General features: G+C 34.2%; 5 protein-coding genes and 1 non-coding gene across 7 annotated transcripts; 3 read left to right on the top strand and 3 right to left on the bottom strand.

The window, feature by feature from the left end:
- Positions 1-39,429: 39,429 nt before the first annotated feature.
- On the top strand, positions 39,430-43,162 carry LOC133303983 (uncharacterized). The gene is made up of 2 exons (XM_061503955.1): positions 39,430-40,400; positions 42,537-43,162. The coding sequence occupies exons 1-2, from the start codon at positions 39,618-39,620 to the stop codon at positions 42,747-42,749; spliced, it is 996 nt and encodes a 331-aa protein (XP_061359939.1). The 5' UTR covers positions 39,430-39,617; the 3' UTR covers positions 42,750-43,162.
- Positions 43,163-44,238: 1,076 nt separating this feature from the next.
- LOC133303984 (probable protein phosphatase 2C 26) lies at positions 44,239-48,119 on the bottom strand. Of its 2 annotated transcripts, none has more exons than XM_061503956.1 (11): positions 47,936-48,119; positions 47,793-47,844; positions 47,527-47,606; positions 47,328-47,409; positions 46,753-46,823; positions 46,598-46,677; positions 46,371-46,468; positions 45,365-45,488; positions 45,202-45,284; positions 44,641-44,689; positions 44,239-44,558 (listed from the first exon to the last, which is right to left on the bottom strand). In XM_061503956.1, the coding sequence occupies exons 1-11, from the start codon at positions 48,085-48,087 to the stop codon at positions 44,506-44,508; spliced, it is 924 nt and encodes a 307-aa protein (XP_061359940.1). In that variant the 5' UTR covers positions 48,088-48,119; the 3' UTR covers positions 44,239-44,505. The 2 variants fall into 2 exon arrangements, 1 of the variants encoding a protein (XP_061359940.1); XR_009750541.1 differs by having other exon boundaries at positions 44,537-44,558; positions 45,202-45,279.
- Positions 48,120-48,228: 109 nt separating this feature from the next.
- Positions 48,229-48,299, top strand: TRNAG-GCC (transfer RNA glycine (anticodon GCC)). Its single transcript has one exon. It is a non-coding gene; the product is annotated as a tRNA-Gly (tRNA).
- An 85-nt stretch (positions 48,300-48,384) lies between these two features.
- LOC133303982 (uncharacterized) lies at positions 48,385-49,183 on the top strand. The gene is made up of 2 exons (XM_061503954.1): positions 48,385-48,455; positions 48,593-49,183. Exons 1-2 carry the CDS (start codon positions 48,425-48,427, stop codon positions 49,042-49,044), a joined length of 483 nt encoding a protein of 160 aa, XP_061359938.1. The 5' UTR covers positions 48,385-48,424; the 3' UTR covers positions 49,045-49,183.
- Positions 49,184-49,463: 280 nt separating this feature from the next.
- Positions 49,464-54,242, bottom strand: LOC133303981 (uncharacterized). The gene is made up of 10 exons (XM_061503952.1): positions 53,824-54,242; positions 53,644-53,729; positions 53,467-53,533; positions 51,320-51,462; positions 50,554-50,602; positions 50,307-50,444; positions 50,126-50,206; positions 49,871-50,047; positions 49,707-49,793; positions 49,464-49,603 (listed from the first exon to the last, which is right to left on the bottom strand). The coding sequence occupies exons 1-10, from the start codon at positions 54,103-54,105 to the stop codon at positions 49,541-49,543; spliced, it is 1,173 nt and encodes a 390-aa protein (XP_061359936.1). The 5' UTR covers positions 54,106-54,242; the 3' UTR covers positions 49,464-49,540.
- Positions 54,243-55,549: 1,307 nt separating this feature from the next.
- On the bottom strand, positions 55,550-59,894 carry LOC133303990 (UDP-glycosyltransferase 87A1-like). The gene is made up of 3 exons (XM_061503962.1): positions 59,282-59,894; positions 58,108-58,668; positions 55,550-56,140 (listed from the first exon to the last, which is right to left on the bottom strand). Exons 1-3 carry the CDS (start codon positions 59,790-59,792, stop codon positions 55,776-55,778), a joined length of 1,437 nt encoding a protein of 478 aa, XP_061359946.1. The 5' UTR covers positions 59,793-59,894; the 3' UTR covers positions 55,550-55,775.
- Positions 59,895-68,607: the final 8,713 nt, after the last annotated feature.

Genomic DNA, 68,607 nt, shown 5'->3' with positions numbered 1-68,607 from the left:
GCGTGGGTCCCACCGTTTTTCAAAAAAAAAAAAAAAAACAATGGCACAACTTTCAATGTTTCACTCACACGGGAGAATTCTCTTCTGTGACATATGATAATTTAAACCCTATATATATATGAGTCAGGATCATTTTACACCAGTGTAACTTACACTGTCAATCTTGTCCACTGATTCCACTTATATCTAAGGGTTCAAATTGTTTAGTAATGTGAGTCATTTGATATAAATGGATCAATGGCCAAGATTGAGTATAAGACTTATAACTCTTACACTGGTGTAAGAATATTCTGCCCCTATATATATATATATATATATATATATATATATATATATATATATATATATATTGAAATATGATTCATTGTAATATATTGTTATTGTCAAATTAAGTTCATTATTTTTTTTACAAAATCTTGGTACCATTTGAAATGTATGAATTAGCCTACCAAAAAAAAAAATGTATGAATTAATTCCCCGGAACTAAAGTTTTCAGAAATTAATTAAAAGGCTTGTTTTCCCTTAAAAGCTTGATCCATTTATAGTTGAAACAATCATTCTCACCAAGCATAATCATTTTGGTCTGCCATTCCCACTGCCACTCCATTGCGCAAATTAATTTCTGTTAGCTGCTCTCTTGTAAGGCACGACCATCATTCATTGCCACCCATACCTTGTTTTCCAAACAATTAATGCGACAGAATGTGTATTTACATATTTTCGGGACATTGACCATATTGCCATTCCTTTAATAAAAATTTACCTGATTGTCACTTCTGGAAAAAAATTTGCCAAAATGCCACGTCTGAATCCCGCTGGTCTGACAAGCGGGAATGGACTGGACACGTGTCAGCGTCTGAATGGTGAACTATTCTCGCTGGGCTGCTCAGCTAGAATGACAGAATGCTGACACGTGGCAAAAGCACAGACATCAGGATGTCAGCATTCTGTCATCCTGATGTCTGTGCTTTTGCCACGTGTCAGCATTCTGTCATTCTAGCTGGGCAGCCCAGCGAGAATAGTTCACCATTCAGACGCTGAAACGTGTCAAGTCCATTCCCGCTTGTCAGACCAGCGGGATTCAGGCGTGGCATTTTGGCAAATTTTTTTTCAGAAGTGGCAATCAGGTAAAATTTTGCCTAAAAAGTGGTAGTACGGTCATTGTCCCCATATTTTCATGAAGTGTAAAGAAATTAATCTTAATTATTTTTTTTTTAAAATAAACAGACAAAATTAATTCTATTTAAATTTAATAGGTGACTGCGAAGATTTTAATTTTTCAAGAATAAAGATCAAATATTGTAAATAATATAAACTATAACTATTAATATTCAAATGAGCACAAATGTAAAAAAAATAAAATAAAATATCGCAATAACAAGAATAAGAACCTAACTAAGTAAAATATATTGATTGGTATGTAAAGAAAAACATTATAAGCGCTTTACCAAAAAAAAAAAAAAAAACGTTATAAGCACAAAATTTTAATTGATAAAAAATATTGAGACAAAAGTTTATTTTAAAGCTATGCAACAACAAAAGTAGAAGGTTAGAGATTTCTGTATTCAAGTTGGTAGTTTTGTCCCCGTTTAGCAAGACACCCGCTGTACCCTAAAGTTGACTCAAACTTCTCAATTATGAAACAAACCCAGAATATTATATGAGTTTATGATTGCTTATGTTGTAATATTGTAAGAAATAATTTATCTCATATTGATATATAAAAATATGGGTTCGCTTTTTCCACAGTCAATGTAGATAACTTATTTATAGTGAGCCCAAAACGACGTCGTTTTGAAGTAAAAATCAAGGTATTTTTGTAATTATAATTTATTTCATGGTTATAATAGTTTTTTTCATTATAAATTTTTAATTTTTCAACCCAAAACGATGTTGTTTTGGAAGGGAAAGTAAATAACTTATCTACATTCACTTTAAAAACATTAAAGCCTAAAAGTATATGAGATTTATATTTTTTCTTTCTTTCTTCTTATCACCACTAACCACATATACTTTTATATATATATATATATATATATATATATATAGGAGAGTTATATTTATAAATTTTTTGTTTACAAACTACACTATGTACTCCCGCAAGAACACTAGGTTACACTATGTTCTCCTGGAAGTACCTAGTATAATTTGTAAAAAGTTATAAGAAATTATTTATAAACGATCGTTCCGCGTGTGTATATATATATATATATATATAAATATTAAACTTATATTATATTGCATCGATCCAACCGCACATAATGGCCAACCAGATGATTTCCATTGCATGCAAACAGCAACTGGATAAATGACATGGGAAAAGAAGTTGAAGCGGGGAAAAGGGAATTTTTTTTTTTTTTTTTTTTTGAGAGAGAGAGAGAGATTGCCTATTTTTTAAGTCATATAACTCAAGTTAATTAATTTGTATGAATTGAATAATTAGGATAAGTAATCAGAACATTAGAAAAGATTTATAGTGACTGAAGTGAAAAAAGAAAGAATTGAAAAGGTCATTTCTTACTTTTTGTTTTGATAAAAGTTTATAATGATATGCATGTATAAATAACTTATCAATAGAAAAATATATATCCACCTCGACCATGGTTGAAGGAAACTGCTTGTTCTTTTGACATTACTTTTAATATTAATATATGGGTTTTATAACAGTTATGTTGTAGAAAAAGTGATTATGTAATGTTATAGAGATTCGTTTTGCGTGTCTTAATTTTTTTTTTTTTACTTCAAAAAGTACGAACCCCACAAAATGTTATGCGTGTAAAAAACTTTTTTGTGTCATGTAATATAATAGATACAAATCCCTTAATATATATAGTAAATTCAGAGTGTTTCATTGTACAGGATGAGATTAATTTTTTTTTATAGCTTGAAGCGTAATTATTTTTACCATTGACCTCAAAATATTTTTCGTAAGAATCAAATTTATGATTTTATTAATTAGGGCCTCAACTCTTGAACTACATTAAATTTATCAACTGAGCTGCAACTTGAGGTTACTTTTAATGGATAGTTAATGATGGAGATTATGAAAATGTTAATCATGGTAGTAGAAAAGAAAGCGACGAGACTGTTATCAAAAAAAAAAAAAAAGAAAGCGACGAGACAAGTGACCTACTGAACCAAGTTGGAAACAAGTCGACATCCACAGTAACTAACCTATGAATAAATCTTTGGTGTTATTGTTACACCAAAGATTCAATACATCTCACCAATAAAAATATTATATGTGAGTTAAAATTTACTTTTCTCTGTCAAATTTTTTTTCTCTCCTATGATGTATAATGCTTCTATTGATGAAATGCACTGAATTTTGATGCAACAGCACCAAAGATTTATTACTAACCTACTTACCGTTTATAATTGATGAAAAAGTTCTGCAAAAGTTGCAGTCAAATATCAAGGAAACCCTAGCTTTATAGTTCCAAGGTAAAAAAGACTACTAGGGTTTCGCTTTTGTGCCACACATCAACGCCCCAGAAAGAGAAAGACTGCTACCCTCAGAACACGCCATTAAAAATCCAACGAAATCGTTACTCATCAATCATCAACATCTTTTCACAAGAACAAATATAAAAATCTAAAATAATAATTTAGACCTCTCCTCTGGCATTGCCAGAAAAAGATAAAATAAAAAATTCGTTTCTTTTTGTGTATAATTCTCAGTCAACAGGTCAAGGAATCAGAGAGTAAATGCCTGAAAATATCCGTTACGAACTTTGTAGCAGTGTAGGTCCTTCAAGAGAAAAGACTAGAAAAAGTGGATCAGTGAATCTGGCCTCAAACAATGGGAAGGAAGCCATACAAGAAATAAAATATTTAAAAACGAAAAAAAATAACAATAATATATTACTAGTTAGATCTCAAGGCCTATGTACAAATCTCAATTTTTCAGGGATATTACCCGTACTGATACGGTTTTTTAAAAAATTTATCAGAATATCATGGACCAAAAAATTTGTCAAAATATCACGATATTTGAAATTTCACGTGGCACGGTTCCTCGTGCCACCAAATTCACTGTCAGTCAAACTAGTCAGAGCACTAACATTTTATCCTGAGAGGCTTTGATAAAAAAAATTGTTCAGAAAAAAGTTTTTATATAATCCTGTTTGGCATATTTTATTTTGATATTTGTATTTGTCATTTAACATGACACAATAAATTTTTTTACACATACAACATTTTGTGGGGCCTACATTTTTTGAAAAAAAAAGAAAAAAATAAATTATGGCACGCAAAACGAATCTCTATAACATTATACAATCAATTTTCCTTAAATATAACTCTTATAAAACCCTTTTATTTTATGAGTAATATTATTTAATTTTTATTTTTATTGTTACTTTTTAGGGATAAGATATTGTGACACCCAAGTTATGTTACACTCATGTGACACCCAGTCAATCTCACCGTTAGATCGCTTATGTTGATCCAACGGTTATATTTATTTTCGTCTTTGTATGGTCATGATTTCTCAAATTTAATATTTTATATTATTTCTACCTTTGTATGGTTATGATTTTCCATATTTAATGCTTTCACTTTAAATTTGGGAAATCATGACCATACAAAGATGGAAATAAATATAACCGTTGGATCAACATAAGCGATCTAACGGTGAGATTGACTGGGTGTCACATGGGTGTAACATAACTTGGGTGTCACAATATCCTATCCCTACTTTTTAACACTAATAAGTAATTTTTTTTTGAATTTGTCAATGTATAAATTTTAAAAAGTTACACTAAATAAAAAAATCACTCATTTAGAATATCCAGACCAAAAGTTATGACCTACTACAGTGGTAGCGAGTTAGTAGCATCAAATTTCTCTTATTCTATCATGTGATAGTTGAAACTAGTAACCACTGACGGCATGTGTGGCATACTGGCATACCCATAATTTTTTTAAAAAAAAAGTGATATTACGATCAAAGATTTTTCATAGCAAAAGCCCTTGATTATATATCCTGGGTAAAATAATCACGATGAAATCATAATCATTAATTGAATCAAAACCGATTCATATATGGACTCAACTTGAATTTAGTTTATATAAAATTATTAATCATTTTGGAAACTTTTTTTCTTAAGATCAAACTATGAGAACAAATATTATTGGCACAAGTGGTTAAGAGTTTATGTCTATGATTAATCAGAGGTCTCGAGTTCGAACTTTGTGAATAAAAAAAATGGTCTTGGGAGAGCAAGCTCTGCTTTAGGTTCGACAATATTTAAACTGGACTAGTATGAAGAATGAATCGATTGAGTAGATTCAAAAAAAAAATCAAGGTACGAGAAATAGCAAAAGCAACTTCAAGCACAAACAAACATAATATAAATCAAAAGAAGAAACAAATTAAAGGAAGAAAAAAGGAGATAATAGCATGCATATAACCTGAGAGGAGGGGGTTAGAAAAACCATAATCAGGAAATAAAAGTTATAAAGGTAGTTTGATAAAGGTCAATTCCGTACAACTAATCTTGCACCATATATCAAGATCTTGATTTCTGTACCAGCAATGATCATAACTAAGCAAATTAAGAAATCAGAGAAGGTGAGAGAAATAATATAATTATAGAATATATAGTTTTCAGTGAGTTGTTAAGGCAAGGAAGCGTATCTTTGTGTGGCAATATGTTGCTTGAAACTTGCACTTATTGTGATGGATGGTATATATATATATAGATACAGTAAGAAGAAGCCATGAAACTCAGGATAGATAGCGCCAACTACACACATCACCATGTAAAAAATCTTTTAAGTGTAAGGGCGCTATCCCTCCTGAGCTTTACAGATTCTTCTATACTTCTGCTACTCCTTTTTTTTTTTTTTTAATTTCAAGAAGCCAAGGCTATGCTGAAGAGTGAAGAAATGAGAGATAGAAAGAGATAAAGGAGGAGAGAAATCAAAATAGAAGAAGTTGTTAAATCGGTGAGGGAGGAGAATGGAGGGTGGATAAGCCAATTTATAGAAGAAAAAAGGTACGTGGGAATTGAAATCAAGAGTTTGCTTTTGCACCTTGAATGAAAGCAGCAGCCTAATTAGACTGGTGAAAATGAGCTAGCTATAGTTAAGAAAACGATTTTGTCTTTTCTAATTTCGTTTTTCAAAAAGCATTTTCTGTATTATAGAAAGTATTTATTTTAATTGCTTCGTACGTATTCTTAACCTTATACGCTGCCGACTACGGTATTTCTTCGCAAAACTTGAAAAAATATATTGAAAGTTCTTAAAATAAAATAAAAAGAAGGTAATATTCTTATAATTAATAATAATAATATATTAACAAAAAAAAAATAAACAAATGAATCTAATTCTTGAATGTCTCAACTTTGGTAACTTTGCCGGAAGTTACCAAACAACTGGTCTCGTTTGGCAAGAGATAAAAATAAAAATATTATTATTTAAATAAGAATTTATGAAAGCGTAGAACTTTAAAACTAATTTACGGATTTATAGCAATCAGTCTCATTCAAAATTGGGCGGGACAGGTCGTGCCTACTTTTGGGCGCGTTAAAGGTTGAGTCGCACTCAATTTTGGGCGCGACTCACCCGGTGATGACACGTGACACAAAATTTTCAACAATTTTATCGTAAAACTTCATAAAGCTATAACTTTTTACTCGGGTGTCTAAATCGAATTTTATTTTATTCCACTTAACTTTTTGATATCTATGCAATGGCATTTCATTAAATGATAGAAACTGAATCATGCTTGAATCACGCTTCTTGTACATTTCTATCATTCTATGGGTTTATATACATTCAATTGAATCTTGCTCCTTGTACATTTCTATCATTCTATGGTTTATATCCACTCACTTAAGTATTATGTGGCATATCTCAAAAAGCTATGTGTAATAAAAAAAATACCTTATTCGAACACTCGAATCAAAAGTTATGATCTTACGAAATTTTACGGCAAAACAGTTGAAAATTTTGTGCAACATGTCATCACCGGTAAGTTGCACCCAAAATTGTGCGCGACCCAGCCCCTATCGCGCCCAAAAGTAGGTGCGACCTATCCCGCCCAATTTTGGATGTGATTGATTGCCATAGATCCGTAAATTAGTTCCTTCGAAAATTCTTATATAAATAATAATATTTAAAAAAAATTGCCCGCCTAGTTTATAACCAAAGGGAATAACGACGCTTTCTTAATTGGGATAATCGAACTACTTCACATACATGTTTTGAGTTGGATTCATATCATTAATTACAGTAAAATTTGAATTTATGCTAGAGCAATTTATTCACTTTTAAGCTTAATTCTAAATTAACAAAGTGGTAAAAGTATATATTCACATACTGTTAATTCCATATATATATATATATATATATATATATATATATATATATATATATATATATATCACATACTGCTAATGGTAAAAATAAAATAAAAAAATTAAAGCACTAAAGCAAAAATATTTAGTTAAAGTACCCCCAAGAAGAAGTGATCTTCATTGATTTCGACATATTTAGGTTTCATTTTTACTTTATAAGTATTTTTTTTATTCTTTAGAACTTAAATATGTCAACTGGAAAATATGAATTTAGTCATTCAAAACTTTAAAAAAAAAAAAGCGAGGATAAAACTTGATACTTTAATACAAATTTCAGAAAGGAGTTCTTATATATATATATATAGCATTGAAAATTTCTCAATTTTTTTAAAATAAATTAGCTATATTATCAATCTTAAAAGAAATATTTTGAGAAATTATAAAAAAAAATTTAACTAATAATTAACTTTGCATCCAAAAAAGTTAAAATATATATATATATATATATATATATATATATTTATTTATTGATAAAAAAAGCTTGGGTTCAATTTTAATATTAGTTGTTTGAATGTTAAAATTAAAAATATTATTAATAAAATAAAATATCCACATGGATCCTACTATTTAAACAAATCGTTTTTATTAAAATAAAATATATTTATTTGTGAATTTTTTGAGATTATATATGATACTTGATGGGTTTTTCTCGTTGAGAAGGTCTAGTACTGTTAGGTGGGTGGCTTTCAGAATACACATAAGTTGACACATAAATAATAATATTATGGGGCAGGTATATATTTACAAACTTTTTTGTTTACAAACTCTTACAAATTACACTATGTTTCTCGGGAGAACACTAGTTACACTATGTTCTCCGGGGAGAACATAGTGTAATTTGTAAAAAAAATTCAAAAAAGTTTGTAAACTAATCATTCCCTTAATATTATAAGCTAATATATATATATATATATATATATATATATATATTGCGGGGATATGCTAATATTTTATTTCTAAGCAAATAATTAATTTCATTTAACATATCTATACACACTACTAAGAAAGCATGGATTAGAGACGGAATTTAGAGACGAAAAAAATCCATCTCTAAAAGGGACGAATTCAGATAGGGAATAACAATCCCTCATAAATAGGGAGGAAATTAGAGACAATAATATTTCTGTCTCTGTTATTGACAGATTTAGAGACGGAACATCAATCCTTCTCTAATAGGTATAGTTTCGTCTCTAAATCTATCCCTAATAGAGACGACTATTTTTTCATCTCTAATAGAGATAGAACTTAATATGTAGAAAATAATGATAGTATTAAGTGGATACATTTTGATTTAGTGAGGGAATTTAGTTATAGATTTTTTTCATCTTTATCAGTGATAGATTTAGAGACGGAACATTTATTTTCATCTCTAATTCCGTCACTGATAGACACAAATATTTTTTGGTCTCTATGAGTCAGGGATCGTGTCCCATGCCTAAGAGAGACAGATTATTTTTTGTTCCTATTTGAGACAAAAAGTAATGTGTCTCTGTTTGGGACAAATTTTGAGACGGAAGTAAATGACTTGTCTAAAAATCCGTCTCTAATAGAGACACATTACGTTTCATCACAAATAGGAACAAAAAATAATCTGACTCTCTTAGGGATGCAACAAGATCCCTTATTAATAGCGATGAACTTTTTCCTTCTCTAGCAGTGACAGAATTAGAGACGCAAATACATATTCCGTCTCCAATTCCATCTTTGATAGAGATGGAATTGTTTTATCTCTATTTGTGAGGCATTGTGTTCCATCCCTATTTGAGACAAAAAAATGTTGTCTTTATTTGGTACAAATTTGGTAAAAACGTGTTCTCAAAATTCATCTCTAACAGAGATAGATCACTTTCTGTCTCAAATGCGGATGGAAAATAATCTCTCTCTATTAGGAATGGAACAAGATCCCTTACCAATAGAGATGAAATTATTTTCTGTCTTTATTAGTGACGAAATTAGAGATGAAAAGGCACATTCTATCTCTGAATCTGTCACTGATTTATTTTCAAAATAGTACAAGATTGGACTCATTAAAAGGCTTCTTTAGAAATCAAATCACAAACCTATTAAACGAGACAATCGCATCCGATTAGCCCATAAGATATAAAAAAAATAAGAGCTCGGAAGGCAGTTAATTGCATTTGAAGCAACAACTTGTGCAACCACAGGTAAAAAAATCCATTAATATAATATAGAAGAAAGAATCCAAAAGAATTGTATAATATAAAAGAATCAAATGTCCAAAGATTTTCATCCTTTTTATAGAATGGGAATGCCTCTTGGCCTTCTTCCATAATATTCTTCATTAATGGGGTGGTTGTTCTTAATATATCTCTTTGTCATATTCATATCAAAAGTTTTAACCTGATTTCAAAATTGTGTCGTGTTCATGTTGAGTGTATTTGTGTTTATGTTGAATTCATATCGTGTCGTGCCATGTCGATTTAAATTGCCATCCCTATGGATAACGAGATGAAATGATGGATTGGCATGATAACCCTACGAGAAAGGTTGATCAATTGATCGTTCATCTAGCTTTGAGGCCACAAAGTATTGCTAGTACTATGTGTGATCATGTTAGGCCTACTAAATGGGGAAGAGAAAGCCCAAGTTTATTTATGTTAGTGGCTATTTGGGTCTAATAGGTCACACACATAAAAGTATAATGTAGCATATGGTTTTGGGCCTATAAGAGTGTAAGGTAGATCCTATAAGATAGGATCATTCAAGTGCTAAGTGGGCTATGTGTTATGAGCACAAAAGGCTTGAGCCGAATGATGTGCAAATTAGCTAGGCCTCAAAGGCACTAACTTGTCATGCAAATTGGACCATAAAGATCGAGGGGCTACTTCATACACTTGATCAGAAATAAAATAATTTATTATATTACGATAAATGTAAGAGAAATAGGTTATATATAATAAATTTAAAAATTCTATTCTCATTTATTCTTATCATAAAAAGTTTAAATTCAATATTATTTTATCCATCAATTTACTTTTATCATATAAAGAATGCATATTATTTCCTTTAATACTATAAGTTTGTGATTTATGTATTGATGCAAGAATACAAGTAAAAATATATACCAGTTAACTTTGTCATTTGATGTTCAACAAATAGCATCAACAATAACAAAAGCAAGGAACTATCATATTTTGAATCTATCCTTATGTATTATCAATGAATGATTATGAAATATGATTCTTTGATTTAACAATATCCTTATCTGTTATTCATAATAGTGTAACTGCATTGTCTTTAATTTACTGTTGCCATGAAATTCAAGTTTTTCGTTTCGAGGTGACTAGCACTTAAAAAAAATAAAAATAAATAGGAATATTAAAGTGTGTTCAATTCTTTCTATTTATTTTTGTGGCAGAGTAGGGAGTTGTTAATGGATATAGTATTCTAATGAGTTATTAACTACTTAGTGAATGCTATTTCAGAATAAATATTTAATATTATATTAAATATAACTAACAATCTCCTTAATCAATTATATAAAAAGAAAAATATGATTACTAAAATATTAAGGTCTAAATGTGTTTGCTATTAAGATATATACCTTTTTTCTCCCTATTTTATTTATCCTAACATTTTTCTTCTTCAAAATTAGTTTTTAATAATTTGAAACAATTACAAATATATAAAAGCTGATTTAGCCTATTATGAAGTTGAAAAATTTCCTAAAAGGTTGGATATAATAATAGTCCATAGTAGTTCAAATATCAAATCATGTGATTGGCGCAGGCAAGATTGAAAATTTTATATAGATAAAAATTAAAGAGTAAAATTTCTTTCGAATTCTAACACAAAAAATATGGTCTTCACTTTAGTCTCTGACAAAAAAAAAGTCCCTGGGTCCCTAAGAAATTCAAATTGGACCCATTTAGTTAAAATCGTGATCACTCACAAATTTAAAAAAGACCCACATTAATCCCTTAAAAGAACTAAATAGGAACCGGGTAACTAATTTTTTTTATAAAAAACTAAAATGAAATCATGTTTTTTAATCAGGACAAAAGGGCTTTACCAAAATTAAATAAAAGATGAGAATCATAATCCATATCGTTTGAGATATTATTTAAATAATCATTAAATTACTAAAAAAAAATTTCATTCCCTCCAAAACTTGATTCCCTCGTTTTTTATTGTTTCACTCCATTTCCACCTCCGAACCTTGATTTCCGCTTTTCAGTTGTATTAGTGAAGAACGTGTTTTTAAGTTGTAACCATCCCTCTTCTCAAAACTGTTTCTGCATCTCCTATTCATAATTATCGTTAGATTCAGGTCTGAAACCATCCCTTTTTCTCAACACACAGGTACACATTTCTTTTTTTGTTCTTTATATTTGATGAAAACTTTTTGAGATAAAACTGCTTCTAAAAATATATTTTAAGGTTGAATTTGTCTCGTCAATCCCAAGACTCTTCGTTGTTCCTTTTTGTTGTTCCTCTTCGTTGTTAAAATGAAACACTTCCCTATTGCTATTTCACTTTGTGCTCTGATGGAATTTTGGGGAATCGCTCCTTTGACTAGAACTCCACCTTGAAACATCTTAGGCTTACTAATTGCTTTGATATGGAAAAAAAAATAAAAACAAAAATAAAGCTTTTTCTTCCATTTTTTTTTATGTCTCAATCTTATTTTAACTCTATTTTCTTGTTTGCACAATCATAAATTTCAGTTCTCGTTTTGGTTCAAATATGAAATTAGGCTAAATGGTCTTTCACGCCGAAGGGTAAACTGAGGTACTGAATTTGAATGTAGTTAAATTCAACAATAAATGGTGGCATGATTCTTTTCCAACTTTGTAAGGACTACACTATACTTTCCTTTGTCTTAAGCCCTTCTTAAGGGTTATAAGACTCTTATGCTCTAGTCCTTAGGATTGTTGAGGATACTATCAGCTTCACTTGCTGCTGGCTTTTGCTCCTTGTCCCTCCCATTATCCTCCTCTACGTAATGCTTTAAGACTTTTTATCCTTTGGAACGGCCTTGCAAAAAGCTTATTGTATGAACATAATTTGTGACCTTAACATGATATTGCTACTACACCAGTTGTTGTGTACATAATAATTACAATCAATAACAACTTAAAAATGTTGCTTCAGTATACATAATCTCTTACAAGTTTTTTTTTTTTTTGGTTGTATGCATGGACTCTATTTGTGTCTGTTCTCAATCTATGCGGAATGAAGCAGGGGATGGAAGGGGGCTGTGGACTTTCATTCTTTGCATTAAATCCAATGAATTCTAGTATAATCTAATTCTAGTTTCACTCTTGAACTACTCTGATTTCACTAGTACATAACAAAGCATGAAGAAATCTATATCTCAAAGTTAATGAAGTACATACACTCACATGTCTTCACCATCTTCAAAGCCAAAAAGAAAGTGATTAAAATCCTGTTTAGTGCAAATACTGACTCCCAAGCTGCATAAAATTCGGCTGGAGTTAAATTACAAAGAAAATCACCAAACTAGTTCTTTACTAACTCATTCAAAATAAATTTATAAAATCAGACCATAATATGAATGCAGTCACCGATATCCTGAATCATTCCAAATCACATTCAAAATAAATTTATAAAATCAGACCATAATATGAATGCAGTCACCGATATCCTGAATCATTCCAAATCACATTCATACATTCATACACGGAATGAAGCAGGGGATGGAAGGGGGTTGTGGACTCTACTATGCACTAATATTATTTATTTATAATTTTTTCTCATTCAATTAGAAAAATAACTTGTTTGATTTGTGTTTCAGGTGGATTAATTTTTCTTGTGTTTCGATTCTACGAGACTTGGTTGTTTTCAAAATTGATTTGGAGTAAGAGGTAATTTTTTACCTCATGTATTCTGTGTCTTTTGATGCTTATAATTGGTCTTCTTTTATTTTTTTCTTTCTGTAATTTTATTTGAAAAATGCTGGAAAAGGTTGATCTTTTTGCTTTCTAATTGTTTTAATGGGCTGTGTTTCTTTCTCAATTGATAACCATAATAATAAGCTAGGTCCCATTTCCTTTGGTTTTGCCTAGCATGAACCCATCATCTTGTGGACTCCCCCATTCTCTGGTTGCTTGCTGGAATGACATGTTGGATAATTCCATATGAATGTGTAGTGCTTGTTCGATAATATATGATTTTATTATTGTTTATTTTATATACCCTTGAAAATGTAAAAATTACTGGCATTGTGCTGTGGAAATTTCCATTCCCTCCAATATGAAATCCTATCTACGTGTAAAGAAAGTATTAACACCCTACACACACACATATATATATATATATAATTGCAAGATACGAAAATAAAAGAAAAACGAAAACACTGTCATGTCTATAAAAAGAACATATATATATTAAAATATTATATATTTTTTAATTTTTGACAGCTTTTTGATAACCAAAAAATAAAATAAAATAAAAAAAGCATTATATATATAATTGCAAGATACAACAATAAAAGAAAGATGAAAACACTGTGCCATGTCTATAAAAAGAACATATATATACTAAAATATTATATATTTTTTAATTTTTGACAGCTTTTTGATAACCAAAAAATAAAATAAAATAAAAAAAGCATTATATATATAATTGCAAGATACAACAATAAAAGAAAAATGAAAACACTGTGCCATGTCTATAAAAAGAACATAGATATACTAAATTTTTTTTTTAATTTTTGACAGCTTTTTTATAACAAATATGATGATGCTCTAGATCTGATGTGCTTCTAATCAAAACCCAAGTATATCTCCTTCACAAATCTCCCCTTTAAAGATTTATTTATTTTTTTGCTAAAAATTCCTCTGGTCCTCCTTTTGTTCTTCTATATATTTAATCTTCTATGTCGATTAGTCTTGTTCTCCCATCACTGATGTTATGTAACACTTTGCACTAATTGTATTGCTCCATCATGTCTAGGCAGTGATTTGTCTTTTTTATTCCAGTAAGGAATTTGAAATGGAAGTGCCAGAACATAGGAGATGGATGTATAATAGAGTGGATGAACAAAAGGCTATCACGATAGAATTCTACAACAGAATTCATGAATTTATTGAGTTTGCACAACAACATATGCCTCATGCAAAAAATCTGATTAGGTGTCCTTGTAAGAAATGCAAATGTAAGGCCTTCAAACATCCTGATGAAATCAAGACGCGTTTATGTCAGTTTGGTTTCAAGTCTAATTATTATTGTTGGACAAGCCATGGTGAAGATTTCCCTCAAGAGCCCCCAGTGGTTGAAAAGGACTCATACTATGGGACTAGTGGGCAAAGAGAAACTTTTGGAAATTATGAGCAGTTGGTTATGGATGTTGCTGGACCAAGTATTGGACAGTACCTTGAACGAGATTTTGATACTGAAGAACACACTATGATAGAGAATCCTAATCCTGAAACACAACAATTTTTTGATATGTTAAATGATGCGCAACGTCCTTTATGGGATGGTTGTCAAAATTACTCCAAGCTTTTGGCGTCTTTGACAGCCTTAAGCTTGAAAACTGACTACCAAATGTCTGAGGGGTGCTTTAACCAATGGATGCAGTTTATGGGAGATGCATTGCCACCAGGAAATTGCATGCCTAAAAATTTTTATGATGCAAAGAAATCAATTTGTGAGCTTGGCCTTGGATGTGAGAAGATTGAATGTTGTTCAAATGGATGTATGCTATATTATAATGAAGATGCCCACCTCGAACGTTGTAAGTTTTGTCCGCAGGAACGATATAAAGTTGATAGTAAAAAAGGAAGGAGGAAACCAATTCCACTAAAGAAGATGTGGTATGTAACACCCCGTTTATATCCGGTAATGTTATCATACTATCGTATTAAGCAGCGCTTAATTAAAAATGCGGAATATCTTTTTCTTCTCAATTATGATGTCATTATCATTACCAACTTGCTTATTATTCAATTAATAAAACAACGCTTGTATGCAATTGCAATAAAACAGCTAACTGAAAATACCTCATAACATAGATAAAGAAAGTGTGGCTCTAGTCACGGAACTACAACAACGTACACCGGACCATCTAACAGTTTATACAATTCCAATCTAAAGTACTAACATAAAGTGTCATGGACAATCCCCATGCTCACTCAAATAACGCAACACGCCCAACATCAGTCTCAACAACAACATAATCATAAATAGCGGAAAACATAAACAGCATCCATATCCAGTTATGGCAGCAATACAACATAATATCATCAACTAAGCTCTGGGCTCCTGCCGCCAGAGGAATCAGTCACCATACTACCGGAACCTGAAATAAGCATTCCCCAAACGTGGGGTGAGATCTCTAAACAAGAAACCTCAGTAAGACAAAGGGTCCTCGAGGATCTTCCACCCCAAGCTCGCATACATGTGCAATATAAGTTTAAAAGCAGTTCATCGATATAATTTCTAAAATAGTGTAATGCAGCAGATAATCATGTCATGTGTGTCAATTCTATTCTACTGGCCAGAGAAATGCAGGATTTATTTACGTCTAATACCCACAAATAGTGCAAGACGCTACTTGCATCCACCCCGGATCACCGTCTTGTATGACGCTACATACTCAGGCTTACCGTCAAGATGGAACAACACATGCATATTAAAAGCCATTACACATAAAGCTCAACAACATTTCAAATATCCAAAGCATGTAACACAGCATGCATATAACCATACCCCCATGGGACATGGTAGAACCACAACATGGCTAAACCGAGGACACGAAAGCTTACCTTGCAAGCTTACACCCAAAGCCAAGAGTCACAGCTCAAAGTCCAAATACAGCAGATTCACAATCTGTTATGGACCAATACTATATCAATAAAAATGCACCACAAGCATATAACTTAAAGACAACGCCTTTCCTTACGTTTTACGTCTTAAGGCTCCATACCAAGCCATAAGCCCTTAATCACTTGATTCTTACTTAGTTCATTAATTACAGAAATTCAACTTCATCAATCTAGGGTCCACAAACCCCCAATAGCCTACTGTACACACAGCACAGCTACTGTTCTACGAAATCCCAGAATATCCGGATATTCCACGGGACATATCCGGATATGCTATATCCGGATATTTCACTGTACATATCCGGATATACAATATCCGGATATCCAGATTTCTATATCCGGATATCTAATATCCGGATGTCCAAATCCCATATCCGGATATAACATATCCGGATACTTCTTAGGCACAAATCCGGATATTTCACGACAGAATGCAGAAACTGCATTTCGTGAAGATATCCTTCCAAGGTTGGGTTTTTACCGATTTTAAACACCTAAACATGCATTTCTAGGTGTGTTTGACCAACCCCAACATTAAGTTATCATCTTTTAACCTTTACATGCATCAAGGTTCCATTTTTAAGCTCAAAGACTCATGATCAAAGGTGATGAAGCTTACCAAAGCTCAAACTCGGAAAAATGGTGCTCTTGGAGCTCACACAACAGCTTCAAGGTTCTAACTTCAAGGGTGCACGAAAATGGTGATCAAGAGTGCTCCTTTCACACAAAAGTTCACTCCTTAAAGCTCCCACAACCAACACAAAGCCCCAACCACACCACCACAAGAACTCAGCCCCAAACCTTGACTCACACCAGCTCCCACAACTCAAAAGATGGGACCTCAACCTCCCAAGACACTCACTCAAGTGTTTACTCAACCAAAGAGAAGAAGAAATGGAGCAAAAGTGGCAACTTGGCTCACAAATGGAGGAGAAAGGGTGACAAAGGGGTGGCTAACTTCAAGCTCAGCAACACTCACGTAGAGAAAATAGTGGCACCTAGGGTTTAGTGCCCACTAAGGCTTATATAGGCAGTTAAGTCACTTAACACACAGTATTAACTTTAATTGTTACGCTTAGCATTTTAATCCCAAACTTTGGAATCTGAAACTACACATTTTTCCAAGAATTATCATATTTTCCTTATAATTTTCTGAGCACCTTTCTGGTACGCGCTTTTCAAAGCCAGTACCGGTTTCTTGCACCAGTTCTCATTATTTGGACTTGAAACTCGATTTACAAGTCCTACATATTATTCTAGTAATTATCATGCACTTACTTTAATTTTCCGGGATACTTTTTCGATACGCATTTATACCGACTAGCAGAACCGGTATCTGCAGTTTTCTTCCGAAAAGCGACTTTCAGCATTATTACTCACTTACTATAATTATTAAAGCCTCAATAATTATTAGGGTCAATTATGGAATCATTTCCTATTTTCTCATAATTTATTAATTAAATTTCTTAATTAACGTTGCGGGTTCTTACATGGTACTTTCCGACCACTCCAAGATTGCAGAGGCTGTATTCCTCAGTACAAACTGCTTCTGAAATGAGATGGCATCATGACCACCAGAGGGAGAATGGTTCCTTATCTCATCCATCTGATGCTAAAGCTTGGAAGCACTTTGATGCATCTCATCCTGATTTTTCCCAAGATCCCCGTAATGTGAGGTTAGGCTTGTGTTCTGATGCTTTTGCTCCGTTTGAGAAATCGGGTAGGCCATATTCTTGCTGGCCTGTGATCATTACTCCATATAATCTGCCTCCATGGATGTGCATGCGAAGAGAATTCTTATTTCTATCGGCCATTATCCCTGGTCCCTCAACCCAAAGAGAAATATGGATGTTTATTTGCGCCCTCTTATAGATGAGTTGAAGATGTTATGGCACAATGGAGTGTTGACTTATGATGTTTCTATGAAGCAAAACTTTTACATGAGGGCTGCGTTAATGTGGACAATAAATGACTTCCCAGCCTATGGAATGTTATGCGGTTGGCAGACAATGGGCAAAATTAAATGCCCAATTTGTATGGAGAAATGTAAGGGATTTAGGTTACAATACAGTCGAAAAACCTCTTGGTTTGATTGTCACTGGCGGTTCTTACCACACAATCATCCTTATAGGAGGAACAAGAACACTTTTATAAATGGAAAAGCTGAAAAATCAACTCCTCCATTAAGGTTGAGTGGAAAAGATGTTTGGGAAAAGGTGAAGGACATACCAAGCGTAGAAGAATGTCCGAAATTTAATCAAGATCCAGAATATGGGCAATCACACAATTGGACGAAACGAAGTATATTTTGGGAATTGTCGTACTGGAAAGATCAACTTCTTCGACACAATCTTGATGTGATGCATATTGAGAGAAATGTGTTTGTTAATATATTGTCCACGATGATGGACACAAAAGGCAAGACAAAAGACACTATCAATGCGAGAAGGGACTTAGAAGTCCATTGCAAACGACCAAATCTTCACCTGGTAAAGTCTTCGAGTGGCAGTGTTGGTAAACCAAAAGCACAATACACGCTAAGCAAACAACAAAGATTAGCCGTTTGTGAATGGGTTAAAAACCTTAAGCGTCCAGATGGTTATGCTTCCACTCTGTCTAGATGTGTCGATATGAGGGAAGAAAAATTGTTTGGGATGAAGAGTCATGACTGTCATGTCTTTTTTCAGAGGTTGATACCACTGGCATTCAAAGCTATGCCGAGGCCTATTTAGAATGCCCTTACTGAATTCAGTGTCTTTTTTAGAAAAATATGTGCATCTCAGTTGAGGGAAGATAAGTTACGGGAGATGGAAAACAATGCCCCAATCATTTTGTGCAAATTAGAAAAAATATTTCCTCCTAGCTTCTTTGATTCCATGGAGCATCTTTCAATTCACTTAGCATATGAAGCAAGAGTCGGTGGTCCTGTGCAATATAGATGGATGTATCCTTTTGAAAGGTTAGTTATTTAGTTATTTATGGTTCCTGCCCTCATTCTAACAAGTTTGCTTACTTAACAGGTTTATACGAACCTTGAAAAAAAAGGTTGGGAACACGAATCGTGTGGAAGGCTCTATTTGTAATGCATATCTAGTTGAGGAAATGTCATCATTTGCCTCATATTATTATCCTCCAAACTTTCCATCAAGGAGAACAAGAGTGCCACGTAATGACAATGGAGGTGAAAGCTCTACGACTCCTCCATTCTCAATTTTTAATTACCCTGGCCGTTATATTGGAAGAAGCACAATGTCTGACTTAGAGGAAAGAGAAATGCAAGCAGCGCATTTATACGTTCTCTTAAATTGTCCTGAGGTGCAACCTTACTTGGAGTAAGTATGCTGACCTTAAGTAATGTTATTAATTTTATTATTTGTCATTCAATTATCTTTAATCACTTGCAATTTGATGTAGTATGTACTCAGCATGGGTACGAGAAATTCATCTTGACATCACCAACGCCGACTTGGACAAAGAAATTTCAAAACATTTTGCTTCTTTGTTGAAGAAGTATTTTGTATGTAAAATCCTAACTTAAGATGTTTAATGAAAGTTATCATATCGCCTAAAAGATTTCACGAAAGCATTGTTGCCTAATGTAGGTACATAATGAAACAAATACAATAGGTGATTTGCCATGGTGTTTGTCTTGTGGTCCCAGTATAAGAGTTACAAAATTTTCCAAGTATCTCGTCAATGGCTTCAAGTTTGTAACTCAATCAAACAATCAAGGGATGGGTACAACAAATTATGGTGTCTGTGTTCGAGGTGGCCAGTTGGAAAGCTTAGAAAATGATTACTATGGGGTTTTGGTTGATATTGTTGAATTGGAGTACATTGGGAACCCTAAAAAAGAGCGACTTTATTTAAATGTGATTGGTTTGATCCTAGTACTCAAGGGACAAAGATAGATAGGTATGGAAATGTTGAAGTCAATCAATCCAGGAGATATAATTTGTACGACCCTTTTATACTTGCTCAACAAGCTGAACAAGTGTATTATACATCGTACCCTGAATGTCAACAAGGTTGGTTGGGGGTCATAAAAACCAAGGCGCGAAAGATCATCATGTATTCGACAAACAAACAACCTGAAATTCTGAAAAACCCATACCAAGATGATGAGGTACAGCAGATTCCACTAGTTGTTGCAAATGATGATCTTAATCAAAGTCTTCTTGACACTACGGGTGTAGTAGAGGAACTCCCAATCCCCTTCAGTCATGTATCATGATTTAGAAGAAGAGGAAGATGCAGATGTTGAATTTATATCCTCCTCAGATGAAGACACAGAAGAAGATGAAAACCAAGAAGAGGGTGAAGACATGGAAGATTCTGAATAAATTGTCATTAACTGTAATTTTAATATTCAAGCATTTGTATTTACTTTGATGTTAGATAGTTGTTTGTGTGGTTATCATTTATTGCAAATTTAAAATTTTGTTGGGTTATGAGATATGATTGTGGAAGTCTTATGAATTTCTTAAGTCTTACTGTATTGTTATTGCATTTAGTTAGCTAATATATTAATATTGTATGTATACAACTCTATTCTTTTTTGTATTATTAGAATCACAGGTTTTTACTATTTCATGTATGTAGATGTCGCCAAATGGACATACAGGTAGAGGTATTAATAGGCGTAGGGGCATAGCTCGAGGGGGAATGAGAGTTGAGTCCCCTTCACTGCAGTCGACTCCACACTCGCAGCCTAGTCCTTCATCATTTAGGCTTTCTACCCCGACTCCAGAGCATGTTGCTGCCTCCACAGATGAGGCAAATCAGGTTTTTCCATGAACTTAAATGTTTTAAGTACTTGTCTTATGTAAATGACATATAAATTGTTTTTAAATTGAACACATAGGTAGCTAGCCCATCACCCCTCCCTACACCCGGTGTTGACTCTTTCACTGCGACAATGTCTAGTGGTGCATTGATGCTTCCCGTATGGGGGAGCAAAGATCCTGCTGATGAGTTGATATGGATACGCCCCATGGGAACGGCGTAAGCGTTGAATACTTTTTGTATTCGTGTAGTTAATTAAATTCTTCTTTGTAAATAAGTTTCTAATTGTTTGTGTCTGTGATCACAGGTTTGACCCTCTATATGTGGTGCGAGAAATAACTGACATCGTAAAAAGTAACTTTAATACAAGTTGGCTCTCATATGGAGAGGTTCGCAAGGCAGTGGGAGACAACTGGTATAAACAATTTAGGGTATGTGATAATTGTTTAATTTGTAGGTACATATTTTTTATATCAGCATACACTACTCATTAATCAATCACCTTGTTAATTGTTATATGATTTGTATATGCAGAAAATGTATAAATGTGTTCCACAACATGAGGTTCTTATGCAAAAGACATTTAATCACAAAGCATCATATTTATTGTCACATCATTTGCACAAGGTCCGGGTAGGTACGGAGAGAGGGACATGGATTAAATCAGATATTTTACCACATCTGCAGGAGAAATGGGCCTTAGCAAGCTGGCAAAGAAGGTCTCAGAAAAACAAACAAAATAGATCAAAATACGAAGGACCTGCACATGTTGGAGGTTCTATCCCAGCAACGGAAATAAAGAAGAGATTGGTAAGTAATTTGAATTAAAAATTGCACAACTAAAAACTATTGTTTCTTATTTTCATTATGGATGTTTGGATAACCTTTTGTATTGTAGAGGATGGATCCTACTATAAATCCAGAGTCATTATCTTGGGAGGTATTTAAGAAGATGCACTTAGTTTAATCAGATGGCTTATGGGTTAATGAGAAGGCAAAGGGATATGCTGTAAGTTTGTGATATTTGAGAATTTTTGTTTATTTGACATTAAATCAGATTTAAGTGATAACTAATGTAATTTTTGTAATTTCAGGAGGACTTTTTGAAGCGAAGGACTGATCGTGATAATGCATTGGAGGCTGGGGCAGAGGCATCCACATGTCAATCTGATGAAGTGCTATTATTGCAGGCTGTTGGTGGTATGAACAAGAAAGGTCGAATATATGGTTTAGGTGCAGAGGCGTGGAATTATAAGTCCACAAAGATTTCTGCTAGCTTGTCAGGAGTCTCCACAGATGAGAACGATCACATGAGAGACTTGCTCACCAGCTTATCCAGCCAAAATGAGCAGCTTAAGCAGAAATATGAGAACACGCAACAACAAATGACTGTTATGAAAAAGAAAACAGACCAAGAGATGGAAATTATGAAAGAGAAAACAGACCGAGAGATGACAATTATGAAAGAGCAGCTGGCGATGTTGATGGCTCGTTTAGGAGGAGATGTGCGCACCTCCACTACTACTACTTCGGCACTAGATGCACAGAGTGATGATTATGATGATTATAGTGATGCTCAGTTGCATGATGATAATTGATAGCATGCATATTTCCTTTTCTTATCTTCATTTGTGAATATTGCTTGTTATCTCATACATTTTGTTATTTTTTACGAATTCACGTAAAAACTTATTGTATTGCAATGGTTGGATTTGATTTGATCTTTATTTTCATTTAGTATGGCTACTTTATATTTTGTGTCAGTTGGATTTCCTATAAGAATATTAGATTATAATTAATATTAGTTTTCGGTAAAAATTAAATTTTCAATGTAATTGATTTTGAAAAAAATTCAAATATTAGGGATAAAAATAAATACAGAAATATATGTCACCAATTGGGATGGAAAACATTGTCATTAATAGAGATAGAAACAATATATTACTAATAGAGAAAAAAAATTCCCTCACAAACAGAGACAGAAACAATACATCACTAACAGAGAGGGAAAAATATCCATCGCAAATAGAACGGAAAAATATTCGTCACTAACAGAGATGAAAATTATCCATCACTAACAAAGACATAAAATTGTTTGTCACTAACAGAGAGGGGAAAAATCCATCACTAATGGAGACGAACAACTTCCGTCCCTAACAACTTCCGTCTCTAATAGGAACGGATTACACATAGTTCACGTGCATAAATTAGTGACAGAAAATAATATCATAGGGACAATTTATCCATCACTATCAGAGAGGGAAATATTTCTGTCTCTAACAGTGACATAATTTTTTCCGTCTCAGATAGAGACAGATTTGTTCCGTCCTAAAATTCGTCTCTATTAGAGACAAATTCATAATTATGTCTCCATCTGTTAGTGACGAGCCATAATGTAACAGATTTTTGTCCGTTTCTAATTCCGTCACTAATTTACTTAGTGACGGAAATATTTCACTTAGTGATGGAATTTTTCTGTCTCTAATCCATGCTTTTTTAGTAGTGACAAGTCATAATTTAAGATTAATTAATAATTTCAATCTTATTATATAACAAAAGAATGACATCAAACATGAACACATTATTGCATGGTGCAACTAGAATTTCATAAATGTCTAGTTTGTATCGTATATATACCAGCATTAAAATCTAAAAAATGGGCTCAAGTTTTTTTTTCTTTTTTGTGTTGATATTTTTTTATGCCAAATCAAAAGTGAAAATAAATAACACTAGTGAAACAATAGCATTATGACACTAATTTTTTTTTTGTCTCACATAATAACCATTAACACAAACCAACAGCCATCATCTAACATTTAACATTAAAAATAAAAATATAAAATAACCCGCGAATCGACCCTGCCCCTAATCCTGTTTAACCTACCTACCTACAAGACATATTATGTTACGTTGACGGGCAAAAAAAATTAATTTATTGCTTTTGTAATAAATAATTATGCAAATGTAGTCATTTTGAAACTTTTTACTCAGGTATAGCAGTCAAACACGCCTCCATGGAGCGTGATCCAGTGGAGAGAGACACGCCCATGTGGAGCGTGAGTCATACAGAGACATGCCCACATGGGGCGTGATCAGGAGAGAGACACGCCGAACAGGGGCGTGAGTGGTTTGGAGAGAAACACTCCCTATTTGGGTGTGACCCAGGAGAGAGACACTCCTCATTGGGGCGTGTTTCACCAGATGCTGGCAAGTCTCACAAGAGTCGACAGTTTGACTGTAAAACTTTGGAAGTCCATAACTTTTGACTCAAGTGTTTAAATTAGGTAATTTTTTTTTTATTCTACATCACTTTTCCAGATCTACGTAATGACACCTCATTTGGCATATTTTGTCTGTCACAAAAAAAAATTGAATTTACAACAATGATACCGTAAGAACTTTTAAACCCAAATTAATAAGAACGTTTAAAAAATAGGAGAAGGTTATAGTTAGTACCTCTTTGTTAATTTGGGTTTTAACCTTCTTCTTTCTCCTAATTAAAAAGTGGTTTTCTCTTCATTAATTTGTGTTTAAACGTTCTTATGGTATCATTGTTGTAAATTCAAAAAAAAATTGTGACAGACAAAATATGTCAAATGAGGCGTCATTATGTAGATCTCGAAAAGTTAGGTGGAATCAATAACAAAATTACCTAATTCGGACACCTGAGTCAAAAGTTATGGACTTCCAAAATTTTACGGCCAAACTGTTGACTTTTGTACCACGTGGCAGCACCTGGTGAAACACGCCCCAATGAAGAGTGTCTCTCTCCTGGGTCTGACCCAAATGGGGGATGTCTCTCTCCAACCGGTCACACCCATGTGGGACGTGTTTAACTGTCATACCTACGTAAATAATTTCGAAACGACTACATTTGCATAATTATTTATTTAAAAAATAATAAATTAATTTTTGTGCCTAAGTTGACGGGTTATAATAAATAACCCAACCCAACCTGCTCTGGACTGACTGGTTGGAAGATTGTCACCTCCGGTTCAATCCGTTTTATCAATTCTTTAACCCTTGTTATTCTTTTATTTCTCTCTTTAGTTCATGTAATTTCTTCTCATAATTATTTCCTCAATTGCTTCCAATTGTTTCCTCTCATCTTATGAATTCCAGAGATCGATATTCCGAATTCCTCTCTTTAGAGTTGTATCAGCATTATTTTTTTAAAAAAAAATAGTGGAAAATTTAATCTTTCATACAAAATTATTATTTCTAAATTTTTATCCTTATTATATTAGTTTCTATATACTATCAAGTGCGGTCGAAATTTTTTTGGGGTGATTCCATCAATTGATCTTGGAGTTTTGAGCAAGGAATAATAGCTGAACAAATATTTTCTAAAAAAGAAGATTCAAAGATTTGAAACTCACTTTTTAATTAAAAACATAAAATATTATTTCATTTAGTTGAAGAGAAAAATAAATCTTTAGATTACCAAAAAAGTCAACTAACCAAGTCTCCGGTTTTGAACCTAGGTCGTTGAAATTCTTCATTGTTGTTAGATTACGGACACCTATATATTGGTTAAAAATTTTCGACTTTAACATTCTAAGTTAATTTAAAGTTAACATCGAGAGGATTGGAAAATATGAGTTACGGTGGTGTTTGTATCCAATAAAACATTATTTATGACTATATATTAAAAAAAAAAACTTTATGAGTGCAATATTCTTTGTTATAATCAATTGATTCTTATTTTGATCTGATTAATTATGAAATAATATAATATGAGATTATGGGTTTCGGTTCCAAAAAGAGCGAAAAGCAAAGAAATGATTACTGGCCTCTTTGGGTTTTCAAAACATAATGATGCTTAAAGATAGAATTTGTCTATCAGATGTACTTATATTCTCTTAATGGAAAAAGGTGCTGCCCTTCATGATAACTTTCTTTCACGTTCAATCAGCATACTGAATGAAAATAAAAGATAATAATTATTAGTTGAAGTAATGAGAATTTTATTTTCCTCGTAAGAGTCTCAAAAGTCTAGAGTTTGAATTTAAAAAATAAAAAAGTAATTACTAACAGAATAATTTTTTTATATAAATTTAACAGGACTTAAACCAAATTAATTGAACTTTTGATGAACAATTGAAAAGAGAAAAGATAAAACAAAGGGTGCATAGTCCGTCATATATATCACTTATGCTAGCACCAAGGTTTGAAGTGATTGCAAGCAGAATCTTAAACATATTCTAAATGGCGCCATTCGTTATGCAAGTAGTTACTCCAAAGCAGGAGAAGATGAAAAACATAAATGATGTTACTGAATGGTAATCGAGATTATTAATGACTCATGATGATTACTTAATTTTTTAAGTTTTGTAGAATGTGCAAAACAATAAAGTTGCATTTTAACTACAATTCCTTAAAAAGATTTTCTCAAACTTTTGCAACCGATATTCTTAAACTGGTCTCTAAAGTTTATATTTTATTTCAATTTGGTTTCAAATGAACAGTTGGCATTCATTTTTATTTTTTTTTGGAGTTTATTGACAAATGTTTTGATCTACTAAAAAAGACACGGAGGCAATTACGTATGCCTAAAACAAAAATAACATATTTAAAACAAATTTAAATTTTTTGATGAAACATTAAAAATTTGAACCATTAGATTAGTATAAATAGTGATTTTTTAAGAAATATTTTAAGAAATAAGATATTATACCTATATTTTTTTCATACCTATATATTTTATTTACTTTTCTCAAACATCATTATGAAAAAGGGTAAATTTTAATTAATATTATAATTAATGATGTTAAAGAAAAATATGTAAGGTATGCATAAAAAATAGACATTATATCGTATTCCATATTTTAATATAAAAACTTATTAAACGACCAAGTTAATATTTTCTCGAAAACTTTTGAGAATCATATTGAAAACTTATTCTAAATATGAGTATCCTCGGATATTAGCAGGCTACCAAGATTTTGGTTCATTAGCCAAATTCCAAGTTAAGAAAATTGAGAAATGACAATTGTGATGTGTCATGGGGAACAGACCAAAATATTACTATTTTTCAACTTTTTTTTCTTAAATGTCACGTTAACATTGTTAATTTTTAATATACCATATGAGCAAGTTTGCTATTTTAAGTAACGAACTTGATTGCAATTAATGCACTTACACATTTCCACCTGCCACGTCACGTGGCAGAAATACAACGAAGTTCGCTACCAGCCCCACCTGCCACGCCACGTGACAGACATGCAACGAAGTTCGCTACCAGCCCTAACGAACTTCGTTGCATGTCTGCCACGTGTCATCATAGCAGGTGAAAATATGTATATGCATTAATTGCAATCAAATTTGCAACTTCGAGTAGTGAATTTGGTGTTTATCTGAAACGTGACACATTAACAAACTGAGTTTACTATCGTGTCCAACGAATTTGTCCACATGACATATTGAAAATTAACACTATTATTGATATGGCATTTAGGAAAAAATTTTGGAGAAAAATGATATTTTGGTTTCCACGTCATGGGGGGTGTCAGAGGAAATCGAGGAGCATTTGTGTCCATTCAGAAGCTGTATTGACTTCTCTCTCCATCCGAAATTATAGAAGGAAAGGAAAGAACACTTAAAAAAAGGTGGGTGCTCGGTTCCCAATATGAATGAAGAAGGGGTCTGAGTCTGTCATCTTATGAAAGCTGCTAACCTCATGTCGTGTAGCCCAGAGAGGATTCAGAGTGGCAGGTCAGCTTCCAATGCTTGGTAAAAGGTGCTAGACTCGCAGAGACTATATAAAGCAGCGTTTTAAAATTTCGACTCATAATTGACCTAATCAATGTATTGAATAATTGATTTTATGATTAAAGTTTGTTTTGGATCCTGGTAAAAAACATGATCCTCAATTTTATCTCTTATAAAAAAAAAAATCAATTTTTAGTTCTTTTATAATTTCAGATTTTTAAAAATATAATCTCTCAAAAATTTAATAAAAATTTAATTTAGTTTCTGAAAAATGATTAATATGAATATTTTTTTTATAAATAATAAAAGTGAAAATCGTATTTTTTTTTGTTAGGAATTCAAAACGAGCTTTAATTTTAATTTAATAAGTGAATATACTGCTCATATATTAAAAAATATAAACAATCCAAATTAAGTTTCGTATAATTTGTAAGGTCACCACAACTTCAAACCGAGTTAATTGCGTTGCCCATCTAAATGAATCTAAATTTGCGGAGTCACAAAAACCTAGGTCGACTAGGTCAATCTGAGCCAATTTTTAAAACATCCATATAAAAAAAGAGTGTAAACTTAAACTTTGTACTCCTTAATTTTTTTATTTTTTATTTCAAGAGAGACTTATTAAATACACAATCATAAGATTATTTTCTACTTATCATGCCATATTACAGAACAATTATCATAAGGCATTCTCTTGTGGTAAATCTACTTAATGCTATGCAAAGTGGGAAAGAGTTATGGGAAAACTTAAAAAAAAAAAACTCTATAACTTTCTTCATAATCACTTACCCCTCCTCAAAAATTTTAATCATTTACGCCCTTATTTAATTTTTTTTTTATCATTTACCTCCCTAACTTGATTTTCCATCCAAGTTAAACTTAACGGTGTTACTTTTTTTTAAAAACACCAAAACTATCCTTAAAAAAAAAAAAAAATTAAACCCTACACTAACTCGACACCTTATTCCTAGCAAGAGATAAATAGTGGTTTTACCTTGCATTAATGCAAAAGGCATTTACTGATTACTCCAAGAGACAATGGTAGGATACTAGGTTTCCATTTAGTACAGCGACTACTACGATTGAAATGGATTCTGGCATTCTGCGAATGTCAATGGATCTTCGACTGGAATACATTCTTGAACCTTCAACCATAGTTGTAGGGATTACAAAAGATGTTGAACTAGTAAAATCTCTGAGTTATCTTACCACAGCTTCAACTGTAGGTCACAAGAGTTGCAAAGAGTAGGTACCATTTATCATTTGCGTCTCAATTTACGTGTTTGCAATACACTTCATTTGAATTGTTGATTGAGGTCGGTTATTTTCTTTTATATATATATATATATATATATATATATATATATTACATTGATCGCATTTGAATACGATTTCATATAGGATTTGTGATATGGAACTTTGTTTTATTCTTTGTTAGAGAGGGAATACAAATCACTCAAATCCAATCGAATAGAATAGAGATTTACCATTTCAAATCTTTGAGTGTTGTGTGTTTCTTTCAGAACCCGAATTATATAAGTATCTACCGGCTAATCAGAAGCAGGGGCATGGAGCGTCAGAATGATTAGGGTTCCACTCCTCAATGACTATCTCTTGCCAACAGTATGGTCTAGTGTTGTGTGTTATTTTTCTTTAAGGGTAGTTTTGATATTTTTTTTTAAAAATTAACACTATTAAGTTTAACTTGGATGGAAAATCAAGTTAGGGAGATAAATGATAAAAAAGTTTTAAGTAAGGGTGTAAATGATTAATATTTTTGGGGAGGGGGTAAGTGATTTTGAAGAAACTTATAGGGGGTTTTTGAAATTTTCCCAAAAGTTATTGGATAGCTACAAATTATAATATAAACTCAAATAATAATCAATTTATGAAATTATATAAATCATATTGAAATATATTAAATTATACAATAACACATTTTCAAATAATAATATAAACTTTTTAATAATGAAATTATACTAAAATATATTATTTAAAAAAAATAATGTATCAGCTGTTAATTTAAATGAGTTAGTAATAACTATTTTAAGGGCACTTATTAAAAAACAAAAATAAAATATCGAGTAAAAAACAAAAATATTTTAAGTTTTTGATATATTAGATTCGTCCTTCGTGTTTAATTTAGTATAATTTTAAGGTTCACTTTTTTTATTATTAATGTAGATAATTTATCTACATTGAAATCAAAATGACGTTATTTTAAGACATAAATTAAGGTATTTTTGTAATTATAATTTATTTCAGGTTTATAATAGTTTTTATATTATAATTTTTTAACTCAAAATAATATTATTTTAGGGATAAATGTAAATAACTTATCTACGTTCAATATTGAAACATTAAAACCTAATTTTAAAGGTCAAAATGACGTACAGCCGGTGAATAGAAGTGTGACCGGAGGGATGGTGGGTAGGTGCAAGTGCCGAGGCGTATTTCTGACTCAGTCGTCAGAAAAGAAAGGCATCGAATGATCGCCACCCAAGACATTTTCTTCACCCTCCGCAAAACCACTTCACTTCATTCTAAAATTTTTAATCAAATAAAAAAAATTAACATATTTTCCATCACATAGATAAATTTAGGGATATATTTTTCTTATGTTGCAACACATAAAAAACTAAAAAAGTGAGTACAATTTACTTTTTTCTTTTCTCTCTCTTCTTCTCAGTGGGTCTTACTTATTTTTTTATCTGTTGCATGACACAATTGTCTCATGTAACATAAGAAAAATATTTTTCATAAACTTATTTAGTAACTTAAAATGATGTGGTTTAACTTTTAAGATTTAAAATTAAAAAGAAATATTTTAATAAAATTAATATTAAATCTCAAAATGGTATTGTTTTAAGTAGTAGGAAATAACTTTATTTTCGACAAATATTTTTTAATAAAAATATATATATTTATTTCTTAATATTTATTAAATTTAATATATTTTTTATTTTTGGATTAATATTTATTTTTAATTTACTGTTTATATTTTATTTTCTGTTATACAATTTTTTAAAATTTTATTTTCACAATTAATTGTCATTATTGCTACAAAATCAATATGAAATTACTGTAAAATAAACTAATTAAAATAAACATAACTAAGGATACCAATAATAATAATAATAAACATAAGTAATGTATAAAAATAAAATAATAAACATAAGTATACAATGCAACTGTCATCTCCAGCTGTTTCCTCTCTCGCATGGCATATTAGGAAATAACATTGTTCGCGTAGCATTTGGGTAAAAAAGTCTGTGAACAGTGACATTTTGGTCACTGTTCCTTGTGTTTGTGATTTACCACGCATTACTTATTGTGATTTCTCTTTTCTTCACGATAGCATATTGATTTCTAATTTTGAATATCTAAACTGCACTTATTATACTTTTATCTAGGGTTTTATTAATCTTCTGTTACTGCAGAGAAGTTATCTTCAACTGACATATACTTTTCAGAAGACGTTTTCATATCCTGAAAAATATACGATTGCTGCATGAAACATTGTCTTTACAGCAGCTGAAGAGACATATTTTCTTTTTATTTATCTACCATCTCTTCACTATCCATTCACCTCTACAACCTTATGCTCCACTCACCCGAAATATTTTTAATGCTACTGTCGCACCGTTGATTGGGTGTGACAATCCAATTAAAGTGTCTTGTTTTGTGTGTCATAGGTACATATTAAAGAAAAGAAAAAAGAAAAATCCAGGTGTATTTTTTTAATTCGCTGTCATATGTACTACGGTTGTATGAAAAATGTTCTCCCACTCACCTTTCATCCCCCTTCCTTGATCCCTCAACGATCCCCCACTTTTGCTATCGGCGCCACTGCTCATTCACATTTTTTCCTCTTATAATATAAGTTAATCAACAAATGAATCTTCCATTTAAGACTTATGTAATTTGAGAAATGTTATATTTATAAACTTTTCGCTTACAAATTTTTACAACTAAATATTAACTATTAATTTCTGTCAATCTGACGGTTATTGAGAATTAAGAATTAATTAATAAGTGTGATCCAATAAATTATACTCGTTAGATTAGTGAAAATCAGTAATTAAAATTTGGTTGTAAGAATTTGTAAGCGAAAAAGTTTGTAAATATAACATTTATCCTATAATTTACATAAAACTTCAAAAAGTATAATAGATCCGCATACGTCAAATTATTACCTTATATATTTTCCTTTCTTTTAGTAAAAACTAAATTAGTAAATATTCAAAATAATTTACGAATAATTTTTTAAAAATAAAATCAATATATATATATATATATATATATATATATATATATATATCATAGTAGGTTTATTTTGCACAGATGGTTACGTCACATGCACAAAATTTGCATCTTACATGACATTACATGAAATAGCATCCCCGTATTTAAAAGAAAAAATAAGTACTTGTGACTTTGTGAATGTTAATTGGTAGCATGTAGAGAATACGCTAGTTCACTTGGTATCTCATAAGACGCCATATGAATTAGTGTATTTACTGATATTGGCTGCTCCCCTTATATAAATTTCCTCCCATTTTTATCTTTTTAACCTGCATTGTCACATTTCGCATCCTCTCTTACTTTCATATATTTTTAACCCGCACAGTCATTCTTCTCATTCTCTCTAAATTTCACTCAAGACTTCGTGTGATTTAAAATGAGTTAAATTAATTTTTTTTTTTTTTTTTTTTTGTATTTTAATGATAAGAAATCTGAAAGCTTATAATATTTTAAAACAAAAGATCAGTATAAATAAAATGTGGCATGAACTATAAATTTCTTTATTAATGCAAAATTGAACTTCGAATAAAAACATTTCATAATTTCATTAAAATACTTCCTTCGGCCACACTCCAATCCATTTATGGAAAACGGAAGTGTTGTGGTAGCCACCTTTCAAGCCATCTTTTGCGCTTCCATGTGTTACTTCTTCGTCAAATGAATTTCATTGCACTATTCCTTTTCCCATTGTCAATCTCCTTTTTTCTTGATCTGAATCTTGAATTATGTGTACGAATCTTTCTTCCTCATCTTCTTGTCCTAAAAGAACATATCATCTTGGCCATATAGCATGCTCTAGCTATGGCTAGCTAGCTAGCTAGCTTGCTTGAAATTTATTGAAATGGTATGCTTGAATAGCTAGTGGTGTATTATTGACGACCCGATATTGGTGGGTGTGCTGCACAATTAATTTGAGACAAGGAGGGTGTACCTCACAATTGGGGGTGTCATTTGTTGTTCAAAAACAATCTCATGTGCCATGTCTTGCACCGAAAATATTTTCGGTATTATGGATGTACCAAAAAAATAATATATTTGTATTTTTTCTGTTTTTATAATTATTTTTTTCCGTATCTTTTTTTCTTCTTCCATTTTTATATAAGAAAATACATACTTTCGTTATACCAAAAATCTACTAATCTTGTGCCTTGTTGTGAACCTTACTATTAAGGAAAATATATTTATCATATTATATGATATAGTTTTATCTTATATATCACACAAAAAGAGAGTTAGAACTTAGAACCCATAATTTTTTTGTGTGTATTTCATGAGATGAATTATATCAAACATATTCCCGTATTGTCAAACCACGTGTATTTTATAAGCGATATGGGCTATTGAGACATGGATGTGACTGGCTCTTGTTGTTTGCTAGTATTTCAATTGGGAATATTGGGAATTAAAACAAAGTGAATAATTAAAGAAGTTTCGTGGAATCCTAGAGATAAATATAATGAACCAAAATCATCGGTCGAGTGACTTAAATTTGATGGGATATATATAGGGTGTTCGTGGCAATAATTATGTCCTTTAGTACTGCTTTTATATATATTTGAGCTTTGAAATAATTTCTGATAAAAACTATATTTAATGACATAATTTATTTTTATATTCAGAGAGAGAGAGAGAGAGTGTATTTAATGAATAATATATCAGAAAAAATAAAATAAGTTATTTTGTTATATATGTCAATTTAAATTTCTAAATAATCAGTGAAATTAAAAAAATAAATAAAATATTTCTAAGGATGTTATATTCACATACTTAGTGGTTTTGTTAGTTGAATATATCTGTATTCCCTTGAGTCGAAGTACGTGGAAGGATAGGATGTGATTAAAAAATATTTGGTTATCTATATATCTTTTGTTTCCCACTTTTTTTTGGTTAGTTACACGACTACACAGAGTGCTTCGGGTTTAATGCAAGTGAACATTGACAAAAAAAATTAAAATAATGTATTTAAATTAAATAATTACGCATTTCATGCTGTTTTGTAAAAAATTACACATATACTGCACAATGTGACGCCCCTTTTGGGCGTCACATGTGACGCCCAAAAGGGGCGTCACATGTGTGCTTTATATATTTCCTCACCCGCTCCATTCAATTCACACATCTTCTCTCACTCTTCATATCTCTCTTCTCCACCCACATTCCTTTATCTTTAATTTAGTATTTGAATTTTAGTTCTAATTCTATTTAAAAATGAGCTCAAATCCTGATTCTGTTCGTGTTGTGTTATATTACAATGGTAGGAAGGTAGAAGGTCGACGATGTGTCATATTCGAAGGTGAAAAAAGGCCGACACGTATCCAACACAACACAACCATTGGCGAACTGCATCAGAGAATTCGGCAGAAGTTAAGTCTTCAAGACAACCAATGTATCACTGAGATCACGACAAGGGTGTGGCAAGGTGATAAATACATTAGTTTGAAAGTGCTTGACGATGAAGACTTGGAGATGACAATGGAAGAATTTTGCAACCAGTCAAGGACAGATTTTCTAGAGTTGTATGTCGACATCGTCGCAACGGAGAATGCTCCCATACCGGTGAGGTCAGTTTATTTAAATTCTCCCCGTCTTCCAGCTTCTCCTGCCGCTCATGCGTCTCCAGTTGGTAACTTTTCTGAGGGAGATGAAAATGATCCGACTTGGGAAATGCACGACGAAGATGACGATGACGACGATGAAAATATGGCAATGGAAGAACATCTTCTGGCGAAGGATGGTAGTGCTTCAGAAGGAGATGAATCTCGTGAGATGGGTGCGTCTGAAATCCCAATATTCCATCAAACAGTCGTCGCGCAAATGCCGCAGTTGAATGACGTTGCGTCTGCTCCGTTTGGTATTCCACAAGAAGGTAATTGTTCCCATTTGTATACTGCGTGAATAAATAACTGATTTAATACCTGAATTAGTAAGTTCGTATTAAAAAATTATACTCCGCAATTGCAGGTGACACAGATGTTATTCCTTTTTGGGAAGGAATTCCACATTATTCTTACATTGATTGGAGTTATCAGAGTGAACAAGAATCATGTACTGATGGTTCGGTGTCTGGATCGGCTTCAATACAAGATCTGTGGCAACTGGGTGACATGTTATTTGTCAATCAAGAATTTGCGACACAAAAAGATGTCCAAATGGCACTTAAGCACAACCTTATTAGGGAGCATCAAGAAGCCATTGTAATTGAGAGCACGCCTGCAAAGTTGTCCATGAAATGTTGTGCGTACGATCAAGGTTGTCCGTGGCGCGTAAGGGCGATCAAACCGGTGTTTCGTAAAAATTGGAAAATAACGAGATGGGGTGGAAAACACATATGTGTGAATGAGCACATTTCCCAGGGTCATAGACAGCTCGATGCGGACGTTATTGCAGATCTCGTGATATGTACCTTTTTGTATTTTGGATGTGTGAATGAACACGAATGTGTAATTAAATTCGTTTGATGTTATCGAGGCACTGATATCCTCTTCAATGCAGGGATGATAAAGTCTGAACCATCTGTGTCAATCTCTTTGGTGCAAGAAAGGATAACTGCTAAATAGATAATAGGTGTGGCAGCAAGCCACAGATACTGCTGCTCTGGAGTCACGTCAAGCCACTCATATTCTATATATGGCTGCCACACCACCTACAAACAAAATGTGAAACAATATATAGAGTTACAAAAAAAATTAAACCTATAGACGAATAACAACATCGTAAGTATCCAACACCAAACCTCATCTCTACAGAGTGTGTCCAATGTTGCCCGATAATGGGTGACCTCATGAGGTTTAAACTTTTGTACAACATTAAACCTGTCAATCAGAAACATTATCAACCATACATAATCGTCCAAAGTCAAGAAGTATACAGTTAGTATATACATTATTAACCATACATTATCGAAATCAAATGAAGTAAATAAATCATACCGGCATCCATAATGTGTGCCCGACTCTGGATGAGGAGGAAGAGGTGGAGCAATGGGTGGGAATCGTATCTATGCCCAAATTTGAAGGAGAATATGGCAACCACCCATGTCGCTTCGACGGGCATCTGTCACTTCACACAAATTCCTGAACAAGTGTGTCAAAACTGCAGATCCCCAGCTGAATCGGCCAATGTCCTCAAATCCTCCACCTAGCAACGGGACAAGCCGGCAACCAAAATTGCTACCTCCAGACTTGTCCGCCAGCAACCAAGTCCCCAACATCCGGGCAATGTGGGCTTTTGTGAAGTAGATCTCGGCAGCATGATTCCCCTCATGATCAGTCCACCGAGTATAATGCCGATCCAAGAATGAGATGCGGAGGTCGCCGGAATGATGGAACTCACCGGCCTCTGGAACATGTCCAAAAACAGCAGCACAAGTAGCGTGCCAATCCTCAGAGGTCGATCCGATGACGATAGCCCAAGATGCCTGCCACATCTTGTAAGGTGATCGTCATCTCACCTTGGGTCATGTGAAAGGTATGTGTCTCTGGTCTCCACCTCTCGACCAGAGCACTAATTAAAAATGTATCTATCTGTGATAAATTACGCAGTTATCACGTGTTAACGAATTTTATTAAATAATTACATAAATACAAAACGACATAAATAACATACCTGGATATGTTGCATCCTGGCAACATGTATGAAACCCGCCTGTCTGAGGTACTCTTCCACAACCTGTGGAATAGCACCGGTAGGTGGGCCCCTTGTGGCTTCCTACGCCTAGTCTTAATCTTTCTTACATGCTCAGTATTCCACACTCGCTGTGAAATATGACCTTTTTACGTCCTCTTACGAAGGACCTCCCACCTGTACGACCCAGGTATGATCCACATGCTGGGATCGATGGGCTCTACATCCGAATCAGATCCCGAAGAAGATGATGACTCAGCCATTATCCTCAACTAACTACAAAGTTATGCACTCCCGCATTAATAACATCATACATACAAAATTTACAAAGTCTCTAACACTATTTGTAAATCACTAATTAATATGCTAAACCCTAATACATAATAAAAAATCGGTAATAATAATAACTACGTAATAATAATATTACTATATCATTACAACATTCATAGCATGACACAAAATTTCTAAGTGACTATCCTAATGTTCCAAGTCTCTAATATACAATCAATCCTAACATGTGTTACTAACTAGCATTGTAATTTAAATGTATACATATGAGGTATTATGACCTTACCTACGTTGGCAGAGCTTCGCTACGAACCGCGGTTAGAGAGAGGTTGGAGAGAGGTTAGAGAGGTAAATGGGTAAGGAGTGAAAAAAGGAAAGTGGGGTATATATAGGTTGCACATGAGACGCCCTCTTTGGGCGTCACATGTGACGCCCCAATGGGGCATCTTCTCCAAGGGAGAGACGCCTCACTGGGGTGTCACATGTGACGCCCAAAGAGGGCGTCTCATTGTGCAACAGATGTGTAATTTTTAACAAAACAATATTAAATGCATAATTATTTTAATTAATTACATTATTTTAATTTTTTTGCTAGTGAACATTTCAAGAACCTGTCAAAGAAAGAAAGGTAAAAAAAGAAAAAGAAAAAGAAAATCAAAGAAGAAACAGAGTACATACCCGACAACTTCAAGTCTTAAATATAAAGAATTGTTTCAAAGAGATATTTTTATGATATTTAAAAGTTCCTTTTCATTTGTCCTATTATTAATATTGTTTTAGGAACCAAACTCATGCTTGATGAGTGTTTCAAATTTACACTTCTGCTAAGGTGAAAGTTTGATTTGCTTGGTATTCCCTTGTTATTTTTTTATTTTTTTTTTTAATTTCACTACCAATTTGTGAGGTGTTTTGAGGCAGGTTCTTGATGGCATGGGATTTTGTCAATCTAAAATGTATTTGGGTGACATCAAACTTAATGTTTGCCAATAGTCGTTTTTTTTTTCCCCCTTCTATTTTCGGCGGAAAAGCTGTTAAGAACATGGAGAAAAAAGAACCAATAGGCTGATTGGACTAGGCTGGGGTAGAAAATCCACTCAATAGCCTGCTAAAAAACTCTTAGGCCCATTGGGTTAAAACTGATGGATGGGTTTTAGGAGGTCTCACTTTTCTGAAAAATGCAAGGTAAATTCACATTCACAGACTAAATTATTCTTGTAATTTTGTCATTTTATGCTGACCCTAATAAATAAATAAATCAGGCTGCTTTATTGTTTTAGCCTTTTTTCTCTTATTTACTCCACTAGATTGATATGGGCTCTAGGTCAGCATTCCAACAATTGATAGAAATGTTAGCTTTATTAATGATTCTTTCTCAGGGAACGGAAGTAAGGTCTCCTCAAACCCATTTAATATTAACCCAATGGGCCCAAGAGTATTTTTTCAGGCTATTTCCCTTTTCATGTATACTAAATGGTCGGGGTGGCAATTTTGGTTGACCCGTCCCGCCCCGTCACCAACCCGCCAAAAACGAGATGGGGCAGGTTGACCCGCCAAAAAATATGGGTTGAAAAATGAATTTATCCCTTTTTATGGTGGGTTGGCGGGTCGACCCACCAACCCGCCAATTAAAGAAAAATTAATTAAAATTCAAAAATAAATTATATTTTATGAATATTTCTAATATTATTTTATTTTATTTCACATTTCTCTATATTTTTTTAGTCTCAATCTTAAATGCATACTAATATTTGTCAAACATTCTTTAGGAACTTATATATAGATAACATCTCTCATAAATAAAAGTGTTATTCTTTATTTTTTCTAGAAAGTACTAAGATAAAAAAAAAATTGGATATCACAAAAATTTTAAGAACTAATGAAATACTACCTAATTGTAAAAAAAAAAAAAAATTATAACCCGGCGGGTCAACCCGCCCTGCAACGAGGTGAATCCGTTTTGACCCACTTTTAAACGGGACGTGTTGATGTAGGTTGAAAATCTCAACTCAACCCGTCCCATTTTAGCGTTTAGCGGGTTAACCCGCCGGACTCAACCCATATTGCCACCCCTAGTCAATTGCTTTGTAAAACTTAAAAAGTAGTTTTTGACTTGAAGAAAAATATTTTTACTATTTATGGAAAGTGAAAACATAAGACGAGAAAACTAAGTGAAACACTCACAGCCATAGAAAATAAATGGACAAGAATATTTTAGTTCTATTTTAATTGAAACTCTCTAATTCTAATAAATTATGCTGTTAGTGCTTTAAAAAAAATCAAAAGGAAGGAAATCTCCAAATCCCTAATGTTTATAAATTGGAACCATAGCATGATTAAATTACAAATCCACAAGCTACATCTTGTGACAAAACATGAAACAATATCATCAATAACTCAAAAGATCCAGTAAAACCAACAAAAATCTTATCTTCATGCTTTCTTTCATGGATACAATATCAATAACATGTGTACAAAAGAAAAAATAAAAATAAAATCAAAGTAACATGAAAATTTTCTAACACTACCTAACCTTTCTGTTTCTCGCGAGGTAATCATTTTTATGGCGCAAGAACCCCAAACCAAACTCGACAACATCGAAATCCACAAGGTTCCAAATTTTCACTCAAGAACAAAAAGCCATCTCCAAGTTCCAATTTTTCTTACACCCTTTTGGATTCAGAGCCCAATGCCCTAGTTCTTGTTCCCTCAAACTCAAAAGCCATCCATGGCCACAGACGCGACAGCGAAATTCCAAAACCCCGATTTTCGCTCCGCTCCGCCCCCACCGGAGCCAGATTTCCACCCGGACCTGCCGGCGGCGACCCATGACGGCCTCCATTTCTGGCAGTTCATGGTCGCCGGATCCATCGCCGGCATGGTGGAGCACACGGCAATGTTCCCGGTGGACACGGTGAAGACCCACATGCAAGCTCTGGGTTCATGCCCCATAAAAAAAACCGTGACCGTTCGACAAGCCGTTCAATCGATTCTGAGATCCAACGGTCCCTCTGCATTGTACCGTGGCATTGGAGCAATGGGTCTTGGTGCTGGACCAGCACATGCCGTGTATTTTTCATTCTACGAGACTGGCAAGAAGCTATTCTCTGGTGGCAAACCCAACAACGCTGCTGCACACGCAGCTTCTGGGGTTTGTGCTACTGTTGCAAGTGATGCAGTGTTTACCCCTATGGATATGGTGAAGCAGAGGTTGCAATTGAGTAACAGCGGTTACAAGGGTGTTTGGGATTGTGTGCAAAGGGTTTTGAGCGAAGAGGGGCTAAGAGCGTTTTTTGCTTCTTATAGGACCACGGTTTTGATGAATGCACCTTTTACTGCGGTGCATTTTGCAACCTATGAGGCTGCCAAACGAGGCCTTATGGAGATTTCGCCAGAGAGTGCTGTAGATGAACGCTTGGCTGTTCATGCCACTGCTGGTGCTGCTGCTGGTGCTTTGGCTGCTGCACTTACAACCCCACTTGATGTGGTTAAAACTAAATTGCAGTGTCAGGTATGGTTTTTTGTTTCATTATATGTCAATTTTTGGGTTTTGCCTACATGGGATTCTTATAGTTTTATCTAGACTGTTGTTTGGTAAAAATAGTTTAGTTAGCTTTGTAGAGTGTCTCATATGAACATTGTGCTCTCTCTAGAACTTGTGCTAGTGTGGAAAAAGGAGTGGATGACATTATAAACCTGAGAATGTGGTTACACACATCGTATATGATTTATTTCACCAGATACTCGCATACTCGAGAATGGACCTTATCTTTGATGTGGGACTTATATTTGATATTTCATGAATTCAAGAATCCTTCGTTCTGATACATTGGCTACTCATTTAGCAGAGAGAGAGAGAGAGAGAGAGAGAGGCAGACGATGGGAGAGTGGATATAAGTACTCACTATATGATAAATAGTGTTTATCATATTATTTCTAGTTATTACTGTTATTTGTTTTTCAAAAGAGTGGATATGAAGTTGATACACAATTTTATTTTTCCTGGTTACAAAAAGGAGGAGCTAGATTGGGTATTTGGGTGTGTGGAGGGGAATGTTAGGCTAAAGTGCAGGCAAAGTGTCATGGAAGGGATTTTATCATGCAGTCTAGTAGTCTCCTGAGAGACTTGGCACTAGTGGTGCTTGCTATGGTTCTTGGGACAAGTATTTCTAGCTGATATTTTATATGTTCTGTTAATTCCACCTACATAACTGTGGAAACATCATTTTAGCTCGTCTCATCATTAAGTTCCATGGGCAAGTTTTGTGCTTCTATGAATTGTCCAGATGAAGGTATTCTACACTTTGGCTATAGTATGCCCCCATTCCATTTCTAATGAGTGCTGAAATGTGAAGAAGAAACTGAGGGTTGATAACAAGTGTGCATTACAAATTTGTGGGCTTCAGATTCCTACATAATAGAATTCGAAAAGGAGTTATCCCCTACCCACCCCTCCACCCCCCTTCCAATAAAAACTCTCATTGTTGGTTAACAATGAAGCTGGGGGTCACCGGCCTGCAAGTTCTTGGCAAAGGGAAAGATTTATTATAGCATGGAAATCTTTTTAAGTAACATATGGGATACTTCTGGCATATGCCTGTCTGATTCATAAGCTTGTTTTCCCTTTCTAGAATATAACATACCCTCGTTAACAGATATCATTGAGAAAGAAATGGTTCTTTATGATGGGATATATTTAGGTTTTGGTATTATGCTTGTAAAATTTAATTGAAAGATGATATAATGAAACTAAGGCTTTACAAATGATACCAAGCAATAAAATAAATAAGAAGAGAGTCCTATTCTGAGATGCAGTGTGGTCATACTTGAGAATTGAGTTAAAAAATAGAGAAATAAAATCTAAAATATAACCCTGTCATGTTATCTATGAATTGGTGATTTTGTGAATTCCTTTGCGTCCCCTCTAATTTCCATTGCATCTTCCTCTGGTTTGAGCCGTCCATTGTTTTTCGTCGCATCCCCTGTCTGGTTTGAGCTTCACCATTTTTCATCATTTACCATTGTTTTCTAATGGCATTTTGAGCTTTACCATTTTTCTCGTCCAGTCCTACCTCTGTTCTCTCTCTCTCTCTCTCTCTCTCTCTCTCTCTGTTTTGTACTTTGCACTTGACAGCCCTTGGCCTCATCCCTTTGTCATTGCTCTTCACAGCCATGGCATCATATTCTCAGCCACAACCAAGTGTACGAACTCCACCACATAGCACCTCAGCTTTAAGCTCTTCTTGTGCACTGGTAAAACCTACTGGTGAAAAGTATTATTGTGGTATGCCTTTGGAATATTGAAATATAGTTTTTGTGGTTGATCGCTCTATGCTGTTATCTGAGATTGACAATTATGACACGTTATTTGTTTTTCATTACTAGGATGAGATACAGGCATAGCATTGTATGTATATACAGTATACACACACCAATTATACTTGCGTATTTATCTTTTCAACTTTTGCACAACCAATGCAGTGTTGGGTCAAGTTAATCATACATCTGCATATTGAATCATTGATTGTGCATCAACTATCATCATATGAATGTTTGGTACCTGTGTTTCCCCTGAGGATCTAACAATATTGTATTAAGTCCCTGTCTTTCCTTGGAGGGTTTATCTTGACATTGGTTAATGGCACAGGGCGTCTGTGGATTGGATAAGTTTAAAAGTGATTCAATTGGGGATGTCTTTAAAACAATAGTGAAAAAGGATGGATACAGAGGGCTCATGCGAGGATGGAGTCCAAGGATGCTCTTCCATGCCCCTGCAGCCGCAATCTGCTGGTCCACATATGAAGCTGGGAAGGCCTTTTTCCACGACAATCAAAGTAAAAACAATGGCACGATACTCTAAATAAATGCCAAGTTAGAATATTCATTTCTCTAGATGCATTACAGTTGAATCTGTTGCCCTAGCAAATTAGCAAGAGCTTTGAACCTTGGCACAACGGTTAATGTTGTCGCGGTGTGACTTGGAGATTACAGGTTCGATGCTTGTAATCAGTCTCTTGTAATTGCAAAGTAAAAGCTGTTTATTACAGATCCACACAACAAGTCCGACCTTTCCGTGGAGACTGCGCATAGCGGGAGCTTTATAGCACCATGCTATTTTTTTTGTTCTCTTTAGCTTTTTATTATTTACATTTAAACAGTAGATTATTTCATGAACACAGCTTTATAGCCACATTGTTCTTTTATAAAAAATTGCTAAACTTAATGTTAATGCAAAAGATTATTTCATATTCTGGAATTTAAGGGATTTCATTTTCTGCCAACTAACTATAATTTTGCATTTATCTCTGGTCCTTCAGTTGCTCAGTTATTGAATGTCAGTTAGGACTGTTGTTGTTAGCTGTGATGCCCAAAAGCTGGTTGCTGAGTTGTATATTGTTTTGAATTTGTCATATAGACAGCGTAATGGCACAATGATGTCACTAAGAGAAATTGACACTTGTTACTGTTACTTTTATTTAATGCCTGTTTGTTTTCGTTAGGAATCACAAAATCAAATTGAACGCAACATGATTGATTAGTAGCTCAAACTATGTTTATTCGCCGGTTAGTGTGATATTCAAGTCCTGTAGTACTGGCTTTGGATTTGACATTAGATTTTTTGATTCCAGATTCTTAAATAGTGGTGTGTCTAAGCTTCCTTGTGGATGAATAAAAAAGCGCTTCTTTTTTAACTAAAACAGATTAAGGAAATTATGTTACAACTAAGCTATGCGCGTGTCATAAGATATTACTTTTGAGATATGCTGCTGACAAAATTCTGATCGATACTGTTATTTAATCTTGTTAACTAATGACCATTTTTCATGTCTTTGAATTTCCAAAACGAAAGGAAAGGAACTAGGCCATTAAGTTTATATTTTATAATGAACTAAGTTTTGAATCACTCATCGACTTATTTGACTCTCCAATTTTTGCCTTGTATCGCACCATGTGAAAAGCATATTGTATCTGACAGGCATTTAGCTCATGTTTGGAGTATAAGCTCCTCAACTTCAAGCAATGGTAGAGCGAGGAAGAGAGGGAATAGAGAGGAATAATCCCCTCAAGTTTAAATAATCCTTTAGTTGTGAGCGTCATTTGTGTTGTTTTTTATCATATAAATAATAACCCCCTCTTCAAATTCTTAGAAATCTTTATTTGTGAACATCATTTCTGATCTTTGGGTTATATAGATAGTTTTAACTTAATACTACAGTTGCAATTTTGCCCCCCTTCATCAAATTTTATAGTTCCCCCATTCTGAAGTGGTTTCTGGTAATGCATTATCTCAACAAGTTTTTGCTTGCTGCTACTGATTCTGTTCTTGTACTCATAATCATACTTCTCCACCTTATCAAAGACAATTCTTAGGTAGTAACATGTCATACACGAAAAACAATTTTTCTATGAATATCTTACATAGCTTCTTTCTCATTGCATAAAGCACAACAGATTTGATGACAAAGCAGGAATGCTTCCATGAATAAATCCTTATTTCTCAGAGCATCACCAAAATTTAGTGGCCACAGAATACTTAAGGCAACTCCCGCTCTAGTGATCTCAGCAATTAGGACCTTGTTTTCTTTAAGTATAATCAACATTGAGATTAACAAATCTTATGAACTTACAACCTGACCAACAATTACAGTAATATCGTCAAGCTTTCCACCTGTTACAATAGAAAAACTGAGGTCAGCCACATGTAGGGAGAAAAAAAACAAAGTGTTATTTTGGAATATGTTATGCCACACCTGTAAGCTTCATTCCAAGAATCTTCTTCCATAAGGGGGCTTCAAAACCCTGGAAAATTATTAAGGAAAAAAAGGTGGTTATTGCAAACTTTTGGCCTTTTTAATGTCCATCTGTTTCATGCAAAATAACTTTCTAAAAAGTGTTTTCTTCATTTTTGGTGTTTCTTGCAAACAATATGTTTTTTTTTTTTTTGTTTGTTTGGGATAAATCATAGATATCTTCCAAGGGAGGTAATTCTGTTCGGGGTGGGTCTAGGATTAACTCCCAAAGATGATACTCGGGAGGATCGAACACATGTTCTCATCCCCACCTGCTCAGCTCCCATGCGTCAACTGAGCTACCATCATTTTGTTGTAAACAATATCTTTTTAACTGTCAACATAATGTTTTCCTGGTCAATGGTTGCAACTCTTTTCAAGAACGAGAATGTGACTTCCCTAATCAGAAGTTATTTTACAAAACAAATCAAACATAGAAAATTATAAACGACACTTCATTTTCTATAATCAAATTATATTTTGTAAAGCAAATGAAGTCTAGCTATAAACTTCTCTCCGTACCTTAGACCTGGCCTCCAACGAATAGGGAGAATCAAAATTTGAATCCATTGCATGACTGCTTGCCAAGTTAGCCAGTGCCTTTGCTAGCAACAAAATGAATTTTGACTAAGTCAATGGTAAACCTAAATTCCTCACTCTCATCAATCAAGAAGGAAGACAATACCAGTCTCAGCAACATCTTTGTGTCTAATAACGGTTGAAACAATTTCATGGTCAAAAACATTATCAAAAAGTCCATCGGATCCCATAACAATTGTGTCTCCTTCTATCAACTCCACATTGCTTACCTGTTTTCCTGCAGTGGTTAGTAAAAGAATATATAACAGAAGAACCACATTTATCTCAGGTGGAGAATGAGACTATCCCATTTGGAAAGTTCTGTACTTAGTTCTGTCACAATAAGGGAATACATATCTTGGCCCAAACCACTACTTTTAAAATGACACTTATATTGATTAAATATACAATTTCCCTCCTCAAAGATGTTACTTGTGTTGTTTTTGTCCACAAAAGTTTTTTGTCTATACAAATTGGTTCCTGAAGTTGTCAACTTGTTAAACCCTTCGGGGACCAATTTGTATAGGCAGAAATCTTCCAAGACCAAAGCAACACAAGTAACATCTTTCAGGGACCAAGCTGTATATTTACTCCACTTAAATTTGTTAGGAGTTCATGTCATATCAAACAATGTAGAGTTTGTAGCCAACCTATTTAACTTTCAGGAGTTCAACTGCATCTCAAAATTAATTTTTAAACCATAAATCCAGGATAGAGTTTCGAGAGAATTAATGCATAACTGAAGAAAATAATAATAGAGGTTCTATGCCCCCAAAATCCAACATTTTGAGTGACATTTGAGCTCAAAAATCACAGTATATAAATATAGTTCTGTAGCATCGGATTATTGTAGGAAGTATCAATATGATCTATTTAGTAATTTGTCTCCATTTGAGCAAGAAAAAAAAAATAGGTGAATACTTTCTCCGCTTATTTTTCCCTTCTGTCTCTTCATTCGGGCATGAACTGGACTAATTGAAAGTTGACATAAGAAAAAATAATTTTTTTTTTTAAAGTTTAGAAATCTCGTCTAGTTTGAATAGTGAAAACAGATTGAGAAGTTGGAGGAGGAAAGCCAGTTAACAATAGTAGATGATTGTTAAAAATAGTACCACTGCATCAAGGTATGTTTGGCCAACCCTCTCAGAGCTCAGTTGGAATGGACAGTCAAAGTAATGTTCTTGTGGAGAAGTGGAAAAAATCACATGACCTGAAAAGAGCACATAAAGAAACTCAGGTTCTCAACATTAGAGAAGAGAAAGAAAAATACGTAGAGCAAATTGCATTAGCCATATTAGAAAAAGATCAGGGTTAGACGAAATATGGCACAAGATATTACCATTACGGACAACTCTTAAGCCACAATCCCCAACATTGGCAATCTTTAGAATCCCATTCTTCTCCAGCATAGCAACAATACTTCATAGACAAGACACTAAATAGGTAAATTGTGATAGAATAGTTTAAAATGCAAGTGTCAATGTTTGAACTTACACAGTAGCTGAGCCTGTAGAGGAAGTAGCAGCATGCGCTTTCCTTATAAGAATCTGAGGATCATTGTTCACCTGCTAAATCCATCAATTAGCAAACAGTAGTACATGCATAGAAGCAGTCTTATTGCTCAAAATGAACAGAAAAGAAAAAATTATCTAAATTTTAACAATGAATTGTCCTCACCCCTATCCTCGCTAGTCGGGGTTTAACGAGGAGTGGTTTTTAATGAATTGTTGTAGCTTAATGGTTGGTGTTACAAGCTTCCAGAAGGGGTACCGGGTTTGACACCCACCAACAGCACTATAAAATATAGAGGGCGAGTTTGAAGCAGTGGTAAAACAGCTCTTTTGTGACTGAAAGGTTATAGGTTCAAATCCAGAGAACAGTCTTTTTGCAAATATGCAAGGGTAAGACCGTGTACAATTTGTTATTGCTCTTACCACTACCCTCACTAGTCGGGGTTTAATGGAGAGTTTTTTTTTTTTTTTTTTCTTTCTTTTTAATGTACTTGGAAAGCAAAATAATTATGATTTAGAAAATGTTCATCATCAGCAAGTGTGTTTAGGTTATGTTACCTCCTCATCTCCTACAAAATTGGAAGCATTAGCCAGCAATTCACGTGGGAACAGTGAAGGATCCACGTCCTCTTCAGCCCAACTGAGACACAAAATACAAAAGCATGTTAAGACAATTTATCATAAGTCATAGGTTATGCCTTATCATTGAAGATAATTTCTCAGCACCATTTAGAATGTTAAATCAATAATTAATTACCCAGAGACGCCATCAGCAACAGCAATAATTCCCCCATTATGATTGCTGACAAAGAAAGCATCTTCCCCACCTCTGTCAACCTTTAGAAATACCAGGACTTGAGCAAGTGGCAGATGCACCCAAAAAAAATTAGAAAACTTGTTCACTTAATTGAGTTCACTTAGCAGAAAAGACACTTTTTTTGTGTTTACTATGGTGTTATTCATGAGCAATGGACGAAAGTGGCTTGCTTTTCTTGGGTTCAGTTCAGTTGAAATGATTAATACCTTTTTTGGATGTGGAATGAGGCAAGTCCCAACAGAAAATGATACCTCGGACCTACAACCTCAGAAACAGAAATCAAACAAAAACCCATGTTTAAGGAAGGGCCAAAAAAGCATGAAGAATCAGAAATTGAGGAGTAGCTCACCGAATTAAAGGGTTAAGTTCTGAAGAAAAAGAAGAAGAGAGCACCACTCTCTTCCTCTTCTTTGCGGTTTCATCAATAGAAGATATGGAATGAATGAGTTGCCGAGACCGAGAATGAGAAATCATTGCAGCCCTCAATATGGGGATTGCCATTTCTTCCCGCTTCAACTTCAACAAACTCTCTCCTTCACACACAGCCATGAAAACGAAAACGAAAACGAACGTTTATCTCGATTTTTATTTTGTGAATACAAAATATTAAGTAAATTATAAATTTCAATGTCTTAACAGCAAGCACCAGTGGTCTAGTGGTAGAATAGTACCCTGCCACGGTACAGACCCGGGTTCGATTCCCGGCTGGTGCAATCAAATTTTTTTTCAAACTTTCCATTTTTTATTTATTTTTACAGAAAAACCTTTCTAAATTTCAGTATTTCGTTCTTGCTGTTCTTCTATCTCCCTCTTCGCTCTTCACTTTCAAGTTGCAGTAATGAACGGTGCCGCCATTAGTTTTATCGAAGGTAAATAATATTATCTATTTATTATTTTCCTTTTAATTTTATCAGAAAAAATTGGTAGAAAAAGAGGGGGAAAATGTTCAACTGCTTTGTGAATTGAGTGTTTTTTTTTTTTTTTTGGGGTGTGTGCTTGCATATAGAAAACGGAAACGGAAGCGATTCGGACGCGAATTCCGATGACGCGCCGGAATACTACCAGCCGATCTCCGCCGTCGACGACGACGGAAACTCAGACGGAGAGCACGGGGTTGAGTTCCACCAGCTGCCGAACGGATACAGCAGCGGGCATGGTGTAGCGGAGAACGGGATCTCGTCTCTGGATCTAAACGACGACGTAGAGCATAAGAGCAGCGATGAGGAGGAGGAGGAAGAGGAGAGAAGCGGAGAGGAATTTGAGAGTGCGATTCGGAGTGCGTTGAGGGAGGACGAGAACCGGAGGAATGCGCCGCTGACGGTGGATAACGCGACGAGGGTGATGGAGGCGATGCGCGGAGTGTCCTTTGCCGGAGTTGCTCCCGATTGGGTTGCACAAATCCCTGAGGATTCCTGGATTGATCATCTTCGCAGATTGAGACAACCACCACACACCTAGATATATTTAGATTCATTCTATTTTCCCCTTCATTTCAGTTCTGAATTTGTTTTCTTTTTTCTTTACTCATTCTAAGAATTGTGTTTTGTGGGAACAATTATTTGGTCAATTTCATATTCTTCTTGATAAACCACATAAATTCTACTGTCCAATGACAATTATATGCTGAGAAGTATTGTTTCTTAGCTTTATTTGGTACAAAGAATCATAGCTTGTAACTCAGTGACGCAGTCAAGTTGATAAGATTGATAACATTCTATAAAATTACACAAACTGAAAATTCTCCCACCGATTACAAACACTTGTCTAAGCCGTTCACAGCAGTGTCAATTCGTGAATTAAATTTTAACTTCAAAACTGGCATTCAACTCCGATTGTAGCTGCTCTTGCCTTTATATATTCGTTCATAGCAAGCCCATTTTCTCATGAAAAAAATGTTATATATTAGTTGTTTGATCATTGGAAGCCACAGAATGAACAAGGTCCCACTGCCTTCTCAAGCACCTATATTTTCAATATCAGCACCTTTGTCCATTCTTTTGACAATTCCAGCAATAACCTGAAGAGAGTTCATAAAAACAAAAATTAGCACATTTATGCGGGCTAACAACCAGTTCCACAGTATTGGTATCATTCTAGTATCGGTTGTGTAAATTTTCTACCTTTCCGGGTCCCAGTTCATAGCTTTTATTCAGTCCCTTGGTTAGAAGAGTCTTCACTGTTGTTTCCCATTGAACAGGTGAAGTAACCTGCCAATTGCATTACAGGTGCAATTATTTTCAGTTCATGTCTTCGTGTTGGAAAGAAGCAAGGATCACCAGCATACCTGACGTGCCAATGTCTTCTTTATTGTGTCAGGATCTGCATGCGGCTGTACATCCACATTGGAAATGACTGGTATTCTTGGGGTTCTGATTTCTGTTGCTGCCAATGCTGCTTCCAATCTTGACACAGCTGGTTCCATAAAACTAGTGTGGAAAGCACCAGCAACAGCTAGGCGCACCTGCCACAGTAAGGGAAAGGCATTATTTCTTTGAAAAAAGGTGGCATTGGGAAGAGAAGATTAGGGGCAAATTCATACAGTCATTCGAGCCTTGAAAGATTTTGCTTTTGATTCCAGCACTTCTACTCCTTTTATGCCTCCAGAGACAGCATAGTTTCCCTACCAAAATATAACACATTCCAAAGAAGCTACTCATCATAAAAATAAGAAACAGAATTTTGTCTAAGCTTGTTAAAAGGCAGATCCACAAGAACCTTACTGGACATAGGTAATTGGCAATCTGAACCTTCTCAGCTTCAGGAACTTCCTGATTGGCTGCATCACACAATTGTTGGACCTTGTCTGAGTCCAGTCCTATCACACTAACCATGGCACTTTTAGCAGCATCGGCAGCATCCTGGATAAAAGAACTAATGTTATGTTACTAACCAGAAACACAAATTACTATCCAAATGAGTTCATATGAGTCAGACAAGAAACTAGACCAGCTAGCAGAGACTGCTTACCTGCATGGCTGCACCTCTCAGTTTGACCAACTTGAGTCCATCTTCAAAGCTTACAAGTCAAATTAAATACATGGTTAATAGCCGGTCAATTAAGAAAAAGTGGAAATTAAACAAAACCACTCAAAGGATATTTAAGTCACAACTTGTATGTGTAAAATTACATAGTAGATATTCTACATTCACCATATGCTGCAAGCTGGCAGACTGACAAGGAAAGGTTCTAAACTTCATAGATGGTACTTTTCCAATAGGCTAAAAATAAAGAAAGTTATTTCCCTGTAGGGGTGAGGGTACTCCATGTACGCACCTTACCCTGTGCATATTACAAAGAGGCTACCGTGACTTTTTAGTCATGAAAAAATAGTTTTACCACGGCTCCAGACTCGTCACTTTTTTACTTTTCCAATAGGCTACCAACAATAAATTCATTTAGAAAGATGTGGTGATGGGTGAGAATTAAAGCAAAATGTAAACCTTAGATCAACTATTCACATTCAGAAAAAACCACAGTTCGGTAACTCACATGTATCGACTTGGTTACTCTAATGCCACAACCAGACTCAAAGTAAAGGTCTAACTCAACTATATGGTACAGAAGTGTCATGGCCAAAAATAAGAGGCACATATGCAATAATTACTTATTATTCCTTTACTTTTTATGAAGATTTATGGATACATGAAGAAAAATATGAAAAAGTGGAGGAAATGAAAGGGGAAGCCATAGAAATGCCATTGTAATAAAAAATAATTACTTATGGAAACTCACCTGAAAGCCCCAGCAAAAGCCAGAGCAGTATATTCTCCCAGGCTTAAACCACATGTAACATCAACAGAGTCAATAATCTGCTGACCTCCCTCGCGCACACGAAGTAGCTCTACAGCAGCAAGACTTGTGACATAAATAGCAGGCTGAAGGAAGCAGAGATTCAAATGGTGAACATTACATCTATGGCAATCTTTATAAACAACAGAAATTTGAGAACTGAACAAGTTATGCATACTAGTATAATATAGTTCTTTACTTCTTTATTCTCTTTTACTTTTTATATAAAAAAAAATCTTGATCACAAAGGAGGTCTGAGGCCTGTGGAGGAGGGAATGGAAGGCGAAAGTGCAGGCAAAGTGGCCTAGCTGGGATGTGATCCCCAGGATCAAGAAGTTCCCATAGAGACTTAGTGTCACTTAAGTTATAGCTCTTTGGCGGCTTTTGACCTTTTTACCCTTCATTAATTAATTAATAATCATTTTGCCCCTTATTCAAAACTATCTACCAATCTGCCCCTCTTTAATCGATTAACTTGAAGATTTAATCGATTAAATAATCAAAACTGACAAAAATGGTTGACTTGAAGATTTAATCGATTAAATCTTCAACTTAATCAATTAAATCTTCTTGGCATATTTGGCAAAAATGGCAAAACTGCTTATAATCATCTAACTCGTGGTGATGATGGTGGTAATTCGCAAGCCAATCTGCTGTTACCCTTCCTTGGCGTATGATGATAATTGATGGACCAATTCTTTCTTGCCAATTTTTAGACTTTGTTTATGTGATTGATTTTAAACACGTTGGATTTTAGTATATCATCTCTGATCTTTGTTGAGTATATTAACCTGCAGGATACAAGAATCGTATTATGATAATTCCAATTTCTCATTATTTGTGGCATTGTAATACTGTGCTGGTGAGTGTTAGTTAATTGACGATCCATTGTCATCGATAAAATCAATAAAAGTACTGTTTTGTATCCCTATGATATTTCTTTTTTGGTATACAGTTAAGTTTTAATGAAATTATTTGCTGTCAGAAGTCATATATACAAAAAAGGCAAAGCAGTCTGTGAAAGCCATTTAGTGGCTTGCATACGGATATTAACAAGAAAGAATTGGTCCATCAATTATCATCATACGCCAAGAAGATTTAATCGATTAAGTTGGAGATTTAATCGATTAAATCTTCAAATCAACCATTTTTGCTAGTTTTGACCATTTAATCGATTAAATCTTCAACTTAATCGATTAAAGAGGGGCAGATTGGTAGATAATTTTGGATAAAGGACAAAATGGTTATTAATTAATTAACGAAGGACAAAAGGGTCAAAAAGCCGCTCTTTGGCTCCTATTTCCTTTTCAAAGTTAACCAGCAAAGGTTTTTGACATTTACATATTTTAATTGGATGAAATATAAAAGCTAAAGGCACAGGCTTAAAGCAATCTTTGAACTTGATTATGAAGTGATCCAGCAGAAGTAATTTCACTTGATTCAACTTCCAATCATCAAACTGAAATTGCCTTGACCACTCATTATGCATATAAGCCATCTCCATAGCACTCTGCTATATTGGAATGATTTCCAGTTTTTAATTGACTATATTAAACTAACAAGCATGAAACCATGACTAAGATATGGCATGCAAATTTCCAGCACCCTATTTTATATTCCATATATACGCATAAAACATATACTTGCTGTTTCAGTTTCAAGTAATAGCAGCCCAAGGATTCTTCCCTAACTGAAGATAGAGTATCTTAAACAATAAATAATTGGGTTTTATAATTCTCATTTAACATGAGAATTACAATTTTCCTACACATCCTTCGATTTCCGTGCTGACATGAGTCCTACATATAATTTTTTCTAACACATGGGTCCCATATACTTTTTATCTCTACAACATGAAATTTCAATTCTCCTTCAACATGAGATTTATAAAACCCTAAATAATTAGTAAATAAATAAAAATTACAGCTTGTTCTGAGTTAAATGACAACCAAAATCAGATTTTTTTTTTAATTTATTTATTTATATAGAGTAAAAAAATTAGTACAGCATTATAGAACTATTTTTTTATGTCCTTAACTGAACATTCTTAACACGAAAACTAAAACAAATGATAGCCTTGAAAAGTATACCTGGCTAATAACGGTTGAATTTAGCTTTTCTTTTGGCCCATTGATACATATATCAAGAAGATCAAACCTGAATGCAGAAAATACGAAATAATAGTCACGACGGAAAATATAATATCTCAATAAATATTAAAAAAAAAAAAGCTTCAGAAAATGCTTAAAAATTAAAGTGATAATTACCCCAATATCTCATTAGCTTTCTTGTACAAAACTGAAGCAGCAGGCACATTCTGAGCTTCTTTTCCCATTCCAACTGCTTGTGCACCCTGCAACCACATCACATCGATTAGTCCTTTTTTCGTCTTTCAATCAAAATTCCCAAATTCGTGCAAAACGACGTCGTTTTGACGGAAAATGTACCTGACCAGGGAAGAGAAAAGCAGTGGAGGCTTTGTAATCAGCGAACGAAGCATCGTTGACGGAAGCCTGAGATCTGGTGGAGACGCTCATGAAAACCCTAGATCGATGGAAATTGGTTTTGAAAGCGAGGCTTCGAGGTGTTCCATTTGTAGTAGTGGCGAAGAAGGGAGTGGAAGGAAGAGTAGTGAGAGAGGAAGACATTGCAGAGAGCGAAGAAGAAGAAGAAGAAGAAGAAGAAGGGTTGCGAAGAAGAATAAGGGAATGGTGAATGAAACTTAGCATTTGCAGTTAGTGGATATATAGTTAGATTTAGTGAAGGCGGAGCTTACAAGACGTTGGAGTTATTATAGTTAGTTAACATGTTTTTGCCTTCAAAACCAAAGAAACCGCCCAACAACTTTACTACTACCATGGTTGATGCCATCGTCACAACAAGTTGAGGAAAAAAAAAACACTGGGTATAAGAAATAAAACAAAAAAAGCGAAATTTCGTGTCAGAGAAATTTTATTGGTGATATATGAATTTTTTTCAACTGTTGATGATATCACGTACAGAATAAAATGATTGAAATTTGTGATTGTTAAGAATTAGAATGAATTTTTTATTTTTAAATTAGTAAAAAATAACATAAAATTACTATTATTATTTTTTAGATTATCCTTGATAATCTTGTCGGTACCTTATAAATTAATTCAGAATTCAGGAAGGACCTATAATTAAGGCTTTAAATCTATCATTTGATAAAATTATGTTTTTTCAAAGGGAAAAATGTTTATTCTTTTAAATAACACAATTTATATCCTTTCACTCTCATGAAGAAGTGGGACTCACACTTTTATTTTTTGGAAAAAGTTCAACAATACTCCGGTGGTTTGTTCCAGAATCACTTATACCCCTGTAATTTTTTTTTTATCACATATGCCCCTGTGTTTTCTAAAAAATAAAAAATCACAGGGGGATATGTGATAAAAAAATATACCCTTTTGCAAACCACATGGGCATATGTGATATAAAAAAAACTACAAGGACATAGGTGATTCCCAAGCAAACCACATGGATATTTGTGAACTTTTCGCTTATTTTTTTTGTCAACTCTCTCTCCTCCTTTATTTATCTCTTTCTCTCTCTTAAAATGATACAACTTTATATCCTTTTTAAAATGACACACACTTTACAGTTTTTTTTAAAATACAAGAACTACTCAAACTTGACTATGTTCTCTAGATATAAAGTTCTGCCCCAACATAGTGTTAACAAAAATTCTTTTGGGTAGTTTTTTTGTGAAAAGCATGCATGTCAGGTGGGAAAATTGTAATTTGCATTATTTATATTATTTTATGTTAAAGTTTAACGCTGTTTCTCTGTCTAACACAAAGAAACGTGCAAAAAAATAACCTCTAAATATTGTTATGGCAAATTTGGGATGATGGCAGTTTTTGTAAGACTACGGATGTGAAAGATTGATAATGTATAATGCCCTGTGTGTAAGATAGATCTATGAAAACTCTTTCTAATTAACATGCTATATGTCAATTACGCTTAACCGGCCTCATCATTTTTATAGGAGTACTCACAATGTCACTTCTATTAGGAATGGTTGTTCTCTTGGTTATGATAGTCTCTTAATGTTATTGATCTGAATGAAAGAAAATTTCTGGAAATCTTATGTTATGCGTTTTATTATTCGAGTACAAGTTAACCAGGAGGGTATTTTCTTTATGGGTCCGTCGCTTTTCATGTGACTGCTAATGAGAAAAGTTGCGGCAAATTTTTAACACTAGGATACATGTGCGGATCTTAGGATACACGTGCGGATTCTATCAAAACAAAAAACAAAAAAAAAACAGGATTCGGACGCGTATCCTGTATTGCTACAAGTTTTCCCTTCTGCAGTCACATAAGAAGTAATTTCCCCTTTCTTTATTAAGAGATCCAACATATATAGAGCAATTCAACTGAGATTCTCAATACCAACTTGAACTTGTGGTCTGTTTGATCCTTGTGGCACAGCACCCTGTATTATATTCTTCAGAAAGGCTTTGATATTAGTTTCAGATGACCCATCTTTTGCAATTGTTAGCTGACATATATGTTGAAACTCTTTGGCCCTTTTTCTCATATCTCTTCCAACATCACTATCTAACTGCATGAATTTCCTCAGCAGCACAACAATCTCATCTCTTCCCACCAGTGTGTCTAATTTATCTTCTTTCTTCACCCTCCACCCAACTTTCCAATCCTCAACAATGAGCTTACTAATTAGTGGTTGGTCCATAGCAAGTGGGAAGGTTAGAAAAGGAACCCCAGCAAAAAGACCTTCTATAATAGAATTCCACCCAGAGTGTGTCCAGTAACCACCTATAGCAGGATGTAACAACACCCTCAATTGGTCACACCATGCAACAACCAATCCCATGTTCCCACAAATGTCCTTCAACCTTGAACTCTCTCCATGCATATTACCCACAAGAATCTAACCCCACTATTGTGCAAAGCAGCAGCTATTTCATCCATTTGTGCACTTGAAACTGAGAGAAGGCTACCATATGAGATGTACAAAACAGAATCAGAGGGTTGGCTATTTAGCCAGTTAAAGTAAAAGTGGCCAGCACCATTAGCATCATGTGAATTGTCTCCGAGAGTAAGATAAGGTATGTTTGGTAGTAAATATAACAGTCCCCACTAAATAGTTACACTTTAATTTTGTATAAAGTTTTTGCTAATGAAGGCTTTTAAAACATTAATTAAAACTAAATAAAATAATTAATAAATTAGGATCTTAAAAAATTAATTTTATTAAAGGTTTTTTATCTTAATTTTTAACAAAAATTGTTTAAGGTAAACAAACATTAGGGGAAAAAAATCGTTTGGATAATTGTTAAGATAGAGAGAATTTACCTGCTTATCAGGGCCAGATGCCCATACTGACCGTGCGTGCAGCAAGAAGATCCCGGTCATACTTGGTCTAGAAAAATTACCCTAGTTTCTTTCTAATTCTATTCCAGTTCGTGCTAACAACACCATTCTCTATGTCCTCTGCAACAGGATCTGCTACCTACAAAAGCAAAGGAAAGGATAATCTTCACAAAAGGAACAACTCTAATTCAATGTCTAAACAAAAAGAAATACAAATCAATTACAGAAGAATTGAGTAGGGAAAATAATAGAAGACATTGACTTCTACTTCAGAATAGAGCTCTCTCAGGTGTTTCATAATTGAATTCAAGTAGAGCTCACCAATCCCTAATGTAGTGTGTGCCAAAAATGTAGGGTTTTAAGGCATTTTAACACGATAAACGTGATTCTCATTGCAAATGCTACCCCACACTTATCAAAGGTGTGACAACAAATGATTTTTAATGCTTCATATGAATAGTAGAATAGATATTAATTCTTGCTTCAAGTGAAAATGATTGAAATTTAAAAGCATATTAATTGTTGATGTGGTGAATGCAGCCATCAGTCCCTAAGGAGAACAATAAGTTGATTGTACAAAAAGTTGTATAGATCCCTTGGGATCTTTGATGGTATATGCTCCTATAAATGCTGCAACACTTAATTTGGCAATGAATGGAGGAGACTCTTCACTATTGCCTATTCTTCCTTTGGGGTTTACCATATATATGACATCAAAAGATGGACGATCAAAAGCTGTTGCAGGAGAATCAGAAGGTTCGTTTCTAACTCTGGCTTACCAAGAACTTGCGATGGGGGAGCTAACATGGAATTTGCAGTAACAAGTTTTGAACATTCAAGATGTGAAAACGGTGAAGGAAAAACATATAATGTAACCGAAGATTAACAATCCAATTAATATAAAATCAGAAGATAGTTGAAGTTACAAGCGTGTTGATGCCACAGAATCCATATTCAATATTAAATCACATATGGACTAGCCAAAAGATTATATAAACATTAACCATTGAAATGAACACAAATTTAAACTGGGACATCAACTGCATTATCCTCCGCCACTCAATGACGTTGGACACATAAAATGTCTTGTATAAATACATTTAGGTTCATATTGGAGGATCCACCTTCAGCGACTGCTCGATCACATATGCCCTTGAGTTCTAGCGCCCTGTCTCTAATTTCTTTACCATTCCCACTTTCAAGATCCATAAACTTAGTAACCACTTCTAATATTTCTGCTTGTGTTATCAATTCTTCACTTCCCAACTTTGATCTTTTTAACTCCCACCCGTTCTTCCATTCTTCCAAAATTTGCCTCCTATTTGGGAATTGGTCAAAGAAAAGAGGGAACGTCAGCATTGGAATACCAGCAAAAACAGATTCCATGGTAGAATTCCACCCACAATGACTCCAAAACCCACCTACAGAAGGATGGGATAAAACCTTCAATTGGTCACACCAAGGCACCACTAAACCCTTATCCCCACATTTCTCTTTTAACCAAGAAGTTTCTTCACGAGCCACCCAAAAGTAACCAACACCACTTGTGTTTAAAGCTGAAACAATTTCATTCATTTGTGCACTTGACACAGAAAGGAAACTGCCAAAAGAAATGTACAATACTGACAGAGCTGGCTGAGAATCTAGCCAATTTAAGTAGTCAATGTTGTAATCATTATTGACTTCTAAATGACCAGTTTCAGGTTTGAAGTAAGGAAAGGAAATGGGATAGATTGGGAAAGGGAACACAACTTTCAAGGAATCAATTGCTTCAGTTTCTAGCTCTTGGATTGTACTCAATATCAGACAATCTGCTTTGGGCACAGTTGATATACATTTCAACTTAAGTTGCAAAAACTTCAAGTCGTTTTCATGAACCACATTTCTTAGATCAGCTAATTGTGTTGAAGAAATTCCTGGCATATGTTCTTCATCATCATCTGCATCATTAAAAGTCACAATGTTCAAACATCAACAAATAGGAACTACATTTATAGTAAGAGAAATATTTTTTTTATGTTACATACAAAAAGCGTATCTCATAATACACGCCTATCGAAATCTGAGCCAATATATATATATATATTATAATTATGAGACCCATCTAATTATGTCTCTACATGAATGCTATCTCATGTAACATAAGAAAAATTTATAATAATTTTACTAAAAAGTAAACTATCCATTTCAACTTTTAACAATTCATATATTTTTTTTTATCATTTCTAATGTCGATTGTTGATTTCCAGGACGACTATAATTTATTTAAAATTAATACTTAATTAATTAGCATAACTTAATAAATTATAAGTATTAGGAATAAGACTTATATCAAAAGATTATTCCATGTCTATATAGAAAACATAATTATTATCGATATATTCTTGATCTTGATCTTATTTGTATCTGATGGGTATCTGATAAATAAATTAAATTCAACTCAATAAGTAGATAATTTCTAATGTAACTAAATAATAACATTAAATTTTCTCTGATCCATTTAACTATTAATTATTTAAACATGAAATGTTGTAATTTTACCTAGAAGATCAACTATGAAATCCCGGTTACGGGCTAAGCTTTCCAGTTGATGCAACATGTAGTAAAAGGAAGCTGACATAGTCCAAAGCAGCGCCACCGGAATATTTCTCCGGCGTGCAACGGCGACCGGGAACTGCAACTCAACGTCGCCGATGATGGCGGTGACGGGAGGGTTAAGCTGATCAAGGAGGTTGTCAAAGGGAGCTTCGATGTTGGTCATGGCGGCTTGGGAGAAGGCAGGGGAGTCGGCGGCTATCTGAGTGTGGTGGGGGAGGAAGTTTGGGATGGTGGCGAAGCGAATGTTCTCCGGCTTAGGCTCGGAGCCGATGTAGCCGAGCCACTCTTGGGTAACCACGATAGTGATAAGAAGAGCACCACCATCATGACCTTGTGATGTTGAAGAAGCTGCAATTAGTTTGCAGAGCCTCAACATGGGGGTCACGAGACCTCGACCTGGGAAAGGCATGGCCACCACGTGACCACTAAACCTCATAGTTGCTGGAACTTCCATCAATGACTCGTAAGTTATGCTTAGGGTTGATTAGATCTTTGATCTGTGAAAGGGGAAGAAGGCAAAGGCTTTTAAGTGAAGCTGTTTACATGCAGTAGTTCTTGGCATATTTTAGATTGTCTCACAAATAAAATATTAGTTGTTCTTTAATAATGCGTTTGAATTGATGAATATTGACCGTAATATTGATTGAAGCATTAAATTCTTTTTTTGAATTGCATTTAATTCGCCCGACTTTTCATTAAAATAATTCGCCAGACTTTTCATTAAAATATGTCCATTCGAAGATTTCAAGGATACCTATTAATAGTTTTTGGGTTTTATGTTTATAATTTAACATAATATAACTTTACTTTCCTACACACACATTAAAGAGGTGGGGTTCATATTTTTTTTTTCTCTTTCATCATTCCACTTTCTCTCTCCCTTTTAATGTGAGAGTTGGAAACAACACTTACATCATGTTACATAACACTGATAAAATCCATAGTTTTTTTAACTTTTACATTTGTTTAACGTAATCATAGACCTTCTCAAGTCACAATTCTCAAGCGCTATTGTTGTTTTGCACTGTCCCTCCCTACAGCTACTATTTGCCCAATATCCTTCCTAGTGAACGAAGCAATTATTTGCGCCATCGACGGAATTTTTTACCGTAGTCCAGGATCATCATGTTCCTTCCACTTAAAATTTAACACTTAGATTAATTTTTTTTCCTCTCTCCTCAACTTTTTCTCTTTTTCTTTCGTCTCAGTCTCACGGATAAATTTTTAGTACCACTGTTGTACTCAAGTGAGTACAACATTTTTCCACTTGTAGAAAAAATTTAAACACTTTTCAAATTTCCATTTCCCGACACATTGCACTTTTTTTTCTAAAAATAGTAAAATATTGTACCCACTTGAGTGCAACAGTGATACTAAAAATTTATCCCAGTCCCACCCAATATTTTTTGGTCCGGGTGCATACTAACTCTGATCGCCATTGACATAGCTGCGAAATTGTCAGTGACTGCTAAGACGACAATGCAAAAAAGCCAATATCTTCGCCAGTCTTATGATCACATTCTTATGTCAAAAATTTAAATTTTTCACACCTCAAAATTAAGCTTTACATTTTATTGCAGTTGAAGAATGTTATATTTACAAACTTTTTGTTTATAAACTACACTGTATATGATCGATCATATTTCAATCAAGAGTGTATGATCGATCATGAAGTTATATATAATAAATAAGACTAAATGAAGTTATTTTACATAGGACCTGTTATTATGACGTTACAAATGACACTCCTCCTCGTGGCTCATGAAGGTAATTTTAATACTATTAAAAAAAAAAAAAAAAAAAACACACACCACATAAGCCGTTTGCATTTGCATGATAGAAGCCATTTGTATTTTTTTTTTGATATATCGCTCTTAATTACCTCTTTGAGATGAGTTGGCTCCTCGAATATCTTACAAGTTTCAATTCTTTGAGCGAACTTTTAGTGCGGTCGCATGTTTGACTTCCTTTCAATATTTGCCACTTGGAATTATTTTTTTATTTTTTTCATCCCACTTTCGCCTTCTCTCTATTTTTGATTGGTTTTTTCCACTGAGTAAATAGTACCACCATTGTACCTTAAGAATTTCCCAACTCTTTGAACCAGCCATGAGATTAATCCTGAGTCGGAGTTTAGTCACATTTAAAGCTCCTCGTCCCTCTCTAAAGATATATTTGGTGAGGATCAAATCCAGGTTTTCTCCTAACTCTATGCGGTGTGTGTTGCCAACTAATTGGGTTACGAGAGACAATCACTTGTACATACACACACCTTATTTGAGTACAGAGAGAGCAACTAGAAACCCCTAAGGGTAGCTCAATCGCTAAAGTTGAGCGTCCACGGTTGCTTTGTTCAGGGTTCGAATCGTGAACAAAGCAATTATTGGAATCCTTTGGGGCTAGAGGGAAAAGGCTCTCCCTTAATGGAGGATTAGTCTCATTTTTGTTGGAGTTTTCTAGTGTGATGAATCTTATATTGATTGGTAATAGGTTAAGTGAAGTGTATATAAATCGGGGGACCTATGAACCTAATGACTTAAGGTTTTGGATTATGACATGATTTTGGACCCACTTGATATGGTGCCCATTTGATGGTGGTTCTCTTCCATGAGCTAAACACTCATGCTCTAATGGACATGGGAGTTCATTTATTTGGCAACTAACCACATAGAAAACATATATATTTACAACTCATCAGTAATAAATCATACTAGGGAAAATACAAGACCAAGAAACATTATTTATTAATAGACTCAAAATGACGTTGTCATAGAAAGTATCTGTCTTCAAAGAGCAAATTTGTGCAGGAGTATTAATGTGGGTAAAAAAAACAGACAAACATAAGGACAGAAGCCAGTCCCCCAGGAAGAAACATTGCATAAGCTATGCAGTTATTTCAAGCCCAAAATCAAGGAATTTCATACATGGATGTAAAATTATTGAATCAATCTGTTTATGAACAGAGTTCTATGACAGTAGACATCATTGAGCATTCTAGAAAAAAAGAAGTTGTCAGCAGCAATTATTCCATCAGAACTACCAGTAGTTTAATTAGCTTAATGGCTGAATCAAACTGCAGACCGTGAGAATCATCTCAAATGAATACTAAAGAATACCATAATCCTATGAGGAGTGGACTAATTAGCACTATAACTGAGGAAGGGAAAGAAAAATCATGTTTCGAGGATGTTAGGAAAGAGTCAAATGACAAAGTTTCATCCCAATGTTAGGAAAGAGTTTGAACACATCTTACTGTTCAAAAATGAAAATTGCAACATAGATACATAAACGATTTACCAGAAAAGAAATGTAATAGTTAAACACAACAATTCTAAACACACTGGAAAGTTATCATGTGATTTTTTATTTTTATTTTTGGTAAAAACACCATAGTTATCATGTGACTTTCATAATAAGCAAGACAGTTAATCCGAGAGATTAAATATGTATAGTATTGATGGATTTTGTTCTCCAATCAAATTGATTGCAGTCCTACAACGCTGTTTCTTGGAAAATTCAGATTCAGCAAGAGAAAAAAAAAACTGAAGGCAGTATTTCAATGTTTACTACAAAATCACGGATCAAGTCGCATGCTTAAGCAATATAATCTGTTTACTACATTATGCTTATCATGAAATTAAATAAAGCTAGTAGTAATGAAACTGCTACGAGGAGATAGCTAGTAACCACAGAGGACAAGGGGAAAGATCACAAGGAATGAACTTATTGCAAGATCAAGCCCAAGTTGTAGTTATACTCCACACTCCTAACCCTCTGTAGGAAAATGAGTCACCAGAGACCCTTTTTCCAGTTTTAATTTATAGATTTAGCCATTAGTTTATAGTCCTAAACAAAGATTATTCTTGGATTGCTTGACTCACGTAAATTCAAGTTCACATTTCTTTTCTCATCACTTATTACATCTGTTTTATGTTTTTTCTGTCATTTGATAACACGGTCCTATATTCATATTAGTTGAAAAATTTATCAAATGTTAAGATGGTTCCCCTCTCCATTCTATTAAAGACAACAAAATATAGGAATTTATTGGCCACATGTCAATTAATACTGTTTGGCCAAGTGTCCTACGAGAATAAAACATGAAAAGTGTTGGGTTTGCTCTTTTACGCCCAAATGGGTTATTAGTATGAGAAGAGCCCAAGGAACCTAGAGCCCAATGAGCTAGGGTTTCTTGGAACCCATATAAATAGTACCACTTAAGTCATCAGCCTCCGAGGTCTTTTGTGAGAAAGAGGCTAGCTCAGAATCTGATTGGTGCTCACACACTTCCCCTTCCTCCTCGAGAGATAGTTTGGAAGGTCTACCACAACAGTTCGTGAGTTCGTGCTGTGACGCAAAGGACTCAAGCGTGTGAAACATCATCATCTCACATATGCGTCATCATGATGATCCTTATACATCCAAATCACAATAGTCTCATACGCTTCCGCAGATGCAATTGCTCCTACAATTGGTATCAGAGCCGGATTGTGCTTTTGGATGTGGATCTAGTTTATTTTACGTTTATCATGTAATTTGTTTTGCTTCGTAAAATATGGCACCTAGGTTTCTATATTTGTTATTATTGGCATGTGTATCCTTTATAATTCTTTTTATAAAAATCAATGTTTTTATTTGATTTTTGGCTTTAATCCATGGTAGAGATTTGGTTGTATTTTCGAGAGTTGTAACAAGGAGGCTAATCCTTTATGATTAGGTTTCCTCCTTGCTGTTTTTATTTATTTTTGGAATTTCTGTGTATTTTTCTAATATTTTGTAAAAGTTCAAGATCGAGAAACCGCGAGGAAGATGCGCAGTCAGCACTGTCAGAGACTTTTTGAGGACTTTTCGATCTCAGAATGGAGCGATCTATATATGGTTGGAAAGAGGACGAAAAGACAAACGCAACGGTGGGTGGATCGCCGCCACTAGAACCGCCACGCGCCGTTGCGAGTGGCCGCCACTCTCCGGCAAAGAATGAGAGCGTGAGGGAGCGTCCGGCCACATTTTTGGGTGGTTTCGGCGGCGGTGCACTCGTTTCTTTGTGGCGGTCCTTCCCCTGGAGTTTCGTGCTGAGATGAGTTCGGGTGACGACACAGTGAACGTGACGGATAGGGTTCCTGAATGTTGACTTAGGGTTTCTCGCCAAAAGTTGGTATTTTGGGCTTTTGGGCCCATGGTTACCATAAAGTGGTTTGAAACAGAAACTATGGACAATAAGGAAAGGAGCAAATCAGCCGCAAAAGTTTCCTATTTAATTACTTTGTAATTTTTTTAGGAAACTATGGATTAAGGTCTTTATTATAATTAATTGCTTTAATTGTATGATTGGATGAATTATGTGATTGATAACATGCTTAATTGCGATAACATGACATATAAAATAGGTGGTGCTATTTTTGTTGCATAACTTGTATGATTACATGAGCATAGTAGCTATTATGTCTTCAACGACTAGTATGATAGTTATTATGAGATTATTTTGATTTTAAATTATCCTAAAAAATTAATTAATAATTATTATGATTTTTGTTGAAAATCTAGATTAATAATTGAATTAATTAATTTTGGATAATTAATATCAAGACAAATAATCGTTATGTAAATTATTTTGATTTGAAATTATCCTCCTAAATGATAATTATTATGATTGTTGCAGTCTAGATTAATAATTAAATCAACTATTTGGATGATTTAAAATCTAGAAAAATAATTAAGAAAATTTCATAAGAGAATTCTTTTATTTTGCGAGTAATTTGTGGGTCTACTAAAATGGTCATGTGTTAAACACACGCTGCATACCACGATCATGTATCATGATTGTGTGAAGTACACGCGCTGCCTATAATGACCGGATTTTAGGACCTTAATGATTTCAAAATTCAGATAAGCTAAGTGATGCATGTTCATCGGCGCTCTTGCTTACATAGTTTTTGAAATCAAACAAAGGATACTCTCAATTAAATAATTATTGGAAATTGGAAAAATTGCTTATGTTGAATGGAAGGAGATTTAAATTAAGAAATTAATTCAACCTTCAAACACATTATAGGGCCATTAATAAAATAATCATGTGAAGCCCCATCGGATAAACATGATTGGATTTTATTAGATTGGACACCTAAATAATTATGGAAGAAAATTTAAATTAAGAAATTAATTTAACCTTCAAATGCATTGTGGGCCTATCAATAAAATAATCATGTGAGGCCCCAACAGATAAGCGTGATTGAATTTTATTGGGTCTTAAATAATTTCAAAATTTTAATAAAGTATTATACGGCCCAACGTCGGTAATACTAAGTTATTAAAGATAATTTTAAAATTAAACAATGAATTCAGCAAAGTTTATGAAAATACCTAAATAAAAAATATTGAATGGGTGAAGGTTTTAAAATTAATTAATTAATTTTAAAACCTGCGGGTTCCATTTGTGGGTCCATTAATAAAATGGTCATGTGAAGCCCCAACGAATAAGCATGACTGTATTTTATTTGATTGGATCTTAATAATTTCAAAATTTTAGTAAAGTATTGTACGACCCAACGTCGACAATGCATAGATACTAAAGATAATTTTGAAATTAAACAATGATTAACTACATTCAACTTTGATAAAGTTATTAACCCTCCCAACGAGGTTCTGGTAATGGCACCGAAGGCCCAAATAACAATTTTATTTTTTACAAGTGACTTGCCCAACGTAAGCCTTGTAAAGATAAACTGAAGGATTCTTAACAATAAACAAGAGTAGTTATGAGAATCTACTTGCATTTCGTTTGTTTATTGCATTATTTGTTTGTAATTGTGTGCTTTATATGTTTTTCATAAAATATTTTAGAAATGATTTTGAGTCAAAAACCTCTAGATGGTACCAACTAAGTGGAAAATAATCTTTTTTATATTGTTCTAAAACGTGAAAGCTAAAATTTATCCTGACAGTACAAGAGCCATAGCAACCTGCAGAGGATGTGTCTAAAGACACAGTACTCAGATTAAAAAAGGACAAATATGGTAATTCGTTATTATAATTTTGTCAGTCTTTCTGAACACTTGCATAAGCAAATCACGAAGAAACTAGTAAACTATCATGCACAGCACAAAACGTATTGTGTCTATGGGGCTTTTAGCACACTGATGGTATATAAACAAATCAACCTAATTCTATGAAACAGAGATGATATTTTATACCAAAAGGCAGAGAATGAGAAAGACATTACCGAATTGCTTGTAATTGTATCCTCTGTCGATTGTTCAAGGAGCTTTTCTACAAGCAAAAGACAAAAACTGAAGGAGAAAAACAAAAGACAAAAACTGAATGGGAATAGAAAAGTACCAAGCTTTGTATTTGTGATAGTTAATAATTAGAATGAAATTTTTTTATTTTAAAATTAAGAAAAAATGTTTATCGTTCTAAAGAAAGTTTCCTTCGTTTTACTCATAATGACAAAAAATTGTCGAGAAGTACTCGAAATGATATAAAATTATGTTTTTTAAAATACAAGAACTACTCAAACTCGCCTCTGATTGTTGAAATATATTTGAATTTAAAATTATGTATTGTTAGGCTGTTTGTAGTTTGTTAGGCTTTGTTAGACTATTATTCAGTAAATGATTCTATAGAGATTAGAATAGAAGAATTAGTTACCTACTAATTAGCAATTAGTTTTACTGACCTCTTGTATAAAAAGAACCCTCATTGAGGTAAAGAAATATACAACGACAATGAATTCTTATGTATTTGTTTTGTAACATAGTACCAGAAGCCTTTCTAAATAACTTTTGAGAACAAGTCTCATATTTTTTCCTTTCCGTATTTTTTCTTCCGAAGCCCATTACTGTTCATCAAACCCACTTTTTTTCTTCTTTGCAAATGGAAACACCTGAATCAAATCCCTCATCCCCTGAACGAAACCCTCCCATCAGCAACCCATCACCCATAGTCATCCATCAAGATTCATCGTCCTTCCCTGTTTCCATCATCCTAGATGAATCCAACTACCCCATATGGTCCCAGCTGATGGACATGAGGATCGGCGCCAGAAACAAAACCGGTTTCCTCACCAGAACCAAATCGAAACCCCCCTCCACTGATCCTGCTTTCGACACTTGGGTCACGGAGAACAAGAAGGTTAAGAGTTGGCTCATTGATTCCATGAGTCCTTCCCTCATGCCTCGGTTTCTCCGTTTGGATGCAGCATCAGAGATATGGGAGGCTTGCAAGCGCACCTACTATGACGGGTCTGACGAAACGGTGCTCTTCGAACTGAATCAACAATCGTTCACGATGAAGCAACACGGGCGTCCGTTGGCCACATATTACAATGATCTTATTGCAATTTTTCAAGAAATTGATCACCGCACGGCATCCCAGGCATCCACCGTCGACGGAGTTGTCCACCTTCATTCTGCCATGGTTCGCCTCAGAGTCCACATTTTTCTCAGTGGATTGGACTCCGAATTTGACAACCTCCGAGGAGAAATCCTTCGGAAGGAACCGAAGCTGGACTTGGAAGGATCGTATGCCTTTGTTCGTCGTGAAATAAATCAAAGGAACACCTTGGATTCTGCTCGTCCCTCCCCTGACACCAATGCCTTGCTGACTCGTCCTTCTGGTCCTTTGAAACCACGTAAGTCCTCCTTCTCTTCCTCTGGAAAAATGCCTCAATTTTCTTGCACTCACTGTGGGGCTAGTGGTCACTCCAAGCAAAGATGTTTTGAGATCATTGGTTATCCCGATTGGTGGGATTTCAATAAGCAACCGCGCCGGAAAGCTCCTGCTCCTACCACCACACCTGATGCTACTGCTGCTTCGGTTGTAATCCCTGCCTCACCTGCTGCTCACATTGCACATCAGGGACATATTGGTAACACTCTTGCTTTATCTACATCTACTAGAAATCATACTTGGGTAATTGACACTGGTGCATCAGATTATATGATTAGAGATTCTTCTGATTTACATAATTGTGAACCTTGCATTATGCCTTGTATCTCCACAGCAAATGGGGAGACTTCTCCCATCACTGGCCAATGATCCATTTCCTTATCCCCCCATTTATTCCTGGATTCTGTATTGGTGGTTCCCTCCTTAGAATTTAACCTCTTATCTGTTTCGCGAATTACTGCATCCTTGAACTGTACTGTTGTTTTTTGCCCTGATTTTTGCTTGTTTCAGGACATCTCAACTCGGATGACAATTGGTTATGGTGTTAGACGTGGAAAGCTTTATTTTCTGGATTTAAATCATGTTTGTGTCTCCGCTGTCAA

This window comes from Gastrolobium bilobum, unplaced genomic scaffold (assembly GCF_033153095.1).
Source record: "Gastrolobium bilobum isolate Gb01-03AN ecotype WA unplaced genomic scaffold, APGP_CSIRO_Gbil_v1 utg6918, whole genome shotgun sequence".
NCBI lineage: Eukaryota > Viridiplantae > Streptophyta > Magnoliopsida > Fabales > Fabaceae > Gastrolobium > Gastrolobium bilobum.
This window is presented reverse-complemented; position numbering and strand designations above follow the sequence as displayed.

Bases quoted from the DNA above. Each gene is read 5' to 3' on its own strand.
- LOC133303982 (XM_061503954.1), top strand. From the start codon at position 48,425: ATGAACGGTGCCGCCATTAGTTTTATCGAAG. The intron at 48,456-48,592 runs GTAAATAATATT...GCTTGCATATAG, and splicing joins CGCCATTAGTTTTATCGAAG to AAAACGGAAACGGAAGCGAT.
- LOC133303981 (XM_061503952.1), bottom strand. From the start codon at position 54,105: ATGCTAAGTTTCATTCACCATTCCCTTATTCTTCTTCGCAACCCTTCT. The intron at 53,730-53,823 runs GTACATTTTCCG...ATGTGGTTGCAG, and splicing joins CTTTTCTCTTCCCTGGTCAG to GGTGCACAAGCAGTTGGAAT. The intron at 49,604-49,706 runs GTAGAAAATTTA...AACTCTCTTCAG, and splicing joins ATGAACTGGGACCCGGAAAG to GTTATTGCTGGAATTGTCAA.
- LOC133303990 (XM_061503962.1), bottom strand. From the start codon at position 59,792: ATGGAAGTTCCAGCAACTATGAGGTTTAGTGGTCACGTGGTGGCCATG. The intron at 58,669-59,281 runs GTAAAATTACAA...ATGATGATGAAG, and splicing joins TTTCATAGTTGATCTTCTAG to AACATATGCCAGGAATTTCT. The intron at 56,141-58,107 runs GTATTCCAATGC...CTATTATAGAAG, and splicing joins CATGGAATCTGTTTTTGCTG to GTCTTTTTGCTGGGGTTCCT.
- LOC133303983 (XM_061503955.1), top strand. From the start codon at position 39,618: ATGGCCACAGACGCGACAGCGAAATTCCAAAACCCCGATTTTCGCTCC. The intron at 40,401-42,536 runs GTATGGTTTTTT...TTAATGGCACAG, and splicing joins AAACTAAATTGCAGTGTCAG to GGCGTCTGTGGATTGGATAA.
- LOC133303984 (XM_061503956.1), bottom strand. From the start codon at position 48,087: ATGGCAATCCCCATATTGAGGGCTGCAATGATTTCTCATTCTCGGTCT. The intron at 47,607-47,792 runs GTATTAATCATT...GTATTTCTAAAG, and splicing joins TCATTCCACATCCAAAAAAG to GTTGACAGAGGTGGGGAAGA. The intron at 45,285-45,364 runs GTATTGTCTTCC...TTTTGTTGCTAG, and splicing joins CAAAGATGTTGCTGAGACTG to CAAAGGCACTGGCTAACTTG.